General features: G+C 40.3%; 2 protein-coding genes across 2 annotated transcripts; both read right to left on the bottom strand.

Annotated features, from left to right (window-relative positions):
- Positions 1–55902: 55902 nt before the first annotated feature.
- LOC138884212 (uncharacterized) lies at positions 55903–56481 on the bottom strand. The gene is made up of 2 exons (XM_070165279.1): positions 56436–56481; positions 55903–56357 (listed from the first exon to the last, which is right to left on the bottom strand). Exons 1-2 carry the CDS (start codon positions 56479–56481, stop codon positions 55903–55905), a joined length of 501 nt encoding a protein of 166 aa, XP_070021380.1.
- A 9897-nt stretch (positions 56482–66378) lies between these two features.
- LOC138884210 (secreted RxLR effector protein 161-like) lies at positions 66379–66909 on the bottom strand. The gene has a single exon (XM_070165273.1). It carries the CDS (start codon positions 66907–66909, stop codon positions 66379–66381), a length of 531 nt encoding a protein of 176 aa, XP_070021374.1.
- Between the last annotated feature and the right edge of the window lie 5180 nt (positions 66910–72089).

Raw genomic sequence — 72089 nt, 5'->3', positions numbered from 1 at the left:
TCTGAAGGACCATGTCCTTCCAGCCTTGAGCAGCTAATGCATCATCCAAACGAACCATTCCTGGTTCCACCAAGTCTTTCAGCAATCTACCCTTCAGAATTTGTCTTTTGCCAAACTTGGCCAGCTTGTCTTGTTCACCATCCGACTCACTCTCTTCTTCACCACTCCATTCCTCATCCTCAGCAATTCTAACTGGTTTGTTTCTTATTGCAGACCTTGTCCTTTTGGCCAATGAAGATTTAGCAGCCTTAGACCCTGATGAAGACTTCTTGGAAGAGGTCTTGGTCTTTTTAGGCTTGGGGGTCTGAACCTCCACGGTTGTATGTTCCTCCTGATGGACCTGTTCCATCTCCTCAATATCAACAACCTGAGAAGTCTCTGCAACCTTAGCTTTTCCTTTATCTATCCTCTTCTTCTTGATTTCATCCAAAGTCATTTGTAATTCACTGTCACTCTGTTTCACCATACTTCTTTTGGCTCTCCCCTTTGGCAAGGGAATTTCAACAGTTATTGGGGAATTGGCCTTTCTTTTCTTGGTGTTCTTTGTAGTTCTTGGAATCTTAGGCGTTGGAGTTCTCCTTTTTTTTTGGGATTATAACTGGCACCTACTTTCTTCAGAAGATCTGCTAGGGTTTCTTCTATAGATGAACCGGGTTCATCCACATGAGAACTCAAATTTACCAAACCCTCAGCAGCCTCCCCTGATCCACTTCCATCTATTTTCTTGCCATTTTTTCCTACAATTTCAACTTCAGCCCCATAAATTGCTGGTATAATCGTCTCAGAGGTGGGTGAGGAATCAACCACTTCTACCTCTTTTCCCCTCACATCGCAGCTTGCACCCTCTCTCTCATTTTCTTTTTCAATTTTATTTTTACCTTCTCTTCTTCTCAACTCAGGCATTTCCACATCTCTAATAGACCCAACAAGAACAAACCTATTTTTTTACACTTTTAACCAATGCAGAACGTACCTCGGAAGGGGAACTCTGAATCTTCTCAGAGTCAGAAGACGCAGGTCCTTCCCCCTCACTTGCAGACTTGAAGGAATTTTCTGAGTGTTCATATTCTTGGGCTTAGGTAGCCTTCAATTATGCGTTCAATCTTTTCGATAGTGCACCTATGGCTACAGTTTTTCGAGCGAGTATTTTAACCCGTCTTTTCTTAGGATGGGGGTTTGTACTAGGTGGATGAGGTGTGGAGGAACCAGAAGGAGAGGGTGGTGGAGAAGTGCCTGGATTATCTTGAGGGTTCGACATTGTAACTGATTTCGTGAGAGAGTTTGTGAGTTAGGCTTTTAGAAGAGAGAACAATTGAGAGGGAAAGAAATTTTTGACGGTTTGGAATAATGAGGGTGGTAGAGGGTGATGATGGGTATTTAAAGAGAGAAACTTATTTAATGACTAACGGTAGCTTTTTGCAGTCAATTAGAGGTCTAATCAAACTGAAATTTCAGGTTGAATAAACGATTAAGCTTCCCTAGATTTTAGGCATTTTATGTGGTGAGAATTCTAGTAGAGACTGAACTGGTTCAAAAATAAACGGATAGAATTTTCAAATGTTCTTGAACATAGGTAGGACTCTGCTCATGATTTAAATATTTATTTTTCTAATTGTGCAGAGAGTATGCGGTGAAATCAGTGGGTCTATTTCTCGCTACTAAGATGCATTCGGGGAGTCATATCGACACCTCCAGGCTGTAGGGTTACGATCAAGCTCTTTACTTCGAGGTTCATCCACGGCCCAGCAAAGATTCCGAGGATGGGGAATTTGTCCGCGACCCAATGAAGGTTCCAAGGGCGGGGGATCCCCGAGGCAAGCGGCTAGAATCAACAAACTCTAGCACCATTCCTAGCCGTCCCATCCTCGTATCTTTACATTTAATGCACTTTGTACTATATTGTATCCCCTCTCCTATATAAGGGGAATCCATGCCACTTTGTAAAGGGCTGATGTTGCTCCAACTATTTCTCCACAAGATCAATAATATCTCTCTCTCTCTCTCTCTAACTCGCTTGCTCTCACTGGCTCGAGGCCACTTTGGCATTCAATTTTCTCCTACTTGTTCTTCATTTATTACTTGGTATTGGCCATAAAGAGCCTTGTTTAATCATATCTTACATGTTATCCCCTTCCCGACTACCCCCGATAGCTCGAGATTGAGCTCAGGTATCGACCCTGAGGTCCTCCGTCGACCAGTCCGAAGGTAGGGCAGTAAGCCCCTCGGTTCGATTGCTGCCTCATTTTAGCTTGCATTTTATCGTTAAAGTTCATATTCCTAACATCGTTTGCTTTAACAATCAGCATAAAAATAGATCGCGTATTTTTAGAATTCCATTTACAAATTTAATTGTCGTTACCATTGTCACGGTAAACAGTTTGACCTGAAATCAAGAGATCTTGGACAAGAAAAAGTGTGAAAGGTAACTTGTAAATGGGCTCCGAAACCCATCCCAAAGAAGTTCAGAATTCTATAACTCCCAAAATACAACGGGACCTCAGATCCCAACGAACACGTCACTGCCTACACGTGCGCGGTGAAGGGCAATGACATAAAGAACGATGAGATCGAATCAGTCCTACTGAAGAAATTTGGAGAAATGCTCTCGAAGGGGGCCATGATATGGTACCACAACCTTGCTCTCAACTCCATAGATTCATTCGCCATGCTGGCAGACTCCTTCGTAAGGGCGCACGCTGGCGCCATCAAGGTATCAACAAGACAGTACGACGTACTAAGATTAAGCAAAGGGAGAACGAAATGCTGCGAGAATTTGTGTCTCATTTTTAGACAGAACGAATGGATCTCCCCCGGTCTCCGACGACTGGGCAGTGCAGGCCTTCACTCAAGGCCTGAATGAACGAAGCTCGGTGGAATCAAGGCAGTTGAAAGAGAATCTGATTGAGTATCCTGCCATAACCTGGTCGGACGTCCACAACCGATAACAGTCAAAGATCAGGGTCGATGATGACCATATGGGAGCCCCTTCGGGCTTAGTATACCTGAGCAGGCTCTTGACGAAGGAGTCAAGATCGAATAAAGAAAGGTATCAGCCATACCCCGATAATAGGAGAAATGCTTCAAAGTGCAATCCGCCCTGTAACGCCCGATTGGTAATCCAAGGACAGAACCCTTGGGGACCCCTCAATAGGGGTAGCTTCGACGGGTACGCCAACAGGGGCACCCCGCCTATCAGAGTATAGCTTCAACGTCGATGTGTCAGACACCGTGTTCGCCATTAGCAAAATCAGAGACGCCAGATGGCCCAGACCGGTACATTTGGATCCTTCCCATAGGAACTACAATTTGATTTTTGAGTTTCACAACTCGCACGGGCACCGAACCGAAGATTGTAGGTAGCTCCGAGAGGAAGTGGCCCGATTGCTCGACACCTTCGGGAATTTCTCAGCAACCTGGCTAAAAAACAATCGCGGGAAGGAGAAATAGCCAAAAGGAACAAATCAGATGAGCCCCAACATGTCATCCACACGATTTTTTGATGGTCTCCCCAGACGCATTCAAATAAGGACCACTTAGCAACCGCCGAATAAAGCGCCAGAACTCGAGAAACACCGTCGCCGCCAAGGTATAATTGCCCATCCCTCTTTCCATCTTCTACTTCACGATAATTCTTGTGCAGGTCCACGACCAAAGTAATCAGGACGACACTCCGGTTTGAAGATCCTGAGGCTTCAAAGCGTCCGTTGCACTCTTTTTCTTTGATCGAGTTTTTATCTCGAAACGGGTTTTTACCGGCAGGGTTTTTTAACGAGACAACATCCACACACTTTCCAAGAAGGATTCAGCGAGCCCACAGGACTTTATTTACAACCAACCCACTCTGGGAAATGACGAACGGAACCCCAATAGGAAATGATGCACCAGACCGAACGGTGCAAAGAGTCGTGCCCGCGCGGGCCGATCTCGCAATAACAAAATAGCATGTATTTACGCCAAGCAATAAAGAATATATTTCGGCATCTCTTATTCCATAAAAGGGGATTTCAACACGCTCACGGCAAGGGCCCCTCCACCGAATGCATCCCAAAATACTCGGAGACTTAGCGCCAACAACTTGGCACCTGCGCGGCCCCAGGGTCGGAACTCTAGGCTCATAAAACCCCAACAATATAACTCCGAGATCACGAATAATGGCCTTAGAGCCTAAGCAAACTCGATGACTCGGAGACTATCGCCAATCTCCTTACACTGGAAAACTTGAGGCCGTATGACCCCGAGCGGGCAGACTCGGTATAACCAGATCTATTCTACATAGCAACACAAATAGTAAGACCTCAACAGGCATGATAAAACTGTAAGACCTCAACAGGCATGACAAACTATAAGTCCTCAACAGGCATGAAAAATTGTAAGACCTCAACATGCATGAAACTCAAAATCCCAAAGTTTAGGCTATACGTCGCATTTGTAAGAATCCCAAAAGGGCATACCCTCGGTGTAGACGTCTAAACTATCACTCGGTATCGACAATAGGTTCTAGCCAAACATATATGACTACGGCCAAAACGGCTGATCTAGCCAAATTAATACGACTCGGGGATGCCTGACCGTCACTAAATAAAATCGTAGGCCACTACTTCGAATATACTTCGAAAAGGACCGGTTAAAACATGCTTCCCTCAACAAACAAATGAGCTTCGACCATGTCAGCTCCAAATCATAAGGCTTTGAGCTACTCAGCCTACGAGCTAAGAACCTTCCGAAATGCTCGAACATCGCTGCTAATGACTTGAAATCGAGGTTCTCCCAGAACCGACGACAGGTCAGGAAAAATCATTTCAAAAAGACCTTAATGAGCAGAAAATAAAGCCTACAAAAAGTCCACGGTCAAAAGCCTAAGAGCCATTGTCGCCAGATAAATAAGCCTCCGGGCCGCACACTAAAAGGTCTCAACGACCGAACAACGTAAGAGCCATCGTCGCTAGCTTGAAAATTGACAACTTGAGGATTAAAATGAGCTCGAGTCATAACCCGATTCGGAGACCGGATCCTAAATAGTTAACTACACATGCCTAAGGGCCACATATATAGAAGGTTGCTCCGACCCAAGGCGTAAGAGCCACTCTCGCCAGCCTATGCAAACGCAAAATTTGAGGGTAAATTAAGCTCGAGTCGGATCCCGACTCAGAGACTGAACCCGAGGACGATTAAAGCACACAAGCCTCAGGGAAAAAAATGAAAACTGCTATCGCTGTCCTAAAAAATATATCGGGGCCACATTGCAGGTTCGGAGGTTTCTGTTAATCCAAGGTCGAATCGACTCAATTGAAACCCCAACGAACAGAAATACAGAAGATACAAATTGCGGGGTTCCCCCTCTTATTTTACATATTGACGGTGGAGCACAATCTCAACCTACGACATATAATGAAAGCTATATACACAACGAAGGAGGCAGGGAATAGACGTTCCCCCTTTTCGGCAACTATGGCCCGGTGGTCTCCTCCTCATCGTCCTCAGCATCGGACAGAAGGAACTTGGAATCATACTCCTCTCCTTTGGCTTGCTCGATCTCCCCCGAGAGATCAAAACTCCTGGCATGAATCTCCTCGAGGATTTCCCTCCGGGATCTGCACCTCACATACTCCTTGTTATTGTTTTCACGATCGAGGGTCTTCTTCAGCTCAGCTTTAGCAGCAGCAACGCTTATTGAATAAGCCACCATTTTCTGTCCCGCCCTGGTATTGTTCATCACAACCTCAACTCGGATATTTACCACCTCGGTTTTCGCCCTCTAAAGCTCGGATGAGATTCTTGCGATCATCTTCACCCGAGCCGAATCATTCGCATGGGCGGTCTGGATTTGCGCCTCAAGAGCGAAAGCCTCGGTCCAAGCCCTCTCTTTGGCCACAAAATAGGCATTCACATGCGCCTGCAGCTCGGTGAATTCACGTTTGTCTTTGCCAACTTCACCCCAGAGTTGTTCCAGCTCATCCGCCTTATCCTTCAACTGAAATAGCAAAATATCAAGGCGACAAGACAAAAAGGGAATGCCGGCTAGCATGAAATATAGGGTACCTATTTCTCCAAGAGGGCCTCCCGGGTTTGGCTCCGTTCCACCTCACGCCGTAAAGATATGAGCTCGATTTCATTTGCCGCATAGAGAAGCTTGCGGGATTTCTCCCTATCCCGAGCCTTCCGCAACGAAGCAGTTCAGATTTAAGCCTGTCAAAGGCCTGAGAAAGGAAGCCAGATAAAACTAAAAGGGCAGAACATTCTTATAGCAGTCGAAACTCACCATAAGGCCAAAACGCTGAGCCTCACCGAAGGCCGAAGCAGTGTCCTACGGTGTACCACTCCCAGAAGGTTGCCGATCGGTTGAATAGCTCCCCCTTAACCGCTGCAAAGAAGTCGCCTCACTACAAGCCTTCTCGTACCCCGGAGCATTTTTCCTTTTACTGGCTCTCCTTGACCCCGGGACCAGCAGCCTTTCTTCCTCCCCCGGAGGACTCGGCCTCGCCTCGAAAGGACTCCCGACACCTGCATTAGATAAATCAAATGAGCCGACAAAAAGTAAGCCATCTCTTAGGAGGCAGAACGCCAGGAACCTACCATGGTGCTTCGCCTCCCATCTCCCTTTTGATAGATTTCGCCACCGGCGTCTATCATAAATTGAGCAAGCTGCCAGCTTGCGAGACCACTTGGCTAAATCAGGGACCTCGTCGGGCGACTAATGAGTTGCTATAAAACAACGGGGCCAACCTCTTGTTGAGATAAAGCCAGTTCAAATGAAGCACTTACGTGTGAAGTTCCATTTCTCAGGAAACGACAAAAATTCTCCAGGGATAACATCGGTCGTTCGGATTCGAACAAACCGATTCATACATCCACGGTCCTCATCCTCCTCACTGCCAATTACAGGAGCCCAGGTGTGTCTACGCTGAAGAGCAATCAGGCCCCGATAGCGCAATGGCCGGTACAACCTCACGAGGTGGCTGAGGGTAAATTCTATCCCGACCTTGTCAGTAAAATATCTCATCGACTGCACTATTCTCCAAAGAAAGGGATGAACCTGCGCCAACGTTACTTGATATCTTCTACAGAAATCAAGCACGACCCGATCCAGGGAACCCTGTGCAAGGACATGAATATACACACTCAAGAATCCCTTAACATATGTCATGACACTCTTCCCGGGGGAAGGTACTTGCAAAATCACGCCTTCCCCCCATCCACATTCTTTTTTGATCATCTCGAGGTTTTCCTCCCTCACCGATGAAATAATCCTCGATACATGCTCTCGATGGCTCAAAACATTGGGAGGTTTCCCCGGTGTGACATCCCTCCTCGAGACAGGGTACCCTGAGCCTCGCTCTCCCGACATCAGAGGCGAGCCACTGGTACCATCCGAATGTGGAGCACATGAGAGACTCCCCTCCGACCGATGATCAAGCATCGAAGCAGTGGACATGACTACGGCAGAATAGAGGGGAGAAGATGAGGATCCAAGCAAAGATTCTCTAAAACAGGGAAGCGGAAGGACTAGCACAAAGAGCCAGGCTTTGCAGAGGAGATAGGCTTATCAAGAACTACAAAATCTCCACTTAAGAGACAGATGAGCAAATATATAGAGGCAAAGCGACAACTGCCCGCTTACCCAAGATGGCCAATTAATTCTGGCCACGTTAACGTCACTCTCTCCTAGGGCAGTGTACTGGCGGAATCACTTCGGCTCCCACATGTCTTAGAAAACTGCGGGACCTTGGGAGACCCTTGACGTCATAAACATCGGTTCGAGAGGAGCTGTCGACTCAACCACGGGACATGGCTAGTTTCAGGGCCCTGGTTTGTCCAGTTAGAAGGCCCCGAAGGGCCGATGCCGGAACACAAAAGCAAAAAGGCGAGGAGAAGGGCTGACAGAATAAAAGATCCTTTTATACATTGACAAAAAGAAAAAAACATCTTTACACTATCCATTTCCCAGTGGGAAGCATACAAAGAAAAAGGGAAGGCAATGCAGCGAAGATTTTCGCACTGCCGCGGTGCCCCCCACGGCGCGGCAGTGCAATTTTTTGCGCTATTTCATTTTTTTATTTGTTTTGCTATCCGGGCTTGCTTTGCGACCCCCGAACACGACCCCAACTTGATTTATTTAGCTTTTACTCAGACTTCAAAGCCCCAAATTAATTAAATTCATCCCAAAGTTAATTCTTAAGTCGGATTAGCTTCCTGCAAGGCATAAAGCATGAATTTAGTATAATTCATTATCATTTAACCTCAAACCTTTGTAAAATGCAATAATTACAGTGTTGTTACAACGACTAAAACACGAGTTTTTAGCCTATGATCACGTTTCCCCTATGCTTGTTTTTGGCATTGTGCGCTATGCCCATAGCACTTCCGGCAACAACTCCAACCACAATCTCTTGGCGTTCTCGAACTTCTTCTTCATCATATTCAATATTGACTTATTGGAGGACTCTACTTTCCCATTGCCCGCGGGATGATATAGCGTGGAGAGTATTCTTTTGATGTGCCATTTCATGAAGAACTCGACGATCTTTTTCCTAGTAAATTGAGGCCCGTTGTCACAATTGATTTCTTTGGGGAGGCCGAAACGGCGCACGATTGATGGATATAAATTATTCATGTAATTTTATATGTAAAAAAATAAGTTTTTAAAATAAACTATGAATAATAATATCCTATCCTCGCATATTTTCTAACAATTCTTGTAGGAAAAAGAAATTATGAAAAGACAAGAGAATGAAGCAAAGCCATAGTTGCACACATCATCGTCATATTCACAAATGTGGAATATACATATGGGCTTACGGAAAGAGACAATTAGAGATGAAAAGGAGTATAGTTGCATATGTGGAATCTATATACACGAAGGTCACACTTGCATACATGGAACCTACATTTGCAAGTGTAAGTCATGAAGTCAAGAATGGAAGTAAAAGAGTCATAAATGCATGTGTGGAATCTATATTTGCAAAGGTCGCATTCGCATACATGGAAACTACATTTGCAAGTCTAAGTCATTAAGTCAAGAATGGAAGCAAAAGAGTCACAGATGCATGCACGGAATCTATATTTGTAAAGGTCACATTCGCACACATGGAACCTACATATGCAAGACTAACTCATGAAGTCAAGAGTGAAGCACAAGTGATATGTCTCTTTAATGTCTCACTTAATTAAACTTCACTATTTATAGCCGCAAGGGTAAATTTGAAAAGAAGAAACTAGTAATAATTAATTTGTTTTTGTTTTTCTTAAAGGTGAACTATTTCTGAACAAGTTCACCTTATGTTATCTTTTTGTTTTGTTCACCTTATGTTATCTTTTTGTGTTTAACTTTTTGCTTTCATTGAGTTAAATTATGAGAGGAATTGATTTAAAAAACTTTTATTTGACTCCTCATTTTTTTTATAGATGAATAAAACTTTTATAGAGATTATGATTTGCGTAGGAATTATTAGGCGAACCCGAGCATTGAACATTATGTGTGTTTATATATCGCGCACAATTGGCAATTGGGGAGTAAACTTTAAAGACTAAGCCTCACAAGTGAATCTCAGATGGCTTTTCAAGTGTCCCGCTCAGGGGTGGCTCTCATTTACCTAGTCATGCTACATTATATACCTATTTATACTCTCTAGAGAGGTTATCACTTAATTACTTTTAATATACAGGTTTACTAATTATATACGAAATCATAATATATTAGGATTGTCACACCTCATTTTCGCGCGCCCGGCCCCGAAGGGTTAAATGCGCGGGTGGAGTTTTTCCAATTTAAGTGACAATATTCGAAATGAGATTATTTATTTAATTCAGAGTCGTCACTTGGGAAAGGTTTGACTTTTGGTGTCCCAAGTCACCAGTTTATCTTAAATCCCAAATCGAGGAAATTTTCGACTTTTCCAAATGAAGTCTGCGAACCAGAAATTCTAAGTAAGGAATTCTGTTGACCCGAGGGAAGGTGTTAGTCACCCTCGAATCCCGTGGTTCTAGCACGGTCGCTTAAATTGTTATAATGGCTAAATATCTGATTTAAATACATGTTGTGACTTATGTGCTTCTTAGTAGATTTAAACCGCTTTTATTATTATCATTTATTTTTTATAGAATTGCAACGTCGTAAAAATGCATCTCAAACCACGTCACAATCAATGCACCCGTAGTTGTTAACACATTTTGACTCCGTTGAGATTTGGATTTGGGTCACATCAATGTGCACCCGAATTTAAGAACATAATTTTCTTAAACCGTGCCTGAAGAGTCTAGCGCGTTATTATTTTTTGAGAAGGCTATGAGATTCACTAAATGGCCTAGCCCGAATTCTAAATATTATGATTAGTTGTTGAGGGCCCCGCAATTTGTATTTTTTATTTGGCGAGGCTCGTCTCATTATTTTTAGAAGGGTATCCTACAGTGACTACATTTCTATTATTTTATTTCCAGAGATAGAAGAAAGAAAAATGTATGCTAATTGAAGTATATACTTCGGCCTAAACCAAACTCCTATCAATTTCTGATTAATTACTTTTAAAGTAAAAAGACGTCTTGCCTTATGAAAATGCTTTGGTCGAACAAAAAGATTACATATGAGATAGATGAAATGCAATACTTAATCCGAACATTTCTTAATTTGAACTTAACTGAACTTATTTGGACTAGATTAAAGGGTAACTGGCGAAGTAAAATGCTTTAATTTGACAAGAAATCATATACGAGCTAACGAAGTACAACGCTTAATCTGAGCATTTCTTGTGTTGAACTTAACTAAACTTATGTGGACTAGTCTTACTAAAAAAAAACCCAAATGAAACAGAAAACAGTGTTGTGTAAAGTCGAAATACACATGCTTATACTAACAGACAAACTACCGAGCTCAAATACAAAAGGGGTAAACTCAGTCGACTATCAGTACATTCTTTCGAACTGTTGAACCATAAACTAATCAGTTTCCATAGGCCTGTTAATGTACTATGAATATCACAACAAATACTTGAACATCTTCTCCCTTTTTCATTTCATGCTTTCAAACTGTTTCAATTACATCAATATGGGACTTGAAATGTGTACCTGGAAATGCTGAAAATGCAAAGGAGAAGAAGAAGAAGATGTGGAAATCAGCAGCCAAAAGAAACAGGACTAGCAAATAGCAGCAGGACAGGGCAGCAGCAAACAAAGCGAACAGCAGAACAGGCTCAAATGCAGAAATGCAACTATGTTCAATAGAAAGAAATAGCCAAATGACAGCAACACCCAGCGGAGTAGAATCAGAACTCCAAGCAGACCAAACCAGTCGTAAACCAATGGAAAACACTTGACTAAATAGACACAACTGGAACTTCAAAGAATCAGAATTGATTTCAACAAGTTGAACAACTCAAAACCCAAATAACAAATAGGAAGAAGCAATTTCTGATTGTAGATTGTATACTTTCTATCTCTTAACCTCCCTCTATCTGTGTTTTCCTAAAATCAGTTCTATCCTTTTCAATCCTCTCAGTCTAAATATCCCTCTATGTCTGTATCTCTTTGTATGTCTTTCAAGCTCTCTCTTTCAAAACTCCTCACAGTGTGTTTTTCTTTTACAGCTCTCAAGGTCCAGTGTGTCTCTCCTCTGTATATTTTCTGATCCCCCTTTATAAGCCTCAAAACTATCTCTTTTAACAGCCTGTTTTCAGAATATCACAGTACCCCTCCCATGTGCCTTTTACCTTTTCCAGATCCCCATTAGTTATTTAAGTATATAACCCCATCAACATTCCCTGGCAGACTTATCTTTCCCATTTTATTAACTAAAAGCAAGTATGGGCAGTAGAATATATCTGACAGCATATGCTGTCAAACAATTTTTAAAATCAAAAGCCTTCTTATGCAGGAAAACAGGCTGTGCACAATGCACATGCTGTGCACAAGTGCACATGCCATCAACTCAGATTTCAATTAACAGACCAAGCCTTAGGTTTCTGAAATCATATTAACAGCTATAAGTAACTGGACTTGGTTCCTTAATTGATTCAGGCAAATGTTCAACAGAAGCAAGTCAATTTGTTATTGTTCGGACAGTTGAAACTAATTGACGACATATGTCGACTCGACTATATTAATCATAACACATACAACCGTAACCAAAAATCAAACATTCAACAGTATCGACATATGATTTGAATTGTACTGGCTAAGCAAAGTGGTGCTCGAGAAGCCAATTGATCAGTTCAATGTTGAGAATCAGCTAATTGCACACCACTTACATACACATTATCAGGGCAAATAGAAAGACTCATTCAAACAAACAGAAGTTCAGGCAAAGTGGACAAACAGAAGTTGGCAAAATTAAAACAAATATGAACAGACTTTTTAAAAACAAATCACACGGGCTAAAAACAAATAAAGGAAAAGAAAGCAGACTCACCTTAAACTTGAAAAGTTAAAAGTTTGAACCCGGATTTGGACAGACCTTTCTTAAGGCTGAACGGACTTTAATCGAAGTGTTTCTCAGATGAGAAACACTTCGATTAAGGTCCATTAGACCTTAATCTCTTTGGCTCGGACGGGCATAGGCCAGTGATGAAGAACTACAAAGTTCCAAAACTCAGATCCGGGATTCATGTTTCCCTGGTTAGATTCGGACCAAACCAAGTATGGTTTGGTCACGAGGAGGGTCTGGGGAGTGTCTGGTGTGAAGCTGGGGTTGGTTGGTGTAAACCGAGTTTTGACTCGAATCTTCAAATGAAGATTCGAGGACCTAGGGGATGATTCGAACTACATGGTTAACAGATCCATGTTCAGGATGGCAAGGGGGTTCTAGGTTGTTAAGGGGAAGGTCACCGGCGTTCATGCCGCCGGTTTTCATGGTGAGGGATACAGGGGCGGCTTTAGGGTTTGATGAGGATGAGGTTGAAGACGGAGGCTGGGGTGTCGGATGGGGGGGCAAGGTAAGGATCTGGGCTTATATAGTTAGTGGGTGGGTTGATCTCAACCGTTAGATCAATCTAGATCTACGGTTTGGATCTGATGGTCTTAAGTGAAACAGTGTCGTTTCAAGTGTTTAGGGTTTGGGTTCGGTCCGGGTGTAAACGGGTCGGGGCCATTGGTGGGTTATGGAAATGTGATCTTGGCCGTTGATCAATCTGAGAACAACGGCCCAGACCACACTGGGTTAAAACGGTGTCGTTTAGACACCCTCGGTATCAACCTGGACTGGACTGGGCAGGCCTGGGTTTTGGGCTGTTTGTTTGGGCCAATTTTAACAAATTGGCCCAAGTCCGAAAGGGAAGGGACCTTTTCTTATTTTTTTTTCTTTTTCTTTTATTATAAAAATACAAAAATAAGTAAAATCAAATTAAAAATAAACACCTAGTACAATTATTTGCACACACATTAAAATAATTCAAAACAGGTAAAATTAAACAAAACAAAAATCACGGACAAAGATGCTTGTTTATGCTTTTCTATTTAAACCGTGTTACGGTTCAGATTATGCATGACCCGTACACACATTTTTTGAATTTTGTTTTAACAAAGTAAATAAATAAAAATGGGTCAAAGTCACAAATAAATTAACAAAGTGCCGCACAAAAAATCCAAAAATTGTACAACAGGACCAAATTTTATTCTTTTGGAGCGACTGTCGCGCAAAAACAAAAATCACGTGCTCACAGCTGCCCCTCTTTGTTCGGAAACACGAAGAGTTTTCGTGCAAAGATAAAGTGAGCGTATATGAGCGATTTTTGCCTATGGGCCACTCCGTATGAAGCATGTTTTTGAAAGATCTGACCGAATCTTGCTTCAAAGATTTCCTACATATCCTGGGCTAAACAGGAATCAGGTCAATGTAGTTCGAGAAGTTTTGGTAGCTGGGACTACCATGGGACTGCAATGCTTGCTGCTACTGCTGCTGCTGTTGTCACTGCTACGTCACTGACCGCCTTATTACAACCAAACGAAAATTGGAAACTGAACTAACTACTTATATGCATGTCAACTGCTAGTTACAAGATTCCTATCTATGATTCTTTTACGACTTGATCTTGGGTCTTAGCTGATTCTGCTTGTAGACTCCGATCTGAATCTTGATGCTCGCGAGTTGCGGCGACTTGTTTAACCTCTGGGATACATAGTGAGACGCGATTGGCAAGGTTCAGGCCCTTAATTAAACGTTGGAGTCAATCCTTCTTGCATTTACTCCGATATCTCGGGACATCTTCTCTTTTTTTCTTTTTTTTTTTTGATTCCGAACTGGGATTCATCTCGTGGGTCATTTCAATCCATGTGGCTCGAGGTCAGACCTGCGGGAGAAAACAAACGAACGAAATTTTCTGCCCCAGTTTCACTAGGAAAATTTCGTTAATTATTCACCAGGAAGTTCGTAAAATTGATGAAAGAGGATATGCATGCTCAGTTCAGGGTTGAAGCCCTAATACCGACTAGCTGGGGAAAGGTTCAGTTTAAGGTTTAAAACCCTAACGCCGAACAAAGGAAGAATTCAGTTTAGGGTTTAAAACCCTAATGCTGACTAAAAGGAAAATTCAGTTTAGGGTTTTAAAACCCTAATGCTGGCTGAAAGGAAAAAGTTCAGTTTTAGGGTTTAAAACCCTAATGCTGACTAAAAGGAGAATTCAGTTTAGGGTTTAAAACCCTAATGCTGATTGCATGAAAAAGCTCAGTTTAGAGTTTAAAACTCTAATGCTGGCTAAAAGGAAAAAGTTCAGTTTAGGGTTTAAAACCCTAATGCTGACTAAAAGGAGAATTCAGTTTAGGGTTTAAAACCCTAATGCTGATTGCATGAAAAAACTCAGTTTAGAGTTTAAAACTCTAATGTTGGCTAAAAGGAAAAAGTTCAGTTTAGGGTTTAAAACCCTAATGCTGACTAAAAGGAAAATTCAGTTTAGGGTTTAAAACCCTAATGCTGATTGCATGAAAAAGCTCAGTTTAGAGTTTAAAACTCTAATGCTGGCGGGAAGGAAAAAGTTCAGTTTAGGGTTTAAAACCCTAATGCTGACTAAAAGGAAAATTCAGTTTAGGGTTTAAAACCCTAATGCTGATTGCATGAAAAAGCTCAGTTTAGAGTTTAAAACCCTAATGCTGGCTGAAAGGAAAAAGTTCAGTTTAGGGTTTAAAACCCTAATGCTGACTAAAAGGAAAATTCAGTTTAGGGTTTAAAACCCTAATGCTGATTGCATGAAAAAGCTCAGTTTAGAGTTTAAAACTCTAATGCTGGCTGAAAGGAAAAAGTTCAGTTTAGGGTTTAAAACCCTAATGCTGACTAAAAGGAAAATTCAGTTTAGGGTTTAAAACCCTAATGCTGATTGCATGAAAAAACTCAGTTTAGAGTTTAAAACTCTAATGTTGGCTAAAAGGAAAAAGTTCAGTTTAGGGTTTAAAACCCTAATGCTGACTAAAAGGAAAATTCAGTTTAGGGTTTAAAACCCTAATGCTGATTGCATGAAAAAGCTCAGTTTAGAGTTTAAAACTCTAATGCTGGCGGGAAGGAAAAAGTTCAGTTTAGGGTTTAAAACCCTAATGCTGACTAAAAGGAAAATTCAGTTTAGGGTTTAAAACCCTAATGCTGATTGCATGAAAAAGCTCAGTTTAGAGTTTAAAACCCTAATGCTGGCTGAAAGGAAAAAGTTCAGTTTAGGGTTTAAAACCCTAATGCTGACTAAAAGGAAAATTCAGTTTAGGGTTTAAAACCCTAATGCTGATTGCATGGAAAAGCTCAGTTTAGGGTTTAAAACCCTAATGCTGGCTGAAAGGAAAAAGTTCAGTTTAGGGTTTAAAACCCTAATGCTGATCGGCTGGGGATAAAGTTCGAGAATACTACACGATCTATTTTTTGAGTTTTCTTGTTTTAATAGAAGATAAAAGGGAGTTTTGCGGGAACTTACCTTTTGAGTGAATTCTTTATTGCCAAAATGTTTCTTGTACCCGTGTACCTTCTTCTTTGGGAGACACCTGCTTCTTGCACAGTTGTCTTGGATTAGACCTGTTTCAACCTTTCAAACAAAGAATCGTTTGTTAGTTCGGAAATGACGGTCGGTTTGGTGACCTTGATCGTTCCCAGTTGCTTTTTTGCGTCTTTATTTCTGTTGTGAAGTTCCGCCATTGATTTGATTCGAATGGCGAAACCCTTCTAGGCTGTTCAGGCTTGTATTTCCAGATTCTGCGATGATTTGCCTCGTAAGTCCCTTTTTTCTTTTGTCCTGTTTTGATTGAAGGTTCTCAACGGGGATTTTATTGGAGGTGTTCTGTGGGGATTTGTACAAAAGGAAGCTCTGTAGGGGGAATATTTACAAAGGGACTCGCTGGGGACGTGCTGGGGATTTGTTTCAAAGCGGGCTTTCTAGGGTTCGTTGGAGTAAGCTTGTTGGGGAATATTTACACAAAGACTCGCTGGGGATGTGCTGGGGATTTTTTTTTTATTTGGGGGAGACCCTGCGGGAGATTGTTCAAAAGGGGAGACTCTGTGGGGATTTGTACAGAAGGAGACTCTGTGGGGGTTTGTCCGAAGGCGGACTTGCTGGGGAAGATTTCAAGATTTCTCTCTTTCTTCTTTACTCCGAAACACCATCAAACGTCATGATTCATCATGCTTGGGTAATCATATCAACGAGATGAGGTGCTTTCCTTCATGAGACGGGATTCCGTGCAAACAAACCTGCCACCTGTCCTTTCCGGTGTGTCCTGAACTCGGGGTTAAAATGCAAAAGGGATTCGAAAAGAAACAAAGAAAGGGGAAAACAAATCAGAAAAGGAATACCCTTTTCGGGATGAGAAAGACTTATCTGAGGAAGATAACGCTGGCTTTAAATGACATGACATGCTTTTTGGACTGGACGTCTGACCTTCTAAGAGCTTGCGTTTTCCTGAACCAGAACGGATCTGTGATTCCAAACTGGTGGCACTCTGCCGAAACTTTCTTGGGATGACGTCATTCTTTTTCGGTCAACAGCGCCCTTTGCGGGTTTTCGCTGGCTGACCTCTCTCATTTCTCTTCCTGTCATCGCTTGATAGCACTCTTTGCGAGTTTTACTAAACAAGCTCTCTCATTTTGGTTTCTCTACTCCCGTCGCCTCGTGGTGCCCGAAGGTTTTCACCGCCGGGACTCTCTCATTTTATCTCTCTCAATTCAGAGTGTGATGGTCTTCGTTTGTGACGCTTATTGGTTCCCCACCATATTCGGTAATTGATTTGAAGGCTTGTGCTTGGTAAAGAGAGGTAGTGATACTAACTTCTCAACTGCTCGACGTGCCCCGGTTTCAATTTCAAGGTGAATGGGATTTTATTGTTGGTGTGACTGAACCTCAGGGAGAGGCTGCCTACGTATCCTTTCGGAATCAAGTCAAACGTAGTTCAGGCCTCAATCAAATTTTGTTTTTTTTTTGTTTTGTTCTCTTTTTTTTTTGTTTGTTGTTTTTTTTTGTTTTGTAAGCGGCTCAAAAGTTGGTAGAGAGAATTGGGTAGTGTTTGGGGAGTAGTGGGGAATAAACACCTTCGCCATTTTCAACGTGTCAGGACCACTGGAGTATGACTTAGACGTAATACCTCTTGACTGCATCTGCATTTACTGCTGTGTCGGGGTCATTTCCTTCGATATCACCTAAATACAATGCTCCTCTTGGCAATATTTTCCTTACGATGTATGGGCCTTTCCAATTTGGGGCAAACTTTCCTTTTGCTTCTTCATGATGCGGCAGAATACGCCTCAGTACCAGCTGACCTACTTCGAAATTCCGGGGTCGGACTTTCTTGTTGTAAGCACGGGCCATCCTTTGTTGGTATAACTGTCCGTGACAAACTGCGGCTATTCACTTTTCATCAATCAACATCAATTGCTCCAGTCGAGCCTTAACCCACTCGCTGTCTTCGATTTCTGCTTCGACAATGATTCGAAGCGAAGGAATTTCTACCTCTGCCGGTATTACAGCCTCGGTCCTAAACCAAAAGATAAGGAGTCGCTCCCACCGATGTGCGTACCGTAGTGCGGTACCCTAATAGTGCAAATGGTAACTGCTTATGCCACTGTCGGGAACTTTGGATAGTCTTCCTCGAAATCTTCTTGATGTTTTTGTTTGCTGCTTCCACGGCACCATTGGCCTTTGGCCGATAAGGAGTAGAATTCCTATGCGTTATCTTGAACTGCTCGCATACATCTCCCATCAAGTGACTGTTCAAGTTGGCTGCATTATCTGTAATGATAGTCGCAGGAATACCGAAACGACAGATAATATTTGAGTGCACAAAATCTACTACAGCTTTCTTAGTGACCGACTTGAGAGTGACAGCTTCTACCCATTTTGTGAAGTAATCGATGGCAACCAGTATAAACCTGTGTCCATTCGAGGCCTTTGGTTCAATTGGTCCAATGACGTCCATGCCCCAGGCGACAAATGGCCAAGGCGCAGACATGGGATGCAGTTCCGTGGGAGGTGCATGAATCAAATCACCGTGCACCTGACACTGATGACATTTCCGAACGAAGCTGAAGCAATCCTTTTCCATGGTCATCCAGTAATAACCTGCTCTAAGGATTTTCTTCGCTAAGACATACCCGTTCATGTGAGGTCCGCACACACCTGCGTGTACTTCGTGCATGATCTTTCTCGCTTCCTCGATATCGACACATCTTAGGAGATTGAGGTCCGGGGTCCTCTTATACAACAATTCGCCGCTCAGAAAGAAACCACTTGCATGTCGCCTAATGGTCCTTTTTTGATCTCCAGTAGCGTGCTCGGGGTATTCTTGTGTCTTCAGGAATTTCTTGATGTCATGGTACCAAGGCTGCGTATTTGATCCCGCCTCGATTACACTGCAGTAACCGTGTCTTTCCTTGATTTGGATTTCCAAAGGATCGACGTGGGCGTTGCCCGGGTAGGGTAACATTGAAGCCAAAGTAGCAAGTGCATCTGCCAGTTCATTGTGACACCTCGGAATATACCTGAACTCTATTGATGTAAAGCGCTTGCTGAGGTCCTCCACATGTTGTCGGTATGGGATAAGTTTGACATCCCGAGTTTCCCACTCGCCTTGAGCTTGCCGGATGATCAGGTCAGAATCTCCCATAATCAGTAAGTTTTCGACATCCTGATCGATTGCCATATGCATGCCCATAATGCAGGCTTCATACTCAGCTGTATTGTTTGTGCAAAAGAAACGCAGTCTAGCTGTGGCGGGATAATGCTGACCGGCAGGTGAGATCAAAATTGCCCCAATCCCTATACCCTTGGCGTTCACGGCTCCGTCAAAGAACATCTTCCAAACATGAGCTTCCTCCGAGATCACTTCTACGGTGTTTACCTCTTCATCTGGAAAGTAGGTATCCAATGGCTGGTATTCCTCATCAACCGGATTTTTGGCCAAATGATCTGCTAACGCCTGGGCTTTCATCGCCGTGCGGGTGACATAAACTATGTCGAATTCCGTAAGCAAGATCTGCCATTTATCCAGTCTCCCAGTAGGCATTGGTTTCTGGAATATATACTTCAAAGGATCCAACCTGCTTATGAGGAATGTAGTGTGGGCTTGGAGATAATGTCTCAGCTTTTGAGCAACCCATGTGAGAGCGCAGCATGTCCTTTCCAGCAGAGTGTATTTGGCCTCGTAGCCGGTGAATTTCTTGCTCAAGTAGTAGATTGCTTGCTCCTTCTTTCCGGTTACGTCGTGTTGCCCGAGGACGCAACCGAAAGAGTTCTCCAAGACTGTTAGATACAAGAAAAGTGGCCTTCCCGGTTCTGGAGGGACCAAGACCGGGGGATTCGAAAGGTACTCTTTGACTTTATCAAAGGCTTCTTGACATTCGACTGTCCATTTGATCGCCGCGTCTTTCCTTAACAGCTTGAAGATGGGCTCGCACGTGCTCGTCAGCTGGGCAATGAACCGACTGATGTAATTCAACCTGCCCAGCAAACTCATCACGTCCTTCTTTGTTCTTGGGGGAGGTAAATCTCTGATGGATTTTATCTTAGTTGGATCTAGCTCGATACCTCTCCTGCTTACGATGAAACCCAAAAGTTTGCCCGACGGAACTCCGAAAGCACATTTGGCTGGGTTCAGCTTCAAGTCATACTTCCTTAGCCTCTCGAAGAACTTCCTCAAGTCTTGGATGTGATTATCCTGCGTCCTGGACTTGACTATCACGTCATCCACGTACACCTCTATTTCCTGGTGCATCATGTTATGGAAAATGGCAGTCATGGCCCTCATGTAAGTAGCCCCAGCATTCTTCAAACCAAATGGCATAACCCGATAACAGTAGGTGCCCCAAGGCGTAGTGAAGACAGTTTTCTCGGCATCCCCTTCATCCATCAGTACCTGATGATACCCAGCGTAACAATCTACAAAAGACTGTATCTCGTGTTTCGCACAATTATCAACGAGGATGTGGATGTTGGGCAGCGGGAAATTATCTTTAGGACTTGCTCTGTTCAGATCTCGGTAATCTACACATACCCGAGTTTTCCCATCCTTTTTCGGTACTGGAACCACATTCACCAACCATGTTGTATATTGGACTACCCGGATCACTCCCGTTTTCAGCTGCTTGGTGATCTCCTCTTTAATCTTGTCACTGACCCCCGTTTTGAACTTTCGTTGCTTCTGTTGAACTGGAGGACAATCAGGATGAATCGGCAATTTATGAACCACTAGATCAACACCTAGTCCCGGCATGTCATCATATGACCAAGCAAACACGTCTTTGAATCAAAAAGAAGTTGAATTATCGCCTCTCGCGTTTTCTTGTCCGTGTGAATGCTTATCTTGGTCTCCCGGATTTCTTCCGGGGTTCCTAAGTTTACCGGTTCAGTGTCATTCAGATTTGGCTTAGGTTTATTCTCGAAATATTCCAACTCTCGGTTTATCTCCCTAAAAGCCTCTTCCGCATCATATTCTGGTTCTGGGTTCATTAATTCGCAGTTAAATAGCTCATTGTGATCTGGGCGTGAAGTCCGCAAGCATGTCATATTTAAAGCCGCATTATTAGGACTGAAAAGGAAGATAAAAGGAAAACTAATAAAAATCAGAACGAAAGAAAGAATAGGAAAGCAATGATGTTTTTTTTTTTTATATATCTTCTTTGGCAAATTGGAAGACAACAGTGTTTACAACTAGGAATTCAAAGCAATAATTGAAAAGAAGAAAACATTCAAGTTATGTCCTGGAGACAACTTGTGACACAGGAAAGGTGGCAGGACAGGTCTACCCGGACTTCCGTCTAGTCGGGAATGGCGTAGCCTCCCAGTTTTGGAGTTGGGCGCTCGGCCCCATGTACAGCATCTCAGGCAGTGCTCGTTCCTTCACCTGGCTGAACCATGTGGATCTCGTAGAGCATTTCCCTCATTGCCCCACATATCTCCTCGATTTCCTCAGCTGTGAAGACCTCATCATCTCCTTCTTCGATGTACCTTGGCCTGATGAAAGTTGCATATAAATCCGGCAGCGGTCGAGGTAACTTCCAACCCTCATTTCTTCTCTTCTTTGCCCATTCTTTGTCTGCTGGAGTAGGTTTAAAACCTAGTCCAAAAGGTTTCTTGATGACTGGCAAAGTAACGGGTTCTGTTATTCCCTGAAGGGTTCGTCCGAGTCCCTTCCCTGGCCTAAATCCGTGCCGGATCATTTCTTTGGCCACCATAAACGAGGCGTTAGACAAGAAAGGCTGGGGGTCGGGTATTCCCTCTTCGTGCTGCTCTGCCAGTACAATCTCGAAAGCTTGATAGACCGTATGTTCACTTCCTTCTCTTGGTTCAAGGTACGGGATGGATGGGTCCCGATAAATGGCATGCTCATCTTCCCCGTGGACCACGATCTCTCGGTCTTCATATTCGAACTTTACCATCTGGTGAAGAGTGGAAGGCACGGCTCCTGCCGCATGGATCCAAGGTCTGCCAAGGAGAAAATTGTAGGATGTGTCCATGTCGATCACCTGGAAGGTTACTCGAAATTCGACTGGTCCTATGACCAACAACAAGTCTATTTCTCCCATGGTATCTCTCTTGATGCCGTCGAAAGCTCTTACACAGACATTGTTGGGTCGGATTCTTCCGGTCCCGATTTCCATTCTTTGTAGCGTGGAGAGCGGGCAAATGTCAACGCCTGAGCCTCCATCCAACATCACCCGCTTGACATAATAGTCTTCGCATTTAACTGTTAGATGCAAAGCCTTGTTGTGTGCTGCTCCTTCCGGGGGTAAATCATTCTTGCTGAAAGAGATTTGGTTGACGGCGAAGAATCTTTCTGTCATCCGCTCTAGTTGCTCCACCGAGGTTTCAACTGGTACATATGCTTCATTCAGGGTTTTCAGCAGGATCTTTTGATGCTCGGTTGACCTCATTAATAATGACAGCATGGATACTTGCTCGGGGTACTTGCGCAGCTGATCTATCACTTCGTAATCCGGCATTTTCATTTGTTGGAAGAACATTTCCGCTTCCTCAACACTCACGGGCTTCTTTGGCGGGAAGCGCCTTTGTGTGGTGTTGTTCAGTTCTTGGGTATTTGAATACCTTCCAATGAAAGTATTTTCTGGAAGTTCTCCCATGACCTCTTTACCTTTGTACATCACCAAAGTCTTTTGATAATTCCACGGCACTGTGGACGGGTTGGTCATTGGCTTTTGTGGCACGCGTCCGATAACCACTGGCTCATTCAGCCGAGGTGGTTGAATCGTCCCCCGGACCACATAGGCCCCTTTTGGCACGTACATAGGTTTTGTCTTTTTGATCCCGAAGTTCTGCGTCTTCTCGTCTTGACCTCGTGGTATGTAAAGAACTCCACCCTTTGCTGGTACCATTTTCTTCTCCACCTTCTTTTCAGGCTTGCTCTTTACAGCCTTAGCCTCCTCCCCCTTTTCTGATTTCTGGTTTATTTCTGGCCTCTTCCCTGTGTCGACAATGGCAATTATGGCTTTCAAAGCAGGGTCGAACTCTTTGTCTTCACAAATCATGCCGATCAGCGGCCCATTATTGTGAGCGGGCAATGGATTGTCAGTCACATTTGGGATCTCTTCGTCCCTTAGCACTATTTTCCCCTGCTCTATCAAATTTTCGACCACTCTTTTCAACGACCAGCAGTCGTTTGTATCATGTCCCTCGGCTCCCGAATGATAGGCGCATCTGACTCCGGCTTTGTAAGAAGGCGATGTTGGGTTTTGCCTTGTTTGGGGAATTGGTTGCAAGAAACCCAACTGGACTAGCTTAGGGAACAACGTAGAGTATTGTTCACCGATGGGCGTGAAAGTCCGCCGTCGGGGTGGCTCCTGGGGGCGGTAGTTATTCTGCGGGGGTTGTGGGTTATAGTGGTTGCGGTAAGGAGGCTGATTTCTGGGAGGTGGAGCTGGGCCTCGGTTGGTTTGTTGTGGTGGATGGTTATAAGGTTGGGCATTCATGATCATATAAGGTTGATGAGCATATGCCACATTTGAGTGGGGGTAGTAGTGTTGTGGGGCTCTTTCCGGAAAATGGGGCCTGGGGTGACGATACTCCCTTGTTTCAGAGGCTGCCATAGTCGCTTCTTCCTTCTTCTTCCCCCTTGTCGTTCCTCCAGATCCGCTTTGGACGGCCTGAGAGGTTGCCCTTATGGCTGCTTAACTCAAAATCCTTCCCGTTTTCAAACCATTTTCCACCATCTCTCCAATCTTGATCGCTTCCGCGAATGGCTTACCCATGGCCGACATCATGTTTTGGAAATAGTCTGACTCTTGAGCCTGGAGAAAGGTAGTGACCATTTCCACTTCATCCATGGGAGGCTTCACTCTCGACGCCTGTTCACGCCACTTAATAGCATACTCTCTAAAGCTTTCTGAAGGCTTCTTCTTCAAATTCGATAGAGAGTTTCGGTCTGGCGCAATGTCGATGTTATACTGGAATTGTTTTACAAAATCTCTGGCGAGATCATCCCATATATGCCATCGGGACATTTCCTGATCCATATACCATTCCGAAGCTATCCCTACTAGACTTTCCCCAAAGTATGCCATTAGCAGTTCTTCTTTTCCGCCGGCTCCCCGCAATTGGTTGCAGTATTTCTTAAGATGTGCAATGGGGTCACCGTGCCCATCGTATTTCTCAAACTTGGGGGTCTTGAAACCCGTTGGCAGGTGCAGGACAATCGAAACGGGATTCGTTTAATTATTTCAGAGTCGCCACTTGGGAGATTTAGGGTGTCCCAAGTCACCAATTTTAATCCCGAATCGAGGAAAATAATGACTCTATATTACAGTCTGCGTACCAGAAATCTAGATAAGGAATTCTGTTAACCCGGGAGAAGGTGTTAGGCATTCCCGAGTTCCGTGGTTCTAGCACGGTCGCTCAACTGTTATATTTGGCTTATTTATCTGATTTTTAATACAATATGAACTTATGTGCAAATTTATCTTTTAACCGCTTTATTATTATTGTTTTTACAAGAATGTGAACATCGCTTAAAATATATCTTTGGACTGTGTCACATGAAATGCACCCACGATCCGAAACATATTTTATTTGATGTTTTAGGATTTGGATTTGGGTCGCATGAAATGCACACCCGAGTTTAAGAAAATTAAATTATTAAAGACGCGCCTAAAGCAACTAGCGCATTATTATTTTGTGGAGGTCGTGAAATTCGCTAAACGGCCCTCCTGAATTCTAAGTAATTTAAAACAAGTATTTACTGAGGGCCCCACAATTTATGTTTTTATTTGGCGAGGCTCATCTCATTCTTATTTTTAAAAGGAATTTGCAACGTCATGGAAATGCATCTCATACCACGTCACAGTCCATGTACCCGTGATTAAAAACATATTTCGTCTCCGTTGAGATTTGGATTTGGGTCACATAAATGTGCACCCGAGTTTAGGGAGATAACATTATTAAAGGCGCGCCTAAAGCAACTAGCGCATTATTATTTTTTGGTAGAGCCGCGAAATTTGCTAAACGGCCCGTCCCAGAATCTAAGTATTTAATACATATATTTTGCGAGGGCTCCGCACTTTGTACATTTTTATTTGGCGAAGCTAGTCTCGTTTTTATTATTATTATTCATTTTTTTATTTTTTTTATATATATTTTTTTCTTAAAAAAAGGATACCATTTTCACGCCGTTAACAATACTAAACCTTACGGCTTCTTTACAACTAAAATCTCATAACTTGTCAAAATTTAATAAAATGAATCTAGTGAATGGGTGTTTCGGAAGCGGTAACAACAAGTACTAATGCTAATTTTGTCCGAACGAACTAAACAAAGGACCACGAATAAATTAACGTCAAACTTGTGTCAAGAACAACTAGCCCAACTTAATTAAATGACATCAAAAAAACAAGAATAACACAACGCAAAAATGAATAAAATGCATACGGTGAAACATGGGCAGAAAATTACCATACCAATTTCTATATTGCATTTTTTGAACATTCCGTAACATTTCCTTGTCTAATGCTTGAAGTTTACTAACCTGAACAAACAGAGACGGATAGAACCAGGGACCAAACCTCTACATCGACTTCAACGGACGGACTCGACGAACAACGACGACCTCAACGGAACCGACGACTCGAACCAAGATTGTCAATGACCTCGACACTCATCTTCTCTCTTTTGACGACCTTGACGGACTGTGGGTTGTTTGGGTGATGCGACGCAGCAAACGCAGCCACAACTGCTGCTCGAAGGGAGGCGATGAAACTACTATTTTTTTTTCCGGGTAACGGCAGTCGAAGGGCAACGACGACGAGGCTGGTGCGCTGGGGGTGGTTCGCGACTGGTTTGGGTAGTATGGATGAAGAAGAACGTGAAGCAGCAGCAATGGAGGAGTGGTCGTGGTCGACGGAACTGGGCAGCGGTTATGGAGGTCGACGGACTGGAGGGGTGGTCGTGGTTGACGGAACTGGGCAGCGGTTATGGAGGTTTGATTAGTAGGGTGGTGGTGTTTGGACGTGTGATGGGGCAGTGACGAACGGGAGCTTGCAGCGGGCGGCAATGGAGGTTGACGACGGGCCTGCTTGGGCAGTGGTCGACGGGCAGCGACGGGGTGGTGTTTGGGAGGAGGAGGGTGGTCCGGGGGCTGGGCTTCGTAGGTTTTTTTTCTGTTTTTTTCTTTTTTTTTTCTTTTCTAGGGTTTAGTTCTTCTTCCTCCTTTAGGAAGAAGATGAGTGAACAGTAGTATTCTTTCCAAAAAAAATTTCCAAAAATTCCTCTCCGTTTTTTGTTTTCTTCCTCCCTTCTTTTTGTGTTTGTCCGTGTATTTAGCATGGGCTTGTCAAGAAAAATGAGCCCCACGCGTGGTGGGGTTCAAGGTTTATGTCCCCCACGCGTGGTGGGGTTCCCCATGTGTCCCGGACACGGTTATTATGGGCTAGGTCCGAAAATTAGGCCTAAAACCGGGTAGTTTGAACCCGAATATTATTCTTTTGCCCGGACCCGAGAAATAGGAATACGTTGTTTAACTAGTCCTATGTAAGCAAAATAACTACCGAAAATAAGACTAGTATTTAACAAAACTATATCCTTTTTTAAATATTTTTAAGGTTTTAAAATAGCTACAAAATATTAATAAAACTATTTTTGTAATTTTCGTAAATATTAAGATAAAATATGAAGTACTATTTTTGTATTTTTTTCAAAGTTAAAACGACTATAAAATATTAATAAAACCATTTTTTGTAATTTTCGTAAATATTAAGATAAAATATGAAGTAATATTTTTTGTATTTTTCAAATTTAAAATAACTATAAAATATTAATAAAACTATTTTTTGTAATTTTCGTTTTTTTTAATAAAGACAAAAATATGAAATAATATTTTTTGTATTAAAATGACTTCAAAACATTAATAGAATTATATATATATTTTTTGTTAATTTTCGAATTTATATAAAGTACCAAAATAAAGTGCAATTTTTGTATTTTTCAAGTTTATGAGAGATACATAAACTAAAATTTATATATATATTTTTTTGAAATTTTTCTTTTTGCAACGAAATAAAGTAAAATAGTTAAAATAGCTATACTAGTCCTAAATTAGATATTTAAGCTTAAGAACGTAAAAAATTCCCGGGGAGGGTCAAAAATCACGTGCTTACAGCTGCCCCTCTTTGACTGGAAACACGAAGAGTTTTCCGACAAAGAACGACTAGACGTGTTTTTGACCCGACCATTACTCGGACGGACTACACTTAAGGAAAGGGAGGGAATGTGACCGAGCCCTGGTATCTGAGCTGCCTACATATCCTTGGTTATACAGGAATCAGGCCACGTGTAGTTCGGGGTATGAGAGAGATAGTGAAGTGTACCGAGGTGAAGAGCCGATCGAGGTGTCGTTCCGTTGAGGTTCCGGTCCGCGGTCCTGTCATTACAACAAAAATGAAAACTGAAAAAGACTAACTAAGCCTATCAGCTACTAGTTACAAGGATTCCTATCTCTTAAGTCTTCTGAAACTTGGTCTTGAGTCTTGAATGGTGCTTCATACAGACTTTGGATTTGAACCTTGATACTTGCTAGTTGTAGGCGCTAGTTCTTGAGCAGATCACATCCGTTCTCCACTTCCGTGCTTCGGATTCATTCATTTTTTTTTCTTTTTTTTTTGTTTTTGTGACTAGCTTTTGTTGACCCTCTCAGACTGTTGACTCGCATTCTTGGGGCGAGCTTCTTGTTGCTTCTATCTTGGATTGAGTGCTGGGGATTTTTGTTGTAGCCTTCTGCCTTCCAATGGGTTACGGCTTGACTTTGAACGATCCCGCTGTTCTACAGGCGGACCCCTAACTTCTTCAATCTTTGACATATAACAATCTTCTGCTCTACAGGCAGGCCCCTGACAATCAAAACAAACAAAATTTCCTAACCCAGTTTGCACTGGGAAGGTTTGTGAGTCGTTAGCAAAATCGTAGCCCACTGATACTACTGGTGCAGTGCTGAGAGTGACTAAACACTAGATTAGGATGTATTCCCTTGTTATGCAGGTGGGCGCCTAACTTCAATGCTTGAAATGTAAGGACTGAAATGTATTCCTCCGTTCTATGGGCGGGCTCCCAACTTTAACACTTGTAATGAAAAAGACTGAAATGTATTCCACTCGTTATACAGGTGGGTGCCTGGATTCAGGAAAATGACTCTTTTTTTTCAAAATGTTGCTTTTTTAGCATCTTAGGAGAAAGATTCATCGGACTAAGATTTTGATCCTAGGAGAAGGTTCATCAGACTAGGTCATTTTTTGTTTTTTTTGGTTATCTTAGGAGAAAGATTCATCAGACTAAGATTTTGATCCTAGGAGAAGGTTCGTCAGACTAGGTCTCTATCTTAGGAGAAAAATTCATCGGACTAAGATTTTGATCCTAGGAGAAGGTTCATCGGACTAGGTCATTTTTTTTTTGTTTTGGTTATCTTAGGAGAAAGATTCATCAGACTAAGATTTTGATCCTAGGAGAAGGTTCGTCAGACTAGGTCTCTATCTCAGGAGAAAAATTCATCGGACTAAGATTTTGATCCTAGGAGAAAGTTCATCAGACTAGGTCTCTATCTTAGGAGAAAAATTCATCGGACTAAGATTTTGATCCTAGGAGAAAGTTCATCAGACTAGGTCATTCTTTTTTTTTTTTTTTTTTGGTTATCTTAGGAGAAAGATTCATCAGACTAAGATTTTGATCCTAGGAGAAGGTTCGTCAGACTAGGTCTCTATCTTAGGAGAAAAATTCATCGGACTAAGATTTTGATCCTAGGAGAAGGTTTATCAGACTAGGTCATTTTTTTTTTTTTTTTGGTTATCTTAGGAGAAAGATTCATCAGACTAAGATTTTGATCCTAGGAGAAGGTTCGTCAGACTAGGTCTCTATCTTAGGAGAAAAATTCATCGGACTAAGATTTTGATCCTAGGAGAAAGTTCATCAGACTAGGTCTCTATCTTAGGAGAAAAATTCATCGGACTAAGATTTTGATCCTAGGAGAAAGTTCATCAGACTAGGTCATTCTTTTTATTTTTTATTTTTATTTTTTTTCTTCAAAAACAACTTAGGAGGAAATGCATCTCCTATGGGTAAACTTAACTTTGAGGAAGTGCGTCTCCTGTGGGTACAATAAACTTAGGAAGTGCGTCTCCTATTGGGGATAACTGTTCTTAGGAAGTGCGTCTCCTACTGGGTGAAACTAAACTTTAGGAAGTGCGTCTTCCTATGGTGAAACTCGCTTAGGAAGTGCGTCTCCTATTGGTGAAACTTGCTTTAGGACGTGCGTCTCCTATTGGGTGCAATAAACTTAGGAAGTGCGTCTCCTATTGGTAGAACTGAACTTAGGAAGTGCGTCTCCTATGGGTGAAATGAACTTAGGAAGTGTGTCTCCTATGGTGAAACTCGCTTAGGAAGTGCGTCTCCTATTGGTAAAACTTGCTTTAGGAAGTGCGTCTCCTATGGTGAAACTGAACTTTAGGAAGTGCGTCTCCTATGGTGAAACTGACTTAGGAAGTGCGTCTCCTATTGGTGAAACTTGCTTTAGGAAGTGCGTCTCCTATGGTGAAACTCGCTTAGGAAGTGCGTCTCCTATTGGTGAAACTTGCTTTAGGACGTGCGTCTCCTATTGGGTGCAATAAACTTAGGAAGTGCGTCTCCTATTGGTAGAACTGAACTTAGGAAGTGCGTCTCCTATGGGTGAAATGAACTTAGGAAGTGTGTCTCCTATGGTGAAACTCGCTTAGGAAGTGCGTCTCCTATTGGTAAAACTTGCTTTAGGAAGTGCGTCTCCTATGGTGAAACTGAACTTTAGGAAGTGCGTCTCCTATGGTGAAACTGACTTAGGAAGTGCGTCTCCTATTGGTGAAACTTGCTTTAGGAAGTGCGTCTCCTATGGTGAAACTCGCTTAGGAAGTGCGTCTCCTATTGGTGAAACTTGCTTTAGGACGTGCGTCTCCTATTGGGTGCAATAAACTTAGGAAGTGCGTCTCCTATTGGTAGAACTGAACTTAGGAAGTGCGTCTCCTATGGGTGAAATGAACTTAGGAAGTGTGTCTCCTATGGTGAAACTCGCTTAGGAAGTGCGTCTCCTATTGGTAAAACTTGCTTTAGGAAGTGCGTCTCCTATGGTGAAACTGAACTTTAGGAAGTGCGTCTCCTATGGTGAAACTGACTTAGGAAGTGCGTCTCCTATTGGTGAAACTTGCTTTAGGAAAGTGCGTCTCCTATGGTGAAACTGACTTAGGAAGTGCGTCTCCTATTGGTGAAACTTGCTTTAGGAAGTGCGTCTCCTATGGTGAAACTGACTTAGGAAGTGCGTCTCCTATTGGTGAAACTTGCTTTAGGAAGTGCGTCTCCTATGGTGAAACTGAACTTTAGGAAGTGCGTCTCCTATGGTGAAACTGACTTAGGAAGTGCGTCTCCTATTGGTGAAACTTGCTTTAGGAAGTGCGTCTCCTATGGTGAAACTGAACTTTAGGAAGTGCGTCTCCTATGGTGAAACTGACTTAGGAAGTGCGTCTCCTATTGGTGAAACTTGCTTTAGGAAGTGCGTCTCCTATGGTGAAACTGAACTTTAGGAAGTGCGTCTCCTATGGTGAAACTGACTTAGGAAGTGCGTCTCCTATGGTGAAACTGAACTTAGGAGGAAATGCATCTCCTATGGGTGAAACTGAAACAAACCTAGGAGGAAATGCATCTCCTATGGGTAAAACTAAACTTAGGAGGAAATGCATCTCCTATGGGTAAGACGTGGAATGTATGCCTCTATTATCTGGGCGGGCTCCCAATTTCAACACTTGAAATAAAAAAGACTGAATGTATGCCTCTGTTATCTGGGCGGGCTCCCAATTTCAACACTTAAAATAAAAGACTGAATGTATGCCTCTATTATCTGGGCGGGCTCCCAATTTCAACACTTAAAAATAAAAAGACTGAATTTATGCCTCTGTTATCTGGGCGGGCTCCCAATTTCAACACTTAAAAGTAAAGACTGAAACCAACATATCCTATTTGAGGGCGGATGAACCCAACAGATCCTATTTGAGGGCGGATGAACCCGACAGATCCTATTTGAGGGCGGATTAACCCGACAGATCCTATTTGAGGGCGGATTAACCCAACATATCCTATTTGAGGGCGGATTAACCCAACATATCCTATTTGAGGGCGGATGAACCCGACAGATCCTATTTGAGGGCGGATTAACCCAACAGATCCTATTTGAGGGCGGATGAACCCAACATATCCTATTTGAGGGCGGATGAACCCGACAGATCCTATTTGAGGGCGGATGAACCCGACAGATCCTATTTGAGGGCGGATGAACCCGACAGATCCTATTTGAGGGCGGATGAACCCGACAGATCCTATTTGAGGGCGGATGAACCCAACATATCCTATTTGAGGGCGGATGAACCCGACAGATCCTATTTGAGGGCGGATTAACCCAACAGATCCTATTTGAGGGCGGATTAACCCAACAGATCCTATTTGATGGCGGATGAACCCAACATATCCTATTTGAGGGCGGATGAACCCGACAGATCCTATTTGAGGGCGGATGAACCCGACATATCCTATTTGAGGGCGGATTAACCCAACAGATCCTATTTGAGGGCGGATGAACCCGACAGATCCTATTTGAGGGCGGATTAACCCAACAGATCCTATTTGAGGGCGGATGAACCCGACAGATCCTATTTGAGGGCGGATGAACCCGACATATCCTATTTGAGGGCGGATTAACCCAACAGATCCTATTTGAGGGCGGATGAACCCGACAGATCCTATTTGAGGGCGGATTAACCCAACAGATCCTATTTGAGGGCGGATGAACCCGACAGATCCTATTTGAGGGCGGATGAACCCAACAGATCCTATTTGAGGGCGGATGAACCCGACATATCCTATTTGAGGGCGGATTAACCCAACAGATCCTATTTGAGGGCGGATGAACCCGACAGATCCTATTTGAGGGCGGATGAACCCAACAGATCCTATTTGAGGGCGGATGAACCCAACAGATCCTATTTGAGGGCGGATTAACCCGACAGATCCTATTTGAGGGCGGATGAACCCGACAGATCCTATTTGAGGGCGGATTAACCCAACAGATCCTATTTGAGGGCGGATGAACCCGACAGATCCTATTTGAGGGCGGATGAACCCAACAGATCCTATTTGAGGGCGGATAAACCCAACAGATCCTATTTGAGGGCGGATGAACCCGACAGATCCTATTTGAGGGCGGATTAACCCAACAGATCCTATTTGAGGGCGGATGAACCCGACAGATCCTATTTGAGGGCGGATGAACCCAACAGATCCTATTTGAGGGCGGATGAACCCGACATATCCTATTTGAGGGTGGATTAACCCAACAGATCCTATTTGAGGGCGGATGAACCCGACAGATCCTATTTGAGGGCGGATGAACCCAACAGATCCTATTTGAGGGCGGATGAACCCAACAGATCCTATTTGAGGGCGGATTAACCCAACAGATCCTATTTGAGGGCGGATGAACCCGACAGATCCTATTTGAGGGCGGATTAACCCAACAGATCCTATTTGAGGGCGGATGAACCCGACATATCCTATTTGAGGGCGGATTAACCCAACAGATCCTATTTGAGGGCGGATGAACCCGACAGATCCTATTTGAGGGCGGATTAACCCGACAGATCCTATTTGAGGGCGGATGAACCCGACAGATCCTATTTGAGGGCGGATTAACCCAACAGATCCTATTTGAGGGCGGATGAACCCGACAGATCCTATTTGAGGGCGGATGAACCCAACAGATCCTATTTGAGGGCGGATGAACCCAACAGATCCTATTTGAGGGCGGATGAACCCGACAGATCCTATTTGAGGGCGGATTAACCCAACAGATCCTATTTGAGGGCGGATGAACCCGACAGATCCTATTTGAGGGCGGATGAACCCAACAGATCCTATTTGAGGGCGGATGAACCCGACATATCCTATTTGAGGGCGGATTAACCCAACAGATCCTATTTGAGGGCGGATGAACCCGACAGATCCTATTTGAGGGCGGATGAACCCAACAGATCCTATTTGAGGGCGGATGAACCCAACAGATCCTATTTGAGGGCGGATTAACCCAACAGATCCTATTTGAGGGCGGATGAACCCGACAGATCCTATTTGAGGGCGGATTAACCCAACAGATCCTATTTGAGGGCGGATGAACCCAACAGATCCTATTTGAGGGCGGATTAACCCGACAGATCCTATTTGAGGGCGGATGAACCCGACAGATCCTATTTGAGGGCGGATGAACCCAACAGATCCTATTTGAGGGCGGATTAACCCAACAGATCCTATTTGAGGGCGGATGAACCCGACAGATCCTATTTGAGGGCGGATGAACCCAACATATCCTATTTGAGGGCGGATTAACCCAACATATCCTTAAGACTTGAAAATGTCTTACCTTGAATACTTGCTGGGGATTGGGATGAATTTTCCTTTTCTACCTTCCCCATCTTTCCAACCTTGTGTTGGACCCCTCGCAACTGCTAGGGATAACACTGTTGAGGAATTATTTACTTACCTGTTGGGGGTAAAATGTTATCAGCTGGGGGTACCTGACTTCCAGAAAATTTTCTAAATGGAAGGAAAATTTTCTGCCCCAGTTTGATAATATCCCTTGTGGCATGCGTTTCTGCCTCAATGCCATTTCCCTTACCTGTTTCAAATCAAACAAAATTGTTAGTTTAAAACATGGTGGTTGGTTGTGATACTCCCAATGGGATGGCTTTTCCTTTTTTCCTTCCTTGCTTTGCGTTGCACAACTTGTTGGGGATGATATTATGTGCTAGGGATAATCCCTTCCTGCTGGGGGATATCCCTCTTCTTTTGTGGCATAGCTTGGAAACTGGCATTTTCCCCGACCTTTTAGTCTAGCATTGATTTCGCCAAATCATGCTCACTGCTCTCCTTGCTTTGAGGTTTATAACCTTGGTTTTGGCAAGGATATCCCTCTTGACGCTTGTCAATCCTTTTGTCAATTCCCTTTGCTGGGGATATGTTTCTTGACACTGGCCTCGCGTTTGCTCCCTACTGACTATACCACTTGGATGTACTAGTCAGATCTCATTTTGGAAAGCTGATGGCCTATTTGAAGTCATTTCATACCTGTTCTGACCAGACATACTCTATTGGGGATTTTTCTATGAAAGGAAAAAGATGAAAGGGAACAGGATAAAAAGACAAAGGAAGAAACATGACTCTTTAACAAAAGAAACTATAAATAAAAACCCTATCAAATGCAGATACCGACTCTAATGGCCATGACATGCGTATGTGGCCTATCCTCTACCGTCAATCATCTTTCAAGATCTTCCATTGGCGATTCCCCCTCTGATTCTCAATCTTATTCGACTTGTAGTGCCCGAAGGGTTTTCACTATCAAGTCTCTCTCATTTTGGTTTTCTCTCAGCTTTCATCGCCTTATGGTGCCTGTGAAGGTTTTCACCGATAAGACTCTCTCATTTGTATCACTTTCCAGCTGGGGATTTGGAGTGTCGCCGGTATGACTCTTTCTGTTGGAGATTAGAGTCCTTTCTGCTGTGGAACAGAATGTTATGTTCGCCGGTAAGACTCTTCATTTGTCTGACTTGGCATCTTTTGAAGACTGATCGGAAGGTCTTTCTTTGGACCGTAATGTGGGTTTTGGATAGGGTTAGAAAGAAAGGGTATTAAAGGCTCAAAAATGCATTAATTTTGGGTTATTAATTACAACCTTCGGAATTAGATTTATTTACATCAAACGCAACTTTTGCCCCAGTTTCTTGCTTGGGGATATTTTAATTGATTTTTTTCATTTTTCAAAACTATGACCGAGCCGTGAAGCGCCTACGTATCCTCTTTGAGGAATCAGGTCAAACGTAGTTCCCAATTCCTCTTTTTCATCTGACTTTCTCTTCTTTTTTTTTTTTTGTTATCACTTTTCTTTTCTTTTCTCTTTCATTTCTCCTTTCTTTTTGTCGTTTTTTCTTTCTCTCCTTTTTTCTTTTATTCTTCTTTTTCCATTTTGTTGTTTTCTTTTCTTTCTTTTCTCTTACCTGCCATGCTCGCGTATTTTATTCGTTGCTACTAATTCCGAACGAGGGGTATGAAAGAAAATAAATAAGGCTCCAAAGGGGTTAACGAAGGATAAAGTGTTTGGATAGTAGAACAAAATGCCTTCGTCATTCCAGTCTTCAACACATGCCAAGTGCAAACAACACAATTAAACAATAGATTTATAGTCTTTTCCGATGGTGCCGGACTTGACAATTATATTTAACCTCTGTTTGTTCATTTGTCACTTCTAAGACACCGTTGGGCGCCACTCTCATTCTCATTATTGTGAACGACCCTCATGCCAATTTAGGCGAATCTTTCTTTAATGGATTTCTTTGCGTTTAACTTGCCCCAGTTCCACATGACTCGAGCTCTGTATGATCTCAACCGTTCTTATTTTCCTTTAACTATTCTGATCACCTCTCCAGGGTTTGGATTAACTTTTAAGATTAGGCCCAAACTGGGTGCGCATGTTATGTCCCTAGAATCGGCATCGAACAAAAGATGGTAAAAGGACTAAACAAAAAGATGACTGGAAATAATAAAAGACCGGACTTGGTATTAGACTACCGGTGAAATGGTTTAAATAACAAAACAAACAAAACAATCCAGAACAAAATCCTAAAAACCAACTGGACAAGACAGCATCCGACTCATCACCCTAATAATCCGAACAACAGAAATGACAACAAAATGAGCCACCACAAGCTTCTCTCTTGCTGACCCAGGAACAAAAACGTCCTCCCACTTTATCAGAATTGGCATTTTAGCCACTGAGCTTTGCATCAATACTGCCGAGACCATTACCAGCTTCAACCTCATCAACCTCCGTCGGAGAATTCTCGAGGAGGTTCGAGTGCCCCATGTCACTGTTATTAATTGCAACCCGCCCTTCTCGGATCATTTTCTCTACTTCCTTTCTCCAGCTATGACAGCTCTCAATGTTGTGCCCTATGACATTGGAGTGGTAGGCGCATCGTGCTGCCGGATCAAAGCTCCTTGCAAGCGGATTTATAGTACATGCGGGGAGTGGCTCAATCGAACCAGCATGCCTTAGCCTTTCAAACAGACTGGCATAAGATAACCCGATGGGGGCGAGAGCATTTCCTCGTTTCAGCAACCTCTTCATTCTTGCATGTTGACAGGGCCGGAAACCTGATCCAGGTGGCTTTTGGTAGGCTTGTGTAGGTGGGTAGGCATTTTGTGGAGCCGGGTGCCTGGAAAGTGAAGTATGGCGGGGAAAGAAGTGGTGTTGGGGAGCGGAGAAGCATTGGGGAGCGATGGAGCTACTCGGGTAGCTGGGAAGGCTGCCATAAGTGGGTTGGGATGGAGAGTATGGGGGATCTTCCATTATGGTGTTGGGTGCTTGGGAATTGACCGAGTTCAAGAGACTTGGCGGTGGAGGGGGTGGTGCTTTTCCTGTTATCCATGCCTGATACATGTCTGCCACATGCTGTCTCAGCATTTTCACTTCTTCTACCAACCCGTTGTTCAGTTCGACCAATTGTTGTCGGTCATCAGTACTGACCCACTCGGTTCTGCGGTTCTGAGCCATTGTCCTTTGATTTTGCTTTGCAAGGAGGAGTTACCACAACCAACCACTCTCTTTATATGGACACATCAAAGGGAAGTCATCACGTTAGTGTTAGGGCATTGGACAGACAATCATATATCAGAGATACAATGTACCTAAGCAGTTAGACAATTGTGCCCCCTAAAAATCTTCCACACTCTCTTTTATTTATTTATTATTATATATTTTTTTTTATTTTTTATTTTAGTGGTGGTCGAATCTTATGGAGATTGCCTACGTATCATGTCCCTGCATGAATCAGACCTTGCGTAGTTCGGACCAATAAAAGATAAAAAATAATGAACATTTTTTCTTTTCACTTTTCATATTAAAACAAACTGGGTTTCATAGGTTTAAAGATGACCTACCAACTTGAAAATCAAACAACCCGCCTATTTTAATCAAAAGATTTATAAACTCAAAAAACAAAATTCCAGCTCCCTTTCTCTGTTCGACAAATGCAACCAAATGGTTATTTTTTGCAAATGTGGCCCCTTCCAAATTTCAAACTTGTCCATTCTTTTACGAAAATAACCTTTCGACAACTGAAAGATACTCTAAGGCTATTTCGGCAAGAACGGTTTAAGACGCGGCCGAAACTGGCTCGGCTTATTTTATTTTTTCATATTTTTTGACTAAACATCCAAACGGCATTCACCCGACCGTTGACTCTTTGTTTTTTTTCAAATTATGATAAAAACCTTGTATTGCAAACACGGCCTTTCGACGTCTCGGGGACGAAGCTTTTTAAGGCTGTGTGGGTCAACTGGACCAAAATCCTAAACATGACCCAAAGGTGGCTGTTTATGCAAAGTCAGCCTTCCGGCGTCCCTTTTGGGAACATTCGGCTATTTATGACAAAACAACATCACCTGACTTATTTATAACTCTTTTTATCGTTTTTCAAAATTAGAAAAGTCAATATTGCGAACACGGCCTTTCAACGTCTCGGGGACGAAGATTTTTAAGGCTGTGTGGGTCAACTGGACCAAATCTTAAATATGACCCAAAGGTGGCTGTTTATGCAAAGTCAGCCTTCCGGCGTCCCTCTCGGGAACATTCGGCTATGTCTTGATAAAACAACGTCACCCGACTTCTTTATGACAAAATTAAAATTTGACATGTTATTCTTTTATTATTATTATTTTTTTTTTGGCTATTTTAGCAAAGGTGGGGTTGGACCCGATGAGGGTTGCCTACGTATCTCACATCCGGTGAGAATCAAACCCGCGTAGTTCGGGTGAATAAACTATTTTTGAGAGGACCCTTTTCCATTTTCTATATTTTTTGTTTTTGTTATTTTTTCCACAACAATCAAATAGACTATTATTTTTTCATTCATAACAAACAAACAAATTAACGAAAAACATAAAACCTTCCTTCTTTTTTGAGAAGGTGGGGTTGGACCCGATGAGGGTTGCCTACGTATCTCACACCCGGTGAGAATCAAACCCGCGTAGTTCGGTCCGATAAGAATAAGTAGGCAAATAATAATAAGAAGATGAACTAACCTTTTTTTGAATTTTCGTTTAAAAGAACTACTTTAAAAGAAGCAAGGAAATATTATTTTTTGATTGATTTTCTTTTTTAAAAGAAAGACTAATATTTTTTGAATTTTCGTTTTTTTTTATTCTAAAGAAAAGAAGAAAATATTTTTCGGAATTTTACCTTTAATATAAGAAATGCTTCTAAAATATTTTTTTTGAATTTTGAATTTTCTTTTCAATTTTTAAAAGAAGAATCAAAATAATTTTTTATTTTTCTATTTTATTTTTTAAATAAACAACTAGAAAGACTTTCTAAAGAAGTAAATAATGGAAAATATTTTTGGATTATTAGTTTTGAAAATTGGGATTCTAAAAACTCTTGGTAAGACAAATGTTCTCGCAACAGATAAAGATATATATACATATTTTGGAAATAAAGAAAAACTTTTTGGATTTTATATATATATATATATATATATATATATATATATATATATATATATATATATATATATATATATATATATATATATATATATTGCAACAAATAATAAAACTACTTTCAACGCCCAACTCTTTTTATTTTATTATTTTTATTTTTATTTTGACATTTTCATAAACAGATAAATAAATAAAAAACCCATTTAAAAACAAAACCTTTTTTTTCATTTTTACGGCTAAACAAACTATTTTCTTTTCTATATTTTTAAAAACAAGACAGAACAATGATGATTTTTGTTTTTCCTTTGCTTTTAATATAACAAACTAACAAGACATTTTTCATTTTCTCAAAATTTCAGCAGAGTTTCGATACTACTCGGACATTGATTTTTCTCTAAGTAGTTACATCTCTACACTGTCATTTTTTCTCCTCTTTTCCACGATGTTTTTTTTTAATCTGTGGAAAATAATGAAAACATACAAAATCTTTTTGAATTTTCATGCTTTGTTTTATTTGTAATTTTATTTTTTATATTTATTATTTCTTTCAAAAATGTGGCATGGGAGACATAATTATTTCCAAGACTTGTTGGATTCCGCAAATGCGCCCCATGCTCTTTTCCCAACATATGAAGCGTGGGGGACATATGGGAATTCCAAGACTTCTTGGATTCCACAAATGTTCCCCATGTGTTTTCCCAAAAAGCAAGCGTGGGGGACATAGGGAATTCCAAGGCTTCTTGGATTCCACAAATGTTCCCCATGCTTTGATTAAAATAACATCATGCTGGAAATGACCAAATGACCCATTCGCCCTTGACTGAATACAACATGTAGCACATAGGATGCCATAAGATGGTCTATTATTTTCAGGTTGCTTGTCCTAGACGGACCCAACCCCTGTGTTGAGTCCCCTAAGTCAAATGCACATGATGCAAATAAACGTTCCTACTAGGGATCCGGCATGTGGCTTTGTTATACTAAGTTCAGAACCTGGGTGTTTGTTCTAGACCTGGCTTACCCGAGCGGACAGCTCGAGCCGAGGGGGGGCAGCGTACCGGGAATACAGAAGCTTCACCGGCTTAGCAACTTGTCCGAACCTCGTTCTAAATTGGGATTGGACACTATACAGAAAAGAAGTCGTACGAAGTACACCCTTCTTCATGATTCAGAAGACTCAGAGAGAAGATGGGTTTCGGCACAATTTATATACAGTTCACATAATATCAAAGCGGTAAAAGCAACATTTAGCACATTAGGCTTAAAACATGTAAAAAATCAGATAAAGCCAAATATAACAATTTATCTAAGCTCGAATTTCTAACCCTGAACCAGTGGTTCTGGGTTATTAATCCCCAGCAGAGTCGCCAGAGCTGTCACACCTCCTTTTTCCGCGCCCGATGGGCGCAGGGGGAGTTTTTTCCAATTAAAGGACAATCGAAACGGGATTCGTTTAATTATTTCAGAGTCGCCACTTGGGAGATTTAGGGTGTCCCAAGTCACCAATTTTAATCCCGAATCGAGGAAAATAATGACTCTATATTACAGTCTGCGTACCAGAAATCTAGATAAGGAATTCTGTTAACCCGGGAGAAGGTGTTAGGCATTCCCGAGTTCCGTGGTTCTAGCACGGTCGCTCAACTGTTATATTTGGCTTATTTATCTGATTTTTAATACAATATGAACTTATGTGCAAATTTATCTTTTAACCGCTTTATTATTATTGTTTTTACAAGAATGTGAACATCGCTTAAAATATATCTTTGGACTGTGTCACATGAAATGCACCCACGATCCGAAACATATTTTATTTGATGTTTTAGGATTTGGATTTGGGTCGCATGAAATGCACACCCGAGTTTAAGAAAATTAAATTATTAAAGACGCGCCTAAAGCAACTAGCGCATTATTATTTTGTGGAGGTCGTGAAATTCGCTAAACGGCCCTCCTGAATTCTAAGTAATTTAAAACAAGTATTTACTGAGGGCCCCACAATTTATGTTTTTATTTGGCGAGGCTCATCTCATTCTTATTTTTAAAAGGAATTTGCAACGTCATGGAAATGCATCTCATACCACGTCACAGTCCATGTACCCGTGATTAAAAACATATTTCGTCTCCGTTGAGATTTGGATTTGGGTCACATAAATGTGCACCCGAGTTTAGGGAGATAACATTATTAAAGGCGCGCCTAAAGCAACTAGCGCATTATTATTTTTTGGTAGAGCCGCGAAATTTGCTAAACGGCCCGTCCCAGAATCTAAGTATTTAATACATATATTTTGCGAGGGCTCCGCACTTTGTACATTTTTATTTGGCGAAGCTAGTCTCGTTTTTATTATTATTATTCATTTTTTTTATTTTTTTTATATATATTTTTTTTTTAAAAAAAGGATACCATTTTCACGCCGTTAACAATACTAAACCTTACGGCTTCTTTACAACTAAAATCTCATAACTTGTCAAAATTTAATAAAATGAATCTAGTGAATGGGTGTTTCGGAAGCGGTAACAACAAGTACTAATGCTAATTTTGTCCGAACGAACTAAACAAAGGACCACGAATAAATTAACGTCAAACTTGTGTCAAGAACAACTAGCCCAACTTAATTAAATGACATCAAAAAAACAAGAATAACACAACGCAAAAATGAATAAAATGCATACGGTGAAACATGGGCAGAAAATTACCATACCAATTTCTATATTGCATTTTTTGAACATTCCGTAACATTTCCTTGTCTAATGCTTGAAGTTTACTAACCTGAACAAACAGAGACGGATAGAACCAGGGACCAAACCTCTACATCGACTTCAACGGACGGACTCGACGAACAACGACGACCTCAACGGAACCGACGACTCGAACCAAGATTGTCAATGACCTCGACACTCATCTTCTCTCTTTTGACGACCTTGACGGACTGTGGGTTGTTTGGGTGATGCGACGCAGCAAACGCAGCCACAACTGCTGCTCGAAGGGAGGCGATGAAACTACTATTTTTTTTTCCGGGTAACGGCAGTCGAAGGGCAACGACGACGAGGCTGGTGCGCTGGGGGTGGTTCGCGACTGGTTTGGGTAGTATGGATGAAGAAGAACGTGAAGCAGCAGCAATGGAGGAGTGGTCGTGGTCGACGGAACTGGGCAGCGGTTATGGAGGTCGACGGACTGGAGGGGTGGTCGTGGTTGACGGAACTGGGCAGCGGTTATGGAGGTTTGATTAGTAGGGTGGTGGTGTTTGGACGTGTGATGGGGCAGTGACGAACGGGAGCTTGCAGCGGGCGGCAATGGAGGTTGACGACGGGCCTGCTTGGGCAGTGGTCGACGGGCAGCGACGGGGTGGTGTTTGGGAGGAGGAGGGTGGTCCGGGGGCTGGGCTTCGTAGGTTTTTTTTCTGTTTTTTTTTTTTTTTTTCTTTTCTAGGGTTTAGTTCTTCTTCCTCCTTTAGGAAGAAGATGAGTGAACAGTAGTATTCTTTCCAAAAAATTTTTCCAAAAATTCCTCTCCGTTTTTTGTTTTCTTCCTCCCTTCTTTTTGTGTTTGTCCGTGTATTTAGCATGGGCTTGTCAAGAAAAATGAGCCCCACGCGTGGTGGGGTTCAAGGTTTATGTCCCCCACGCGTGGTGGGGTTCCCCATGTGTCCCGGACACGGTTATTATGGGCTAGGTCCGAAAATTAGGCCTAAAACCGGGTAGTTTGAACCCGAATATTATTCTTTTGCCCGGACCCGAGAAATAGGAATACGTTGTTTAACTAGTCCTATGTAAGCAAAATAACTACCGAAAATAAGACTAGTATTTAACAAAACTATATCCTTTTTTAAATATTTTTAAGGTTTTAAAATAGCTACAAAATATTAATAAAACTATTTTTGTAATTTTCGTAAATATTAAGATAAAATATGAAGTACTATTTTTGTATTTTTTTCAAAGTTAAAACGACTATAAAATATTAATAAAACCATTTTTTGTAATTTTCGTAAATATTAAGATAAAATATGAAGTAATATTTTTTGTATTTTTCAAAGTTAAAATAACTATAACATATTAATAAAACTATTTTTTGTAATTTTCGTTTTTTTTAATAAAGACAAAAATATGAAATAATATTTTTTGTATTAAAATGACTTCAAAACATTAATAGAATTATATATATATTTTTTGTTAATTTTCGAATTTATATAAAGTACCAAAATAAAGTGCAATTTTTGTATTTTTCAAGTTTATGAGAGATACATAAACTAAAATTTATATATATATTTTTTTGAAATTTTTCTTTTTGCAACGAAATAAAGTAAAATAGTTAAAATAGCTATACTAGTCCTAAATTAGATATTTAAGCTTAAGAACGTAAAAAATTCCCGGGGAGGGTGCAATGGGGTCACCGTGCCCATCGTATTTCTCAAACTTGGGGGTCTTGAAACCCGTTGGCAGGTGCACGTGAGGAAACATGCACAGGTCGGCGTAAGAGACGCTCTTTTGCCCGCTCAATCCTTGCATATTCTTCAGACTTTGTTCAAGGCTTCTCATCCTTTTGGCAATCTCATTTTGTTCTGCAAATCTGGGGTTCTGATCCTGCCCGGGTGCAAGCTCGCACTGAGGCGGTAGAGGATTAGTATTGGTAGCGAACCTAGTTGGTTCCATTGAGAACGATGGGGCTTGGAATGTAAAAGATGATGAGTCAAAGCTTGGCTTGTATGTGGTAGGTTGTGCCGTAACCGGGCAAGGCGATGCAGTAAAGATGTTCATGCTTGCATCAGTGGCCGACATTCGGGGATGAGGTTCAGAAGGCGATCCAGCGGAGAAGGCTGAGGTGGCTGGGTACCCGAATGGGGTAGCAGGATAATTTATGGGGACATTAGAAGTCCCACTTGACCTGGAGAATAATTCAGGGAATCCGGGGACGACACTTGGCGGCTCTTTCCCATTGTTCCAGTCGTCCAGCATTTCCAACATGCGGAGCCGTAGGATTCTATTTTCCTCCGCAGTTGTGGATTCAGGTGTGAGGACGGCTGAGATTGAGCTCTCCTCAGAAACAGGAATCGTTTGCAATGGAATTTCTGAAGACATTTCCACACTTCCTTTCGACCTGGTGAAGTAAGTGTGAGTACTGCTTCTGGCCCTAACAACAGGTGGTTGAACACTTCTCCTTGACCTCGTGAAATATGAGTGCGAGGCCAGACTTTCACCAAACCAACCGTCTTTTCAAAAACCCTGGGAAAAATGCTCAATGACAAACGCACGGTTAATTTGTAGCAAATAACAGATAGTTAATCTCACGTTGGGCATGATGCACCTATACAGTTAAGTGGATTACTATATGTTTGCTACGAGAGCATGCGTCATTCCGGCGTTTTTTTGTTAGTTTTCTTTTTTTTTCTCTTTTTTTTTCTTTTATTTATTTTATTTATTTTGCAGTAAAAGAAATGCGACCGGATCCGATGAGGATTGCCTACGTATCACGATGCCTACGTGAATCAGATCATTACGTAGTTCGAAAAACACGAATGAGCGTAAAAGAAACAACCTCTTTATTGTTGAAACGTTCTATTACAAGCTACATTTTGCAAAAGAAAGAGCAAACTTTGAAAATAAACCTAGACTCAAAATAGACTGAAAATCACCCTGATGGAAAAACAGGCAGAAGATGCTAAGATACAGATTTGACCTATGAATGCATTATGGTTTTAAAAATTGGTTTCCGCGGGGCATCGTTCGGCCTCGCCGCGGTCCTAGGCGTGAGATCCCTCTCAAGTTGCTCTAGCTCGTGCATAGTCTGCTTGACATAAACCATTACTGCCGAGAGGAAGGTAACACTGGACATGTTCTCACATCGTAGACATCGTCTGGTGATGGCGTGGGCAATGGCTTTGATCCTATCTCTGGTTTGCTTCTTCTCTACAAGCAGGTGCTTTATCTGATCGCTGCATATCTTGAAGACTTGAACATCTTGTACGTGTTGATGCTTCAATCGCCGTACTTCCAACTTCATCTGGGCTATTGAGTCATACCAGTATCTGCTCTCAATTTGGAAATCCTTGGCCTGACTAGCTGCTTTGATCTCAAGTGTTGCCATCTCTCTCTTTATTTTAGCAACAGTCTTCTCGTGGTCACCTTTCAATTGATTCAGGTATCTGCGATGCTTATCTGCTCTTGTATCCCACTGTGCCCTGAGCTCTGCTATGATGTTTTCAGATTTCTCCAAGCCATCTCGCCATTCCCTGATTTCACCTTTTAGCCCTTTTATCAGCTGCTCGTCCGATCGACGCCTTGGTTGTCTATCTGCATCCAACCTTATCTGTTTGATTTGGGCTTTGAGAATTTCATTTTCTTGAATTAACCTGTTCCGCTCTCCCAGATCGGTAGCAATTTGCACGCTGTGCTCGTATTTCATGCCTTCTACCTGTTGCTTTAATCTGCTGATTTCGGCACAATAACCTCTTTCCTTTGCTAACCAATCCCAATGCCTTTGCGATGACTCGGTGAAATCCCGGATGTGGGGTCTCTTAGCTGGCCTTTCATGCTCGAGTTCCCTTCTATACCATGCAAGGTAACCTGGCGCCGTTTCTCCTTTGGCTCGATCCCGCACGCAAGTATCTGATTTCAAAAGTTGACCCTCATTCCAGATTTGGCGAGTCTTTGCTTCTGGGAACGGTCCGTTAGGACTTATCTCAACTGTTTGAGCGCTAAGATCTTCCTCATGAGGTACTGTCTGGCATCTTCCGAATTGTCTCAAAACTCGGCCGGGTGCGTAAGGTTGAATGCTCTTAAGCCCCATCAGCAAGAAATGAGTTTTAGCCGCCGACATATATAAGATCTCATCAACAGGCAACCATCCCAACGTCCATTGTATTTGGCTGGCAGTAAGAGCTTGCAAGAACGAGGTCCATGCCAGGACTCCTTTGGGCCAAATGATCTCTTTGGTTCTCGTGTAAGATTCTTCTATGCGGGTCTTTTCCGGGGAACCATGGCTCAAAATCTCGGAATGATGGCAGAGGTGCTCGGTCATCCATATCTGTAGGAGCAAATTACAACCTTCGAAGAAATTTCCCCCAGCTTTACAAGCTGTGAGAGCTCGAAAGATGTCAGATACCACCATTGGCGCGAGAGTACTGTCACTTTGCGTGAGTAAAGTGCTGACGACCCCAGATATCTTCAAATCAATGTTTCCATCTTTCCTTGGAAATACCAGAAGGCCCAGGAACATCATCATGAATGCTACCCGTCTGTGCTCGTCCCACTTCTGACGAACTCCTTTGCTGCACAGTTTGTTGATTGGATTATTGAATCCCCCTCATGACCGTACCTATCATATATGAAGCATGGAGTACAAAATCCGGCTGCCAGATCCGGGTTGTGGACTGTTCTAGGTATCTTCAATGAATCTAGGAATCGATGTACCGTGACGACTCTCGGGGCGACCAAGTATTTTTCCCTCAAGGGAAGCTCAGTATTCCCGATGTATCCGGCCATTTCTTCCAAAGTCGGGGTGAGTTCAAAATCAGAGAAATGGAAAACATTGTGCGCCGGGTCCCAATAGGTAATCAAAGCTCTTATGATATCTCCCCGGGGCTGGACTTCCAACAGACCCACAAGACCTTTCAGATATTTCTTAACCTCATTTTGTCCTTCAACACCTAGATCATTCCACCATAGCCGTAACTTGACAGGGATTTTGGTCATTATTGAAAAATGTTCATTTTGCATCGTGCTCATCCTGCACATTTATTAAGGTGATTTTAACAAAACGACTTGACTCAAAATATTTTAAACAGAGGGGATCAAGTTTTGAACACGGCCTTTAAACACTTCGGGGATGAAGAGTTTAAAGGCTGTGCGGGTCAACTGGACAAAAATGCTAAACAAGACCCAAAGGTGGCTGTTTATGCAAAGTCAGCCTTCCGGCGTCCCTTTCGGGAACGTTTGGCTATTTATGACAAAACAGCGTCACCTGATTTATTTATGACTCTTTTAAAATTTGACACATTTTTTTTTATTTATTTATTGATTTTGGCTATTTTAGCAAAATGGGGTTGAACCCGACAAGGGTTGCCTACGTATCTCACATCCGGTGAGAATCAAACCGGCGTAGTTCGGGATATTGTAAAATAGGAAAAAAATCGAATAAACCTAGAAATCAGGAATGCGTATTTTTTTACATTTTTTTTTGAAAAGAGATAAAGATTAAAGAAACTATTTATTTTTTATATTATTTTTTTTTAGGAAAAATTTGGACTATTAGTCTGAATTCATAAAAGGGGTATTACGAAAGAAACAACACATTTTTTGAATTATGAATTTTCGATAATTTTTTTTTTTTTACTTTTAAAATAAACACCTTTTTTTTTTGATTTTGAAAGTGATAAAAGAAAATTTTTATATATATTTTTTTAATAACTCTCAATAAACAAGACAGTTTTTTTTAGAAAAATTCCGGCGAGGTTTTGACACTACTTGGACATTGGTTTTATTTTCCAAAAATAAGTAATTATCTCCCCTACGCTGCTATTTTCCCCTTTTTTTTAGGAACCGGTCGACATGCGGAACCGAAGCAAATAAATGCACAACACAGATAGGAATGCAGCATGATGGTCTTTTCATTTCAGGTTGCCTGTCCTAGACGGACCCAACCCCTGTGTTGAGTCCCCTAAGTCAAATGCAACATGATGCAAATAAGCGTTCCTACTAGGGATCCGGCATGAAGTCAAGTTATTCTAGGTTCGTAACCTGGGTATTTGTTCTAGACTGTGCACCCGAGCGGACAACTCGAGTCGAGGAGGGGGCTACGTACCGGGGACCCGCGAGATCGTCCGGCTTTGTAACTTGTCCGTCCTCTTTCTTATTTTAGGTATTGACATTAACAGAATAGGGAGTCCCGACCAGCGAGCTTCTCCCCGGAAGTAAGAAGAGAAAGGTTTCGGCACAGTTTATATACAGTTCAGATAACATCAAAGCGGTAAAAGACAACATTTAGCACGTTACGCAAAAACATGTAATAAAGATCAGATAATAAAACCAAATATAACAATTATTCTAAGCTCGAATTCTTGAACCCTGAACCAGTGGTTCTGGGTTGATCCTCCCCAGTAGAGTCGCCAGAGCTGTCACACCTCCTTTTCGCGCGCCCGGCCCCGAAGGGTTAAATGCGCGGGCGGAGTTTTTCCAATTTAAGTGACAATATTCGAAATGGGATTATTTATTTAATTCAGAGTCGCCACTTGGGAAAGGTTTGGCTTTTGGTGTCCCAAGTCACCGGTTTATCTTAAATCCCAAATCGAGGAAATTTTCGACTTTTCCAAATGAAGTCTGCGAACCAGAAATTCTAAGTAAGGAATTCTGTTGACCCGAGGGAAGGTGTTAGGCACCCTCGAATCCCGTGGTTCTAGCACGGTCGCTTAAATTGTTATAATGGCTAAATATCTAATTTAAATACATGTTGTGACTTATGTGCTTCTTAGTAGATTTAAACCGCTTTTATTATTATCATTTATTTTTTATAGAATTGCAACGTCGTAAAAATGCATCTCAAACCACGTCACAATCAATGCACCCGTAGTTGTTAACACATTTTGACTCCGTTGAGATTTGGATTTGGGTCACATCAATGTGCACCCGAATTTAAGAACATAATTTTCTTAAACCGTGCCTGAAGAGTCTAGCGCGTTATTATTTTTTGAGAAGGCTATGAGATTCACTAAATGGCCTAGCCCGAATTTTAAATATTATGATTAGTTGTTGAGGGCCCCGCAATTTGTATTTTTTATTTGGCGAGGCTCGTCTCATTATTTTTAGAAGGGTATCCTACAGTGACTACATTTCTATTATTTTATTTCCAGAGATAGAAGAAAGAAAAATGTATGCTAATTGAAGTATATACTTCGGCCTAAACCAAACTCCTATCAATTTCTGATTAATTACTTTTAAAGTAAAAAGACGTCATGCCTTACGAAAATGCTTTGGTCGAACAAAAAGATTACATATGAGATAGATGAAATGCAATGCTTAATCCGAACATTTCTTAATTTGAACTTAACTGAACTTATTTGGACTAGATTAAAGGGTAACTGGCGAAGTAAAATGCTTTAATTTGACAAGGAATCATATACGAGCTAACGAAGTACAACGCTTAATCTGAGCATTTCTTGTGTTGAACTTAACTAAACTTATGTGGACTAGTCTTACTAAAAAAAAACCCAAATGAAACAGAAAACAGTGTTGTGTAAAGTCGAAATACACATGCTTATACTAACAGACAAACTACCGAGCTCAAATACAAAAGGGGTAAACTCAGTCGACTATCAGTACATTCTTTCGAACTGTTGAACCATAAACTAATCAGTTTCCATAGGCCTGTTAATGTACTATGAATATCACAACAAATACTTGAACATCTTCTCCCTTTTTCATTTCATGCTTTCAAACTGTTTCAATTACATCAATATGGGACTTGAAATGTGTACCTGGAAATGCTGAAAATGCAAAGGAGAAGAAGAAGAAGATGTGGAAATCAGCAGCCAAAAGAAACAGGACTAGCAAATAGCAGCAGGACAGGGCAGCAGCAAACAAAGCGAACAGCAGAACAGGCTCAAATGTAGAAATGCAACTATGGTCAATAGAAAGAAATAGCCAAATGACAGCAACACCCAGCGGAGTAGAATCAGAACTCCAAGCAGACCAAACCAGTCGTAAACCAATGGAAAACACTTGACTAAATAGACACAACTGGAACTTCAAAGAATCAGAATTGATTTCAACAAGTTGAACAACTCAAAACCCAAATAACAAATAGGAAGAAGCAATTTCTGATTGTAGATTGTATACTTTCTATCTCTTAACCTCCCTCTATCTGTGTTTTCCTAAAATCAGTTCTATCCTTTTCAATCCTCTCAGTCTAAATATCCCTCTATGTCTGTATCTCTTTGTATGTCTTTCAAGCTCTCTCTTTCAAAACTCCTCACAGTGTGTTTTTCTTTTACAGCTCTCAAGGTCCAGTGTGTCTCTCCTCTGTATATTTTCTGATCCCCCTTTATAAGCCTCAAAACTATCTCTTTTAACAGCCTGTTTTCAGAATATCACAGTACCCCTCCCATGTGCCTTTTACCTTTTCCAGATCCCCATTAGTTATTTAAGTATATAACCCCATCAACATTCCCTGGCAGACTTATCTTTCCCATTTTATTAACTAAAAGCAAGTATGGGCAGTAGAATATATCTGACAGCATATGCTGTCAAACAATTTTTAAAATCAAAAGCCTTCTTATGCAGGAAAACAGGCTGTGCACAATGCACATGCTGTGCACAAGTGCACATGCCATCAACTCAGATTTCAATTAACAGACCAAGCCTTAGGTTTCTGAAATCATATTAACAGCTATAAGTAACTGGACTTGGTTCTTAATTGTTTCAGGCAAATGTTCATCAGAAGCAAATTGATTTAACTTTGTTCGGGTAGCTGAAACTAATTGACGACATATGTCGACTCGACTATATTAGCATTAACACATACAACCGTAACCAAAAATCAAACATTCAACAGTATCGACATATGATTTGAATTGTACTGGCTAAGCAAAGTGGTGCTCGAGAAGCCAATTGATCAGTTCAATGTTGAGAATCAGCTAATTGCACACCACTTACATACACATTATCAGGGCAAATAGAAAGACTCATTCAAACAAACAGAAGTTCAGGCAAAGTGGACAAACAGAAGTTGGCAAAATTAAAACAAATATGAACAGACTTTTTAAAAACAAATCACACGGGCTAAAAACAAATAAAGGAAAAGAAAGCAGACTCACCTTAAACTTGAAAAGTTAAAAGTTTGAACCCGGATTTGGACAGACCTTTCTTAAGGCTGAACGGACTTTAATCGAAGTGTTTCTCAGATGAGAAACACTTCGATTAAGGTCCATTAGACCTTAATCTCTTTGGCTCGGACGGGCATAGGCCAGTGATGAAGAACTACAAAGTTCCAAAACTCAGATCCGGGATTCATGTTTCCCTGGTTAGATTCGGACCAAACCAAGTATGGTTTGGTCACGAGGAGGGTCTGGGGAGTGTCTGGTGTGAAGCTGGGGTTGGTTGGTGTAAACTGAGTTTTGACTCGAATCTTCAAATGAAGATTCGAGGACCTAGGGGATGATTCGAACTACATGGTTAACAGATCCATGTTCAGGATGGCAAGGGGGTTCTAGGGTGTTAAGGGGAAGGTCACCGGCGTTCATGCCGCCGGTTTTCATGGTGGGGGATACAGGGGCGGCTCTAGGGTTTGATGAGGATGAGGTTGAAGACGGAGGCTGGGGTGTCGGATGGGGGGGCAGGGTAAGGATCTGGGCTTATATAGTTAGTGGGTGGGTTGATCTCAACCGTTAGATCAATCTAGATCTACGGTTTGGATCTGATGGTCTTAAGTGAAACGGTGTCGTTTCAAGTGTTGAGGGTTTGGGTTCGGTCCGGGTGTAAACGGGTCGGGGCCATTGGTGGGTTATGGAAATGTGATCTTGGCCGTTGATCAATCTGAGAACAACGGCCCAGACCACACTAGGTTAAAACGGTATCGTTTAGACACCCTCGGTATCAACCTGGACTGGACTGGGCAGGCCTGGGTTTTGGGCTGTTTGTTTGGGCCAATTTTAACAAATTGGCCCAAGTCCGAAAGGGAAGGGACCTTTTCTTATTTTTTTTTTCTTTTTCTTTTATTATAAAAAATACAAAAATAAGTAAAATCAAATTAAAAAAAAAACACCTAGTACAATTATTTGCACACACATTAAAATAATTCAAAATAGGTAAAATTAAACAAAACAAAAATCACGGACAAAGATGCTTGTTTATGCTTTTCTATTTAAACCGTGTTACGGTTCAGATTATGCATGACCCGTACACACATTTTTTGAATTTTGTTTTAACAAAGTAAATAAATAAAAATGGGCCAAAGTCACAAATAAATCAACAAAGTGCCGCACAAAAAATCCAAAAATTGTACAGCAGGACCAATTTTTATTCTTTTGGAGCGACTGTCGCGCAAAAACAAAAATCACGTGCTCACAAGGATCCCTTAATATTAGGCAATTAAATAGATAATAATTGATACCATTATAATTTGCTAGGTTTGATTGCACTCATCTCATCCCAACCTCACCTTAATAAGTTGTATATTGTATGATTAGTTGTACGAAATTTGTATGATATTGTAGATGTATCAAATTTGTATGAAATTTGTAGGACCTTTATTTCAAATTTGTATGTTGTTATAAATGTATCAAATTTGTACAAAATTTGTATCTAAATTATATGAAAAATAATTTTCGTCATCTCAAATTTAACACAAAATTTGTATTTAATTTTATGTTAAGAACATTAAGATTTTTTATTTAATGCGTATTAGAAATTTCACATAAATTTGACTGATTAGAGGATAGAGAGGAAAGGAGAGAGAAAGGAAAAAAAAAGAATAATGATATAAATGAATCCCTTAATTGAATGCATTAATTAAGCTCTGAGAAACTTTTAAGGGTGAATATCTACCAATTCTGAAAATACATTGGTTAGTTTTAATAATTACTTAAACTTGGTAAAATATAGTTTGTAATATTATATATAGAAAAAAACCCAAAAAATTAAAGTCAATCTAAACACTGCTTTAAATCTTAAACTGGCCACTTCCCAGCACGTTAGGATGTTCGGATGATGAATAATAAAATTGGACATCTAGGTTTTTGGCTCAATAAAATTCTAGAAAATCATCTTAAGTAAGATTAATTGGTAAAAGAATCCTAAACAACTTTTTTTCCTTCGTAGTCTATATGGCAGTTTTGGTAAAAAGGATCCTAAACTTTAAGGGAATAATCCTAAACCTAAGCAGAATCTTAATAGCTCACTTAGGGGTGTGCATTCGAATCGGTTTATCGATAAATTGAATCGATTATTTGTTATCGAAATCGAAATAAAAAAAATCGAAAAAATCGAAACCTTATTGAAACGATAACGATAAACATATGCACAAATCGATAATCGATAAGTAATTATCGATAAGTGTCAAAATCGAATCGATAAATCGAATGCACACCCCTAGTGTAGACACTTGAAAAATGAGTAATTACCAATTTGTGTAGATTAATTAATTTATCACAAATATCTTATAGCTAATCTATAGGGATATTATCACTTTTAGCCTACGCCAGATATTTGGTAGCAGAAAAAGTGTATAAAATTTATACTATAATTTTTTTAATATAACATACAGAATGTATATATATTCCTCTACTATTTTGAAAGCGGCTATACAATATCATTTTTCCTAATCTATATAGAATGTGTTACCGATAAGATATACTAAAAAAACAAAAAAAAATATTTTTTTTACCCTTATTCTATAATACTCTTTCCTTTATCCTAAGTCCCTAACCCTATTATTTCCTCTACCACATTTAAGGATTGATCATATTTAAAGATCAAGAGAATGAAGTTCAAATTAATGGAAAACAGAATTAGCCGTGATGATGTATTTAGTTTTGTTTTGTTTTTTTTATACCGTTGGAGTGTTGGTGGCATACATTTGATCCCTTACTTTAGTTTTGTTGCATGTGCTTGTTGACACAATTTTTATGTTATAAACGGTGTTCGTCTTATTTTAGTTTCTTTTTTGTCCATATTAGTTAGGCGCGTTTATAGCGATATACTTTCCGTGGAATCCCGCAAATTTTCTTATTGGTGTAATCAATAACTGAATCGATAAGCCCCCAAAATCGATAAATCGAAATCGAAAAAATCGAAACGTTATTGAAACGATAACGATAAGCATATGTATAAATCGATAATCGATAAGTAATTATCGATAAGGATCAAAATCGAATCGATAAATCGAATGCACACCCCTAAGCTCACTTGGTTGGCTGCTTGAGCTTTTACCTTGTCTATGGGAATCATTCCCCTATTCTCCCCTACCTTTAATAAATAAAAATAAAAAATAAAAAAAGAATCCTAAACCTAAACATGAAAGAAAAAACCCAACTTAATTGGTATAAAAGATGGTAACTTTGGTTTAGTACTTCATCTTAAACAAAGGCTATTGAAAAGCATTAAAAAAGGGGGGGAGGGGGGATGGGCTCCCATCCCGTTTGTTTTCTTTCACAATAAGACCTGGACACGATTATACCTACCTTCGGTAGCTTACGAGTTTACGTCCATCACTGGTCAACTAGAGTGCTACGTTTCACAAAAAAGAATATGAATAAGAGTACAAATATTATCAAGGTTGGGCCAGTGGGAAGACCCTAACTGTGTTTGGATCATTGTTCCCCATCGTTTTATAATGTATCGTATTGTATTGTACTATACTCTATTGTATCGTTTTGATGGATACAACGTTTGGATAGACTGTATCGTTTGCTGTTGTTAAATAACATCTTTATTGTTTGGCTTGACTGTATTATACTGTACTGTACTGCTAAGTTTACTAAAATACCCTCAATTATTTTATTAAAGGTTGGAAAGAGGTATAACACTTGAGACTAATGGTAGGGTCAAAACATCTATATCTATGATTATTTTTTTGCTATTTACATGTTAAATGGCATGTACTTGTCAAAATATGTAGTACTAAATGCTATTCTTTGAAAAATGATATATCAGATCTAATACGGACACAAGTAGAAGATAACTAAACAACCACACTATAGAGAAAACACATGAAGTGGAATGATATTGTTCCATATCTCAAATAATTCCAAACTTAAAGTGCATAATATAATAAAAATTTCTAGCAACATGACATATAAAATTCATATCGATCTAGTCAAAGTCTATAAAATCCTCAATAGCTAAAGCACAAAAAATATTTAGTCTAACTCAATTGCCATGTGACGACATCAAGGTTAATAAAAGAAATTTGCGGTCTTCCAATGGACACCCATTCAGTGTGTGGCACAAGTTTGCATGTTTGCAAAGAAATATATAAGCTTTCATGTGCATACTAGGCTCTAAATCCAACACTTGTACCATATGCCATATCTCACTCTCAGGAATAGGTGGCATAGTTGAAAGCCGATTAATTGCATTAGCCAAATTATTCATCCAACCTCTCAACATATCAGTCATGCCTTCAAGATGATCATGTTTAGATTTTTTATTCCTGCTAGAAGTCGGTACCTCTGAATATGCATTAGATTTATGTGCTTCCTGAGTTGATTGATATTGCTCATGTTGTCCATGTTCCTCGATATTTTTCAAAGAGGCAACATTCATGGAAATTAGTTCATCTACCTCATCAATAGTCAATGGACTATCACGTGATTTTCTCAAATTATTACAAGCACCCCTTTTTACCATATCTGCTCCAGTCTCAGCTTGCTTTCCAGTAGCTCTATCCCTTCCATATAGCTCAATTAGCTTATCATAATTTCTAATCGGCTTGTTTCTCCATTCAGAAGCTTCAGGCTTAGCCTGCACAAAAAAAAAAGTACAATATAATAATGCAAAAAATGAGACTGGATACCTAACAAGGATTTTTCCATAACTATTTAGAACAGTCTCATTCTTGTACATTTCAAACAGAGCAAGCACATCTTCTCGACTAGTAGTTGAGCATGAACACAATGCATTTATCCTCTATATCTTGATAAAACAGTTAAGCTGACCATATATTATCTTTTTGAGGATATATCCATCTTTTCTATTAGCAACTTATAGAATGATATGAGAGTATCCCTACCTCCCATGCACCACCCCAAAATAAACATGTTTTATTGCATAAACATAGATCAGAATCCAGTTTGTTAATGATAATACAAGAACTGAAGTTATCATCATGGATTATGCGAAAGAACAAAACTGCTAAAAATTAATGTACCTGTATCAATTGATCCCATACTTCAGATTCAGCATTCCACATATTTGTGTTGGAATCCCATGCAAACCCGCTCATCCCATTTTGAAAGGTGTCATAACACTTGCTAAATTTTGCTTTAATATTTCTCATTCGGTTGTGAACTCTCTCCTTCTTAAAAACTTTATCTGGAAATTTTGATTGCATCTCTTTCACTGTATTATCAATCGCGTGTGGAGTAAAAGTTCCACCAACCCTGTTTCCAAGTGTGTGCTCATGATAAAATGCATCAATTAAGGCATTATCCATAACATTTGACCAAATACAAACAGTGTTATCTGAAAGATTTGTGTCGCTTGAGGATGCCTTTGACTTTTTCGGCATATTGATAACTACATAATTAAGAGATATTCATAAGACTTAATGAAAAATTAAGCAGACATAAAATAAAATAAATGCCCAAATGAAATAAAATAAATGCATATTACATAATACATTTTATTTAAACAATAGCCGAAATTAATTTCAAATAACATCAAATAAATAAACACGAAAAAATTTGTTAACTTTTTTTCTCCTAGAAGATTAAACTTGATAATTAGCCCACATGTCAGCTGCTATGCCATCTCTAATCAACTCCCCCTTTCTAAACTCCTCACTACTTTCCCTAGGATTTGGTGGTTCTTCATGCACATCATTATCATTCATAAGCTCTGCATCAACTTGTGCAAGTAACTCATCATTTGGATCTGCACCTCTTAAGTAGTTGTGCAAAATACAACATGAAAAAATAATAAGCTTTTGGGTTTCAACACCATATGACGGTTCAGTTGAACTAGAAATTATAAGAAATCTCTTTTTAAGAACTCCAAAAGCTCGTTCAATAGCATTACGCAAAGATGCGTGTCGCAGATTAAATAATTCACGAGGATTTCGAGGTGGATTTCTTGAATACTCTTTCAAGTGATATCGCTCCCCACGATAAGACGTAATAAGTCCACTTCTCAACATCAATCCAACATCAACAAGGTAGTATTTTCCTAAAGATAAAAAGTAAAAACTTTAATTATTTATTCATCACATCTAACTTTCCCTATATAAATATATAAAATATTTACCTTCTGGAAGTTTTAGCGGGTCTTGTCTATTTAACGCTTCTTTCATGATTCTTGAATCAGATGCCGTCCCTTCCCAACCAGCTAACACATATGTGAATTTTAAATCAAATGTGCATGCAGCCAATACATTTTGTATTGGATAATATTTTCTTCCACGGTATCTAGGTGCTTCACGTTATGAAACTTTAACACGTATATGTGTTCCATCAATTGCACCAATACAATCCTGACATTATTATAATAAATTATATGCAATCAACCTTGAATTTAGCTAAAAGTTCAATAAAATTGTATTTGTGTTCACCTTAAAATATGGGTAGAATCTTGGGCTGCTGGCAATTTCAGAAGGAACTTGAGAGCCATCAGGTTGTTTAATAAATTTTTCATATAACCCCAAGATCGCTCGTAGGACAATATGAAAATGACGACTAACTGACTCCCCATATCGTCGAAAGATAAAAGCTAACTCGCGATTTGTCGTATTATGCGCTAACAGGTAAAGTGTTTTTGCAACTTGCTCTTCAACTATAGCTCGAAGTGTTGGTCTAAGATCACCCTCTCTAACTAACATCTCACATAAATCGGTAAAAGCTAAAGGGGTCATTCTAATAATATTACGACAAAGTTCAGTTGAGAATAAATGACTCAATAATTCATGTCTAACTTGTTCACTTTCCAGTCGTATATCATGTGTGATCGTACGTCGGTCATTTTCAATTTCACGTACATAAGTCCAAAACCAAATAGCTACCAAGCAAGCAGCATATGTAGCTAAAGAGCTCACTTGTTCCAATATCTGTCTATTATTTTGATTATTCCGATCAGCCATCTATAATAAAATTAAGTGAGATACATTAACCAATATCATAGATGAACTAACCAGAAAAAATACTGAAAAGATTCAACAAAGTGGCAGCAGTAATACCAAATAATTGACAGAAAAAACAAGCAGACAAATACACCCCATTAGCAATCTGAAGTAGTTCAACATAAAACGATATGAAAGTGATGTAAATTATACAAATACATAATGATATGAAAGTGATAACAAGCAGACAAATACATAAAGTAGTTCAATGTAAGGAAAGTGACGTAATAAGAGTAATGATGCAACAGAAATAATACTATAATTCATAGCTGTCGATATTTATATTTCATATGTTTACAAAAGTGAATTGACTACAATGACTCCACTCAACGAAAATAGATGAAAGAGAGGATACCGTCGTTGGAAAGAGACCTAATCTGTAAAAAGTTGGTTGGAAACTGGAAAGAGACGATACCGTCTGTTGACTTGCACGGCAGAAACAAGATGAGACAAAGTACTTATTCTGGTGAATATAATATAAATAATAGGGTAAAGGGTAAAATTGAAATATAGAATAATAAGTGTGGGCATAATTGGAAAGGAAAATACGAAACAATCCCACCACACGGATTTGGTTGTTTCATAAAATGGAGGTTTTCATTGTTTCGGAACAATGGATTAAACAATACGATACAATCAGTTTTATATAAACAATCAAAATAAACATTGTATGTGAGGTAACAATACAATACAATACAACCGGAAACAACCATCCAAACACAGTGTAAATAAGGAGGGAAGTATTGTATGGGATGAACAAGGGAGATCCGAAATAGCCAAGATTTTTGTTTCCTATGGTCCTTGTTATATTTCTTCACTTCAATTCTTGTTCGTTGAGAATGGAACTTGGTATTGTCAGATAGACATGGTGCTGATCACAATTTTAACTTCACTACAGTTAAGTACCCCCTTCTCTTTCTCTTTAGTTTTAATTAGTTTGCTACTCATAATCTCTTTATAACTGTTTGCAATAAATTTTTCAAGATATGAAAAATAAATTACAATTACAAAATAAGAGAAAAATATTTTTTCTAATCAATTGTGAGTAGAATTCTGTTTCTCCCTTGATTCTTATCTCCTCTTGATTATCTCAGCGATTCGACGCTGAAACAACGTATTTTCCGAATGTAGGATGATGCAGACCTCTTGGGGATGTATTTGATCTCCAGTTTTTTGAACTATTTGATTGTCAAGAAGTATACAACCATACTTTGATCTCTTTGTGAATATGCAAAGAGTTTATGGGATTTTTTGAGATGCCTCTTCAAGAGAATATGTATCGCTTTATATAGGTGGGCGTTAGGGTTTAGGGTAGAGTAACCTCCAAGAAATCCTGTAGGATTTCAAGAGCCTGGTAGTATCTTGAATTTAGGTTTTAACATCCGTTAAAATTTCAATGTCTACAATAACATCAGCGGAGACAAAAACATTAGGTGATTTCTTCTCATCTATCTAAGCTTAGGTGGATAGAGTTACCTGGTACATGTTGCTGGTTACAGGTAAAATATTAGGTTTTAGAGGTATATAACATATATTGAACACCCTTTATCAGGATTTTTTTTTCCACTTCTTTCAAGTTTGAACACTCTTATGAAAATTTCTAGCTTTGCCACTAATAACATGTATCTCATGAAATTAGCGCAAGTTAACCCGTACACTACATTTATAAAAAAAAAGCTCTTTATAACAATGGATACGAATTCTCTTGTTGTGTGTGTATATATGCATATAATGTGGTACCTATAGGTAAACTACTAAAATTAAGTACTAACAAAGTTTCATTGTTCTTATATAACGAAGATTGTGTTGAATTATCCATCAGAATATGTTACTTGGATAAAAGGCTCCTACTATACAACTTATTTGAGATCAATAATATTTGGCACCAACAAAGGTTCCAATGGACCATATGGCTGCACTGTGGCCAATCCATCACACCTTTATGCAGAGTTCAATTTTCAATTAGGAGATGATCGTTCTTTTGGTTGATTTAGTAATTGCATGACTGTTTTTGTCTCCATAATCAAAACACAAATCAAATATATTTCTTGTAGTCCAAGTTTTTGAGTTTACGTTTGTTTAGCCATAAGATGGTACAATTGAATATATACGTGGTTTTTAGACAAGTGAATTAATTTAATCCTAGAATAATAGATGAATTAGATAAAAATATATAATATTTAGTGTGAGCACGTAATTTTTTCCCTATATGAATTACTCTCATAGTTTCAAAACAAAATAATTTCTTTTTATTATTTGCAACTTTATGGATTTTCGGGGCATTTTCTGTTGATTGTTTGCATTTGTCTGTGCATTTTTATTTTTGTTTAATTAATGAAAAATACAAAAAAAGGTGTTGCATGTGCATTTAGGAGTTAATTTTGCAATTTTAAAATTGTTTAGTAATTAAGTTGTTTTAAATAAAAGAAAATCACCAAAAATAGGTTAATTTGCATTTTTCATTCTAAATTTCAATTTGGAGTAATTTTCCTTTTAATTGTTTGGTTAATTAATTTTGATAATTATCATTTAGGCTTAATTAGTGTATTTAGGTCAATTAGGTTCTAGGAATTAATTTAGATTTTTATTATTATTTTGGAAAAAAAAAGGAATTAATTTTGGAAAAAGGAAAAGATTTTGAAAAGAAAAGAGAGATCAGATTTTATATTTGGGCCAAAGTTAATTAAAATTGTCAAGCCCAAATCAAACTCAGCCAAACCCACCCAAAACCCGTCCAATAAATCCCCACAACCCGGCCCAGACTACCCCTGAACCGGTCCAGATCCCTCCCATCCAAAATGACCCCGTTTAATTGAGAAATGATCCTAGCCGTCGAGGTTCTCTCATCCAACGGCTGGGAAGCTGGGGGTCAATAATATAAATATGTCCAAACGCCCCCTACCCCCTTAGCCTCGTCTCTCACCTCCAAACCCTAGAGAACCAAAACCCTAGCCGCCCTATTTTTTCCCACCGTCTCTGCCGTCCGCTGCCCGCCGAAAATCGCCCCACGGCGGCGGCAAGTCTCCGATGGCCTTCAAATTTGCACCACAACTTCATCTCCCCTCCCTCTCCCCTAATCCACAAATGGTTCTCTCAGAATCCTCCCCGAACGCCTCAAATCTTGAATCGAAGATGAACCCTAATTCCTCAAAAACTCAAATCGTGCGAGTTATTGAAGATTGAGGCCGAAATTGATCTTATTCATGTGTTTTCACTTGAAAACACAAGATTAAGACCCATTTCGTTCAAAATCTGAGGCTCAAGGAATAACTTCAAGGCTTGCCTGTCCGATTTTAGGTATTTCCAGTTTCTTTTCCTTTTCCTGCATTTCTTCTTCTTTTTAGTTCAAATTCACTTTCATCTCTTCTCCGTCCCCTCTCTTTGTTGCTTCGTTATGTGTTAATTTCCCTTGTTTATTCTATTTTTTGGCATGATTAGCTTAACCACAAATTTAGCCTAATTAGTTTTGATAATCGGTTCATTTCTCTTTCTGTTGTGGAATTTGACTCAGTAGAGTTAGTCTTTTGTTTTTGTTTGGTTTGATCTGTTTATTAATTCTCAGGGTTAGATTAATTTAATCGGGTTCTTGATTTCTATTACTTAGTGGTGGTTTTATTTAATTTGTGTAATCAGGCTCACTTCTTTAGGATTCGAGTGGTTAAACTTTTGTGTGTTTTTCTTATTAATGTGTGATTTGAGTTTGTTTCACTGTAGTGGGTTAAGACTTCTTTCTTGGGGTTTGGGGTAAGGTAGACCTAGGCATTAGAGGCCCATCCGTTCAGGACCAGGTTTGGAATCCGGCTAGGCCATTGAACCAGCCTGACCCAAGTAAGAGGAGGGTAATTTCAGGGAACTTGGGGGGTAATTTAGGAAGTTTAGGATAGGGGAATCTTGGGTAACTAATTTAGAAGTCTCTAGTAGGGTCTTCTAGGGAAGTTTAGACTTTAACTTGGTTAGCAAGTCAAAAAATCAGGGGCTAAGTAGCAAAAAGGAAAGTTAGGAGATGTCTAAAATGCAAAACCTAGCATATATTGGCTGCCCTAGTAACTTGCCTATAAAGGCATAGTTACTTGAGGCTAAAAAAAAAAAGAAAATCCAAGAGCTAAGAAACCTAAGGGAGAAAAATACAGAAAAAGAAAAGCTGCTACTGTTCCATTGAGACTCGGTTTTATACTTCGAAATTTTCACTCTCTGAATCATTTTTTGTCCTTAAGGTCAGATCTTTTAGTCAGTAAGGTCAGATCTTGGTGTTTTTCGAGTTGGCTATGTGTTTGAAGCTGGTGTTAGCTTGCTGAATTGCATTTTATTGGGTTTTGAACTGTGAAGTTCCTGTTCCATTGGATTTGGAACTAATTTTGTGGTTTCATCACTGAATCTGGGATATTTTGTTGCTGCTGTCAATCTCTGCTAAAATACAAACTGCTGATCCTTCTTTATATACTTGTTCCTTCAATTTCAGGTACTCATCTCACCTTCCAATGTATGAAAATGGATGAATATGAAGATTGGTTAACTTGAATAGATATTTATACTAATATAGTTGTTATTCAATGTTTTTGCACCTTCGAAATTGTTTAGCTTAGCTTAATTTTCTTATACTCCTTTCTGTTTGTTCTGAATATGGACTACTGTAGTAATATAAGCTTGGTAGTTCACTGTGGGGGGTATCAAATGTGCATGAAAGGTCTTGTTATGTAGGCCAGCTTTTGTATTCGTATTGTTGAAATGAGTATGTTTAAAGTTAAGCTATCAATGTTACTATGTAGTTAAGTGTTTCAATGTTTATTTTTTTATAGTTTTAATATGTGAGTAAGCATCATGAGAATGTGTTAGATTAGGATTAGGATAAAGTTGAACTGTTTGTTTTGGAAATGAAGGTTCAGAAGACGAGTGCGTTTCATTTAGTCTCTACAACATCTCATTAATTAGTTTATCAGTGTGTGTTTAGCATGAATATGAATGCGAGTTTGGATCTCTTATTTGGGCTGAGTATTCAACAAAGTTGTTAAGTTTAATTAGAATTTGGTTTTGTATATTGCATGCTCGAGGTATCTTATGGACAAAATGTCTGAATTTCGGGTCGATCACTTCAGTACCATGCTAGCTGGGCATTGCCTAATTTCCACATGAGTTCTTGAATGCTAGGAAGACTGTGAATCAAAAATGTTTTTTTAACAAAAATGGAAAGTTCAGTGGAGACTACTCATCATCACTATTGTCTTCGCCCTTATCGGGGGCAATCAAAAGCGCCAATATTTCCTCCACTGCACAGGCCTCCTTAAGATCAGCTGACAGGTCGATGCCTCTAGCCCCGAGTTCCTCCAGGGTCTTTCTCTTCGCCTCCTCTTTGGCATGCTTGATAGCTAGGATTAGTTTTTGCTCAGCTGCTATGGATATGTCACGATCCATTATATGCGTTGTGGCCGCATCCTCCTGATGAGTAGCAACATCTCTTTCGGCCTCGGACTTAGCCACAGCCAAAGCAGCAATCTCCCTGCGAGTATCCGTGAGAAGATCCCGGGATGTCACCAATTCCCCGGCCACTATTTCGTTTCGCTCTCTCAGCCCGGAGATCTCCGCATTCAACTAATTAATCTGCGAGCCACTCTGTTCGACCTACAGAAGAAGAGCAAGTCAATGAATATACGAATATGGAACATGTGTGAATACGGGGTAAAAAGTCGGGTACGAGCAAGGCAAAATACCTGAACAATGAGATTGGCCTTCTCCCGGAGCGCCGTCTCCAAAGCGAACCGAAGCTCTCCTAGCTCTTTATCTCCTCGGGCATAGCAAGCCTCCGAATTCTGCAGCTTCAAAATAACTTTCTCACGCTCCATTTCGTGATACAAAAGCTCCCCGCAAAGTCGGAGGATGGCATGGTCGTACATCTCCTTACGCTGTGTCACAACAAAAAAGTTAGAATGACGACGAATGACCCCCGAGGACGAAAGAAATAAGAGAGGAATGACTATCACCTGATGGACTTCTCCGCCGTTTTAATGACGCCAGGAATATCGAGATCAACTCTGTGTATAACGCCATCGAAAATATTGGCAATAAAGTCTGCCCCTTTCGGAGGAGTCCTAGCTGTGGTGCCGATCATCCCGTGGGCATCCCGCAGTTTCCCTGATGAAATCAGAAAGTTCAAAATGAAGTCGTTCAGTTTGCCGATTTCTCTAAATGGCAACCCACATTCCTGGAAGGCCCCGAGCTCCGATCCCTCAGGATTGACGCCAACGGTCCACCTAGCAGAAGCCGCATCAAATCCTCCTACGCGATTCGAAGCTACATCAATGTCCTCTTCAAGGATCCCTGGCTCACGAGCCTGACCAGAGCCAGCCGTTCCGGACTCAGCAGCCTCCTATCGTGGCGCCTGCAAGTCTCTTGCACTTGACCTTGTTCTCCTCCTTAACGGGCTCCCATCATCGTCCTCCCCTTCGGTATCAGGATTTGACCCTGATGTTAGAACAATAGTCTCGATAGTGGCTCGGCGCTCGAGTGACCTGGTTTTCTTTGCCGCAGGACGGACAACGGCTGCCCTGCTTTTCCTCTTCTTGCTCATGCCAGGCTCCAAGGCCCTGCTTCACCATTAGGGGGCAGCCTCATCTGCATATTCTTGCCAAGACCTGGGCCAACATAATAGCCACGATAAGATTTCGCTAAGGGCTCAGAAGGAAACACAAAATACGAAGCATAGGCGGTAAAGGAACCTCACCATGATTCTTGGCCACCCAACGCTTCTTAGCCAGGCTGATCCAAGACCGAACGCGGTACGGGAATTTCTCTCTCAATCACCCGATCCATCCTGACAAATCTGGGACCACCTCCGGGTGCCAAGCAGCGGCTGCAGAAAGCACAAAGAGATTATTATGTCGAACGAAAGAGTAATCGAAAAGCAGCTAAAGGGAAAATCGCTTACGTCGGGCGTTCCACCTCTCTGGAAAGGCATCCTCTATGCCATGATAATATCTGAGGTCCTCACTCGGATAAACCTGCTCATCCATCCTCGGTCCTTTCCCTCATCAATGCTCATGAAAAAAGATTTTTTAGACCAATGGCGGAGCTTGATTAAGCCTCGATATAGTCGAGGGTTGTACATTCTGATTAGATGATTAAGGGTAAAAACTTCACCTTCAACTTCTTCGGTGAAATGTCTAAGCATCAACACTATCCTCCAAAAATAAGAATATATTTGACCAAGTGTTACCTATTATCGGTCACAGAAGTCAAGAATAACTGGGTCGATTTCCAGGGGAGGAGACTCGACGGACTTATCAGGGCCCAGGGTGAATGGGTAAGTGTATACATAAAGGAAGCCAGCCTTGAAGTCAGTAATATTATCGTTGGGACCGGGGATCTCCACCTCCACTACCTTTCTCCATCGGCAGTCCTCCCTCACCTTGCTAATATCGGTCACAACTCTAACATATCGGGATATGTGCTCACACCGGCCCAGCATAGATGAGGTAGTATCGACATCGAAATCCCTTGACGTGTCGAGATCAGGTGGGATACATTGTTCCAAAGTGGGAATTGATCTGGTTTCTTCCTTAGGTGATTGTGACGACGATGCAATGTCATTCCATCGGGGAACCATACTTGAAGTCTTAGCCATGTCAATGGTAAAAATCCTTCTATGAAAAAATTAAAGAGTGTCAAATACAAAAATTCTGACTCACGGGCTTGTAAGTGGAGTGAAAATGGGAAGTATGTAGCAACCGGTGCATTTATAGGAATTGCCGAGGAAGTAGAAAGGACGAGCCGATGGTAGTTCGTGGGTTTTCTCGATTATCGCATCTGACGACGGCCTTGCACGGTTCTCTAGAGCATGACATTTAATGTTATTAGACGGTTGACATCACGACAATGATGGCCTCAAGACGACGATTCAATATCGTTTCCTATTACTTCACTCTAGGAAATGCGGAGACTATCTGTATGCGATAAAATTAGAAGGGTCTATTTCTCACCGCTAAGGGGCATTCGAGGAGTCATATCGGTACCTCGAGGCTGTAGGGTTACGACCGAGCTCCTTCCTTCGAGGTTCGTCCGTGGCCCAGCAAAGATTTTGAGGATAGGGAATTTGTCCGCGACCCAACGAAGGTTCCAAGGGAGGGGGATCCCCGAGTCAAGCAGCTAGAATCAGCAAACACTAGCACTGTGCCTAGCCATCCCATCCCCGTATCTTTACATTTAATGCACTCTGTACTATATTGTATCCCCCCTCCTATATAAGGGGAATCCATGCCACTTTGTAAAGGGCTGATGTTGCTCCAACTATTTCTCCACAAGATCAATAATATCTCTCTCTCTCCTCTCTAACTCGCTTGCTCTCACTGGCTCGAGGCCACTTTGGCATTCAATTTTCTCCTACTTGTTCTTCGTTTATTACTTGGTATTGGCCATAAAGAGACTTGTTTAATCGTATCTTAACTGTTATCCCCTTCCCGACTACCCCCGATAGCTCGAGATCGAGCTCAGGTATCGACCCCAAGGTCTTCCGTCGACCAGTCCGAAGCCAGGGCAATAAGCCCCTTGGTTCGATTACTGCCTCGTTTTAGCTTACATTTCATCGTTAAACTTCATATTCCTAGCATCGTTTGCTCTAACAACTAGCATAAAATAGATCACGAATTTTTAGAATCTCATTTACAAATTTAATTGTCGTTACCATTTTTACGGTAAACACAGAGTATAGAAAACATACCTCGTTATTCGAGATGAACCAATACTGATGAACCAGATTCTTCATTTAGAATCCTCTTGATCATGCCTCAATTTACCAAAATAGAGAAAATTTTGTTAGAGATCAGTGAGTCATATCAACACATGTCACAGGAGTATACTATTTACAGTATGAAACTGAGTAAAAATTAATCTAGATATTTACACAAGTTCTAGATTTCCTAGCCAAAAAAGATTTTTTTTTTCATTGTGCACTCTGAGCTGGTCCCATTAGGTGATCTTAATCATCCCTAATTCTAACATGTTCCTTTCAAAGCTTTCTCTACTCAGTGCTTTAGTAAAGATGTCAGCAATTTGTTTATCAATAACACATAATTCTATAGTAATCAATCATTTCTCATAGTTGTCCCTTATGAAGTGATATCTAACATCTATGTGCTTAGTCCTCTTATGATGAACTGGGTTCTTAGTCATACTGATAGAACTAGTGTTATCACAAAAGATAGGGATGCAACCAACTTCAATGCCAAAATCCATCAGCTGCAGTTTGATCCACAGTAGTTGAGCACAACAAGAGGCAGCAGCAACATACTCAGCCTCAACAGTGGATAAAGCCAATGAATTCTGCTTTTTAGTGGCCCATGATACCAGACATGAACCAAGAAAATGAGCCATACCTGAGGTGTTTTTCCTATCCACAAGGAAACCTGCATAGTCAGCATCAGCACATCCTACTAGATTAAAGTTACTATCTTTAGGGTACCAAAGGCAAAGGTCAGTAGTGCCTTTCAAATATCTCAGTATCCTCCTGACAGCAGTCAAGTGGGATTCCTTAGGATTTGCCTGAAAATGAACACAAAGCCCTACAATGAAAGCAATGCCAGGTCTGCTAACAGTAAGATACAAAAGTGAACCAATCATACCCCTATACAACTTCTAATCAACAGATGAACCACATTCATCTATGTCTAATTTAGTAGTTGTTGCAATGGGTGTGTCTGTGAGCATGTGATTTTTTCCCTATATGAAATACTCCTACAAATTAAAGAAATAAATTTTTCCCAATTACTTTCAATTTTATAGGATTATTGTAGGAATTTGTGTTAAATGTTTGCATTTCTGTGCATGTTTATTTTTTATTAAAATCATAAAAAAATACCAAAAATACCATGCATTGCATTTAGAAGTTATGTTCACATTTTAGGATTAATTAATTAATTGCTTGATTAAAAATAAAAATCACAAAAAAATAGCTCATTTATTTTTTACATTCTTTTCTCTCTTTTAATTTAGGATCAATTAATTTTTATAAATTTTATAGTTAGATAATTAGCTTAATTTTACAATTTGAATTAAGTTAGGAATTTAATTTAGGTTTTTATTAATTAAAAAAAACAAACAAAAAAAAGAAAAAAAGAAAATTTAAAAAGGGGTGGGTTTAAACTTGATGGGGCCAAAATTGATTCTAAGCCCAAATCCCGCCCCAAGTCAGCCTCAAACCCAAACCCTTAGCCCCTTACCCAGCCCAAGACCCTTGACCCACTACCCATTTCCATCTTTATAACATTTAGTTATTTACCTAGCCCTAAATATTTTACACGCCTTCCCGCGGCGGCAGCTCCCACCTGCCCGTTTCTGTTCGCCATTGTCAGCTGTTGATACCCAATTTTTTCCTATGTATTTTATACACAAAATATTTTCAAAATATTATATATGTGCATATATAAGCACACCCAAGAGTTTTGGTATTTTTGTAATTTTTAAACCAATTTACCGTCTATTTTAATACCACAAAAATCCAAAAATCATTCCCAAAATTATCATTTTTGATGAATAACTTATTTCATTCTCATATTTATACCAAAATATAATTAGTATGATTTTTTTATATTTTTTACAAATTTATTCGGAATTTCTAAAGCTTAATTGCATGAAATTGCAATTATAGCCTATTTATAATTATAAAATTGTTCCAGATATTTTTAGATTAATGTTTATATATTATCAATTAGTTCTGTACTTTCAATTTGTTTTAAAATTATTTTTTTAACTATGATAATTAATTAAAAAGAGGAAAAATGGCTATTTAAAAGCTAGCCCATTTCCATTTCAATTTTAGCCACAATTGAACCTCAATTTTGACCCCAACTCAGCCCAATTAGACGACCCAATTTCTACCCGACCCAAACCCAATTAATCTAACCCACCCGCTCCCCATCTTTAAATCCTGGCCGTTGATTGTTTTAATCAACGACCCTCGTTCTTTCTTTCCTTTTTTAATTCCGCCCCAGCCCGTAACCCTAATCATTTCTCCAAAGTAGCCGCCCCCGAATTCTCTTATCCTCTCAAATGCTCTCTAACACTCGAAACCCTAGCCGCCTCTGTCGTCGTCTCCGATTAGTTCTCACCGGAGTCCATGGCTTCTCAGGCCATGGACGGCCTGTGCTCTCTTCCCTTCACTCCCAAACCATGATTATTCAAGGTTCTTCGAGGATTCGATCTTCAACAGGCTTGTTCAGGTCCTCCGCCGACCTGAGTTCCTTTGGTTTCTCCAGCCCCGTTCCGGCATGTTCGAGCTTTGACAAGGCTTAGCATGGCCCAGACTCGTTCAGAGACCAAACCATTCCAGGCCTTCTCGTCTCTAGGGTTTCCGAGAAACCCTAAAAAGCTTGATTCGAGGTTTTTCTTTCCTTATTTTCTTAGATCTGTAGCAGATCTATGCTCTATTCGATGTTTTAACGATTTCCCCTAATTTTCCCTTTTTAAAATTAGTCTGTTCAAATTAGGGTTTTCAAAAAATCCTAAAACGATTCTTCTTCTTCTCCTTCTTTCTTTATGTGAATCTGTGTGTTCATGCCATGCTTTAGGGGTTTTCGTTTGTTTCTTATGATTTGCTATTAATATGCATGTCTCTCTGCCTTTGTTCTATTACTGCTTTTACTGATTTTTCTATAAGCATGTTTATACGCCTATCTTGCATGTCCCTTTACTATTTCTGGTACTGAAAGTGTTTACTCTTACTGGATTTATTTGGGTTATTGAACTTGCTTCTTTTACTACTTCCTAAACTTCTATGGCATCTCTTCTCTCTTCTAAACTGGTTGAGTTTTAGTTTGCACTCTACTGCTTTTGATTGCTACGTATGTCTGTGTATTTCCTCAGGGAATTCTGAAAGAGTTCCCCAGGCTTGTTGAGTTTGCCTTCTTTTTTTGTGTGTCCTACTCGGACTGAAACCCTATTTGGGGATTTTGCGAGCTTTTGGTTCTAGGGTTCTACTCTAGAAACCCTAGGCTCTCAAATTTGTGTTGAGTTCATAGACTGAACTGAAACTTGCTTTCCTTTTTGCTTATGATTCTAAAACTGTTTATGCCAATCTTTCTTTCTTGCTTGATACTAGCATGCTTATATACGAGGGTTTTATTTTTTTTGAATTGATACTATTAGCTTGTGATTTATTTCAATCTCCTTTTACTGAGGCTCGATTGATTTGCTACTGATTTTTTACAACTTAGCCTCTTCCCTATTTTCCTGACTAAGTTCATTCAAAGCTTTTAAAACTTTCCGGCTGTTTGATTACTTTGTTTATTTATTCTTTCAAAACTGTGTACTATAGTTTCTTACCTTAAATAGACTCTGTATGAACCTACCCTTTATTATGCTACTCTGAAAGATTTTCATTATTTTCCTTTCCTTAATTACCCACTCTCGTTTGAAATCAAATCCCTTTGACTAAGGGAGATTTTATTTGATTGACTGAGATTTTATTTCCTTGCCTTCTTGTCTACTCGTTTTTGCACTATAAAAGCTCACAGCTCTCACAAGTTCTAACACAGTTTTTTTTTACACAAACACTCGAGACGACACAAGTTCAATACTTTTTCTACTACTGTTTTCTCTGCTTCTAATACTGAACACTTTGCTCTTTTTCTCTTTTACTGCCTGAAACATTCTTGAGTTCCTTTTGAACTCTCAAGTGTTTTTGCTGAAGACTTAAGTCTGCTCCTGCTGATTTCTAGCTGTCTGCTTACTCTGTTATTCTGCTGTTTATTTACTTTGAAACTGGTATGTCACTCTAAATTTAAATAATGCTTCTCCACTATGTGTTTACCTCTTAGTTTGTTATGTTCTTCTTGACTATGTTTCTGCAACTTTGTGGTTACTTTTCTTATGTGAATTCCCTCTCCTTTTTCCTCTTGGTATGAGAGTATGGTTCTAGCCATGACAGCACTTTGTTATTGCTGCCCATTACTTTGAACTGGGTTCTTTGAACCCCTTAACTCAAACCAATTCCCACTTCCCCTTTCCCCTTATGTGTGCTTTGAGCCTAGGACCTTGGTCTGGCAGTGTCCTAATCACTGTCCAGACCTTGGTCTGACCTTCAATAGGTCTTGCTCTCATTTGTTTGGCTAAACAGGTTGGTCAGGGGGTGTGCCAGCCAGCCTTATGGCTGGGTATGACCACCAATCTGTTATAACTTCTCCAACCCTTTTTCACACTTACACTCATTCTTAGCAATTAAGTTTTGCCCCCTCTTCCAAGCCATGCTTTGGGACCCTTGAGTTCCCACTGAACTTGGATGCCTGAGGGCTGGCTCTTCCACACTGCACTATTCTTTTAATGGTATCCTGGGTGTAAGCAATGCCGAGAATCCTTGCGATTCCTTGGAACTCTGAAACACTTTGGATAAGAGAAGGCTTTGGAAATCTGGATTCGGAATTGGTTAATCACATATTATTAGACATTGATATTGAATTAGGTTCCTCGGATGCAACTGTTGGTCTTTTATGTATTTTTATATCTTTTTTGGTCTGTAATAACTTGTACAAACTCGAGGAATCTAGTAAAAGGGTGTGGGAGGGATTTTACTTTCTTGCATCAAAGGGTAGAAACCATGCTTTAGGGTTTTAATTCTTTTTAGTGTTTCTGATCCAATCACATAGAAATTATGCCTATAGGAGACAATATTTAACTTTCTGCAATCTTGCATATAGATATCATGCCTATAGGAATGTGCATGTTCACGATATTAGGCAAAATTTTAGGGTTAATCAAATCAGTATCTGTTTACAAGTTTGTTAACATGGTTTAAAACAAATGACTCGTAGAGATCATGTCTATAGGAAGTTTTTAAAATCAAACTTGTCTCACTCGTCTAAAAGCAGTAATGATTTCATTGACTAACGGACAAAAACCAGTGGTTCTCCGAACCATTGAGCCTCTTCTCAGATTAGTGCAACTCTTTCTAAAACCTAATCTTTTGGTAAACTTGCATGCTTTCTGAAACTTACTGCCTTTTCTAGTAGTTCGATGAATGATTTCCAACTCAGTTACATATCACTTTTCTGTATTTTATCATTTTTTAATAAGTTCTGCAGCTCGAACTCATTTTATCCTTAAACAATCTGCCTCTTTTGAAACTTGTTTATAATTGCTCTTTCTCTACTAATCTGCAATTCAATGGTCTGTCTTCTGGAAACTATTCTACATCGTTTTTTTAAGTCTGCGGCTTGCCTTTTCTTCAAAACTTTTCTGTCTATTTTTCAAAAGAATCAGTAATCCCACTCGTGTTAATTAAGCGCCTTAATCTCTGACAATTGTATCCGAGTTGCCTAATGCAGACTTTCTGTCTAAATATATGTGTTGAACCAGTCCGCTCGCCGCTTAATTTTTAACTTAAGACCAAATCAGTATATGCTAAGACATGTTAAACTAAGTGTTGTCTGATTTAAGGGGTTTATTTGAGCCTTGTTTGCTTGTTTACTCATCCCTTTATTTGATATTTGTTTTGAATGTCGAAACTAGAATTTTATCCTTTAAACTCCATAAAGGCCCCATCCCTTTCTTTCCTCTTAGGATTAGAAGTCCTAATACCCCGGGACTGATAGGTCAGGACGGGTATTAACATGCAATAAGTAAACGAGACTAAACGCGCTTTAACACCTTAACGGGTGGGAAGGGTAGCATATGGATATGATGACCGGTGCGCTAATATCACGTGCGACCCCTCTTCTGAGGAGTGATTGCTGGATATTGCATTGAAGTGATCCATATTAATCAATAAACCTAGGACCCCCTTTCCCTTTACTTGTTAATTTTTCAGT

This window comes from Nicotiana sylvestris, chromosome 2, assembly GCF_000393655.2.
Source record: "Nicotiana sylvestris chromosome 2, ASM39365v2, whole genome shotgun sequence".
NCBI lineage: Eukaryota > Viridiplantae > Streptophyta > Magnoliopsida > Solanales > Solanaceae > Nicotiana > Nicotiana sylvestris.
Note: the sequence above shows the minus strand (reverse complement) of the source record. Positions and strands in the feature narration are given on the sequence as shown.

Bases quoted from the DNA above. Each gene is read 5' to 3' on its own strand.
- LOC138884212 (XM_070165279.1), bottom strand. From the start codon at position 56,481: ATGAAAGAAGCGTTAAATAGACAAGACCCGCTAAAACTTCCAGAAG. The intron at 56,358-56,435 runs GTAAATATTTTA...TTTTATCTTTAG, and splicing joins CCCGCTAAAACTTCCAGAAG to GAAAATACTACCTTGTTGAT.
- LOC138884210 (XM_070165273.1), bottom strand. From the start codon at position 66,909: ATGATTGGTTCACTTTTGTATCTTACTGTTAGCAGACCTGGCATTGCT.